Genomic DNA, 72,089 nt, shown 5'->3' on the forward strand with positions numbered 1-72,089 from the left:
CCGCTGTGTAATCAATTCAGTGATAAAGAAAGGACAGAAGGCATATAGAGAATTTGCTACAGGCTGCAGAAAATTATCAGACAGTGACGTGGTAGCAGAGTTGAGATGGGCTGCCACGGGATCGGCTTATGCAGCGAAGGCCGCACCGGCTTGCCGGTGGTTTCTTTCACTCCGCCGAGTCGCCACCGCAGCCAGTGCCGGCCTTGCACTGTCGCGGCCCGCCTGGGTCTCCGCGAGGTTTCGGCGGCGTAAACAGCCGCGGCTGCGGCTGTGGGTACCGCACCCTGTCACCGTCGTAACCAAAGCAGCCTCGGCGGCAACACGCCGTCCTTTACGCGTTACGCCAGCTTAGAGTCACTAGCCACGTGATCTGACAGGCGCTCATAATTAACATACTCTTACCAACACTACTGGAAAAAAAAGCTCTTTTAGTTTTCCATACATCAACGAAGGTTGCGATGTGGTTAAGACTCGCAGGCCTTAAGAGGGTCTCAGCCTATGGTTCAAATGGCTCTGAGCGCTATGGGACTCAACATCTAAGGTCATCAGTCCCCTAGAACTTAGAACTACTTAAACCTAACTAACCTAAGGACATCACACACATCCATGCCCGAGGCAGGATTCGAACCTGCGACCGTAGGGGTCACGCGGTTCGAAACTGAAGCGCCTAGAACCGCACAGCCACACCGTCCGGCCGGTCTCAGCCTATGCTTTTCCCATTCTTCCTCAACTGAAATAGTACTCCACCTCTTATGACCGCGGTATCAACTCTGAATTTTCTCAGTACAGTTTCTTTGTCTTTTCCATACTTCACTACAGTCCGTAATTTAACTAACAAACCAACCACTTTAAAAGCTTTTACTTCTAAAACACGACATAGTTCGCCGACAAGAGCTGCTAATACTGTTTTTTGTTACAATCGGTTTCAACGTCAGATTATCATCAGCTATCTAAAGCCATTTAAAACGAAATGAAATTTTCACTCTGCAGCGGAGTGTGCGCTGATATGAAACTTGCTCGCAAAGGTCCAGAGTTCGAGTCTCGGTCCGACACACAGCTTTAATCTGTGAGGAAGTTTCGAATGAGCTCGCACTCTGCTGCAGATAAAAATTTCATTCTGTAAACATGCCCCAGGCTGTGGCTAAGCCATACCTCCGCAATATCCGTTGTTACAGGAGTGCTAGCCTTGCAAGATTCGCGGGAGAACTTCTACGAAGTTTGGAAGGTAGGAGTGTAGGTACTGGCGGAAGTAGAGCTGTGGAGACGGGTCGTAAGTCGTGCTTAGTGGGTAGAGCCCTTGCCCGCGTAAGGCAAAGGTCCTGAATTCGAGCACTGAAACTCGTTGTAATAAAGAAGTATTTACACTGCCTGAAAAATAAGGTGAATCACCCAGAAGACATGTTCGGATGTCAATGTAACTTCATCAACGTACATACCATGTGTAAATGATTAGGTGTTTCAGTTCTCTGTGACAGATACTACGCTCACCAAAGTGATTAATTTTATTCTTATTTATTGTTATTACTAGGCCGGATGGTGTATATAAGGGGCATGAACGGCATCTGATGTTGAATGATCGCTGTGAAAATATGAAGATGTCGTGTCACTGCATGAGACAGAGTCATCAGCACGTGACTAAGTTTGAAAGGATCCTCATTGTGGGTCTCCATTTGGCCGGCTGATCGAATTGTGGGGTCTTCGGATATGACAGTGGTCCATGTTGGACTACACAGGAACGTGATAGCAGCCATAGTCACTTTCAAGGTTCCGTTCGACCACATGTCACCAACACAAGTGAGAGGCCGGCCGCGGTGGTCTAGCGGTTCTAGGCGCTTCAGTCCAGAACCGCACGGCTGCTACGGTCGCAGGTTCGAATCCTGCCTCGCGCATGGATGTGTGTGATGTCCTTAGGTTAGTTAGGTTTAAGTAGTTCTAAGTTCTAGGGGACTGATGACCACAGATGTTAAGTCCCATAGTGCTCAGAGCCATTTGAACCATTTGAACCACAAGTGAGAACCGCCGTACTGCACGCGTCATCCGAGAAAGAGTAATGGGCTTCCTGCAACACTCTGCGCCACCTCGCAGCGTTGGTCGGAGACTAGCAGCACCTGGGCTGGGGAATTACCGTCCCATGCATAGGCTGTCGCTAATGCCAAAACACAACTGCCGCACTTGAAGTGGTAACGTGGCCGGGAAGTATGGACTGCTGATAAATAACCTCGCATTGTGTTCAGCTATGAACTGTGGTTCTGCACTATCCTGGAAGACCATCATCGGCGATCATGCCAGCGACCTGGGGAAAGGTGCCACTCTTTCAATGTTTTGGAGAGGCACAGCGGTGTTAGTCTTGGCTTCATAGTTGTGGAGTTCTTAGGTACGACTTCAGGTACGGTTGGTAGCGATTTAGGGAACTGACGGCACAACGATACATCGCGGTCATCCAGCGTCCTCGTGTTCTCATGCGACCGTATTTGTTCTCATGCGTCCATATAGTGATGCCATTTCTCAATACATGGCACGTATCTCTACGAACTGTCCGTGATGTTGACGCACTCCCGTTGCCAGCTAGATTCCCTGATCTGACCCCACAAAACATGTGTGGGACCATTTCGGACGTCAATTACACTGATCAGCAAGAATATTATGACCACCGACCTACTATCGATATCAGCCCACCGAGGTGATAACAGCGTCACCTGGCGAGGAAAGAATGCTAGTCAGACACACGCACGGTGCATGTAATGCCAGGTAAGGTGCTGTCCGTGTGTAGAATGGGGAAGGCGCACGATCTGCCTGAGTTTGACCGAGGGTAGATTGTGGTGGCCCGGAGACTCAGCGCGAGCATTTCAGAAACTGCACGACATGTCGGATGTTTGAGGATTGCTATGGTGCGTGTCTTCACCACGTGGCGATATTAAGGCGAAACCACGTCCAGATGTCGTGGGATTGAGCGGCACCACTCATTACAGATTTCGGATATCGTAGGCTGGGCAGGCTGGTAAAACAGGACAAGCGGCGAATTGTGGCGAAACTAACATCAGACTTTAATATTGGGCAAAATATAAGTGTGTCTGAACGCACAGTGCACCGAACACTCCTAACGGTGGGCCTCTGCAACCGACGCCCTATGCATGTGCTAAAGTTAACACGACGACATTGGCAACCATGACTGATATGAGCATCTGACCATTGGCACTGGTCGTTGGCGCAGTGGCAGAGCGTTGCATGGCCCCATGACGGCCGATGATTATCGCACACTGATTGCGGACCACGTACGCCCTTTCATGACGATCAAGTTTCCCGACGGCAGTGGCATTTTTCAAGATAATGCGCCATGTCACAATGCCAGGAGTGTGATGGAGTATTTCGAGGAATACAGTGGTGATTGATATTCTGGCCCTCCAACTCGCCAGATCTGAATCAGATCGAGCACATCTATGATGTGATTGAACGTGGCGTCCGGGTTAATCGCCCTCGTCCCCGGAATTTACGGGAATTAGGTGCCTTGTGTGTACAGATGTGGCGCCAAGCCGGCCGGAGTGGCCGAGCGGTTCTAGGCGTTACAGTCTGGAACCGCGCGACTGCTACGGTCGCAGGTTCGAATCCTGCCTCGGGCATGGATGTATGTGATGACCTTAGGTTAGTTAGGTTTAAGTAGTTCTCAGTTCTAGGGGACTGATGACCATAGCAGTTAAATCCCATAGTGCTCAGAGCCATTTGAATTTTTTTTTATTATTTTTTTTTTTTATTTTTTTTTTTATTTTGCGCCAACTCCCTCCAGCGACCTACCAAGACCTCATTGCTTCCATCCACGACGCGTCGCCACCGTTTCCCGTGCCAAAGGTGGACATACTGACTATGACCCCGCGGATCAATGTATGTCACAGTGATAGTATCCAGAATATCAAGGACCAGCTACAACAACTGTGGGCCATCCTACCTCAGAAGAGGATGCAACTGCTTTATGACGTTCTTCCCAACAGAATCAGTGCAAGCATCAGGGGCAGAGGGGGACGCAAAATTATACTAATAAGTGGGCTCATACTACGAAATTCTTTATAAATTTGACCCGATATCGTAAGCACTGAAATAACATCACACACCTCTCGCCCGTGAATTTTCATTTCCTTCCCTCCTCCACTTTTGGGTGCTTCAATATTTTTGTCAGGCAGAGTATTAGCAGCTTTCGGCAGCACGATAAGACTCTTTTTGAATGCTTACGAGCCCTGGCGCTTGTTCTTCACAAAACATATTCGGCTTTTGCTTCTCTTAGTGATTCTCGTATCTGAGGTTTCCTTCAAATTACTTTCATAAAATTAACTGTCGCTACAATTAGAGAAAAAGAAAGAGCAGCACAGAAATGATTTTGTGCGCTGCATCCGTACAGCTGTCCGGTGAACAGCTTTCTCACATAACGTAACGCACAGAGAGCTAACTCGTTACATAAGCGGATAAGCCAAAACGGAATCGAATTCAAGCGACGTGTTAATGATCATTACAGAGTTTGCTGTACTGTTTAGCACGCACTGCTGTTTTCCTCATTAATGTTGAACACATCCCCTTGTTCTGCCTCTCATACAGAATACTCAAAGAGTTAGAATACGAAGACATACAGATACAACCTAGATGACACGGTCAAAATGGCATGTTTGGGTACGCAAATGATTAGCATTTCAGCACGACTGCACAAAGTATGTACGAGTTGCGCCTCTACATTCTGTATACAAGCAAAGATTAAGCAGCTGGTTTCGCATTCAAAAATGCATTTGAATTTTGGTTGTTCGTGAGAAAGCCTTTTTAATGCCACGTGAGAGAAGCAGAAACGTACCGGAATGGCACAGGTGTTAGGATCATGACGTTTCGAGACAAAAGTTTCCCGTTGACTGCTATCAAAACACTGACGTATTAAGCCGGAGCGGGACCCGTAGCCAATGCTAAGAAAAGGTCCTTAGTTTGTTTTTGGCTTCAGCGTTTAGTATATAAAAGAAAACGGCAGTTTACCAAAAAATAAAAAACAAACATTTCTCGATTTAATTTGAGCAGACTTTGAAGTAAAACTAGTCAAATCAATGTCCCTAACCAAACCACATCCTGTGTTCATTAAGGGGAGGTCGTCCAGATGCTCTTGTCCCATGGTGTTCCTTAACCCATTTTTAATGCTTTTTAATGTTGAAAGAGAATGTCCTCCACAGCAGCTGGCGATTAACAAAGCCAAGCAAATGCAAAGACTATTTCTACATTTGGGAAACGGGATTACAATGAATTTACCATTTACTTTTTACTGTCAATAACAACAGCTACATCAGTTTTGAGCAGCACAGCAAACTGCACTAGTTCGTCATCTAAACTTTCTTCCAAATTGTCTGGGTAGGTGCTATCGATAATTGGAGTTCCCTTCCGCTGTTTTTACTTAAATTGCTGAAGTATTCTAAGTACACTAGTCATTGATGGTACGCTTCCATGTGTTTAGCTAGTGCAGACAGACTCTGGAAACTGCTCAGCATTCCGGTCACCTCGCATCTTAGTAAAGCCTTTTGAGTTTCATCACCCTGAATAACTTCCAAAGCTGATACTATTTCTGCCCAGTTAATATTGCGAGTATAGTAGGATTCGTGACAACCTGACCAGTGTGTTTCTGAAGGCCGTTTTTCGGAGACAGAACTATTTAATTTTGACTGCAAAATATTCCATTGGCTCGCTCGCAGAGACGAAAGTGTAAATTTGTTGGAACAAACGTAAAAATGAAATCGCTTGAGAACAACATTCTGCTGCGCACAATTCTACTAAGTTAAGGAAATGAGCTGCACACGGAAGAAACAGAGCAAGAGAATTAATTTGTTTAATTCAAGTTTGAAGGCCAGAGTAAGTACCAGCCATATTTATTCCTTAGTCAGATGACTCACCCCCTCATTAATGAATGTCCAAATTATGTTTACTTAATAAATTTATTACTGAATCAGCTAATTCTTCTGATTTTTGCCCTGAATTTGGGACAAAACAGATAAATCTTTCAACAGAAAATCCATCTTTTGATAAATACCTTGTAACAAAAGACAGCTGTGTAACATCGGCGGTGGGGTCTAATATGCTTTACACCCTTTTAGCCATAATTGGTATCACACGGTTGAAAAGAACGATATGATGTGCTTTGTTTTCTTTTTTTCCATAAAGATCTATATGTTTAGCTAGAGAAAGATCGAACTCGGCAATTGGCTTTAGTGCCATCTCGAAATTTCCTCAGTGTGTTGACTTAGACCCATAGTTGTGATTCCTGAAAGACAGTCCTTGTAAGGAAAAGTTATTGACCACATCAACAACTCATTTCACTTCTGTCTCAAGCTGCTATGTTAGTTTCTTACCTATTATCCCTGTGATTTGTCCTCTAGGTTTTAAAGTTAGCACATATTTCGTATGTTCAGCTGAATTTTCATGGGTAATTAATCTGAACTGACCATTTTTGTAGTAATTAAATCCCTCATTAGGTTTGCATACAGTGATGATCTATCAAATAATGAGTACGGGACACAAAATACGTTACCCTTGCCTTGAGATTGTACTAAAAATATTCTTTGGTTGTTTCTCGCTACTCCTCGTGGTTCTGAAATACAGTCCTTTATTTAAGTAGCTTGAAAAATCAGTGTACTGTCTGCACGAATTACTGGAATCATAATTTATATTCTGTGGCAGATGACCTTGTTAACGATATGATCGCAAAGGAATACATTTATTATCCAATTTGCAGGATCGTCAGAAACTGTACCACTATTATCATTCGTTTTATATGCGTCGTATGGGTCCACTGAAATAATTATTTCGGCCCCTCTATTATTCTTTCTAAACTCGGAAACGCTTGACTCGGATAAACAACACCTTGTACAGTTTTCGATGCTGTCCACCACATTATCGTGGATTTTTCTAGACTCCAGCTCGAGTTGAAACTAGCTGGCTGTGTTTGATTTTTAACACATCGATTTTTGTTCTCTTTCTCACAATTTCCTCTTTCTTTATTTTCTTATCTTTCGCGAGTTTCCGATACTGAATACCACTTAATCTTCTTCGACTGTCACTCTTTTTAATTAATACTGAAATCACAATCGAATCACTAAACAATTGTACTCTTTACAGTTTCAAATTAAACTGAACTAGAATGACTGGTGGAATTTTCTTTGAATTTGAAGGGTCTCCCCAAAGTTTAATTGTGAGGGGCGAGATTTTCAAAAAAATGGTTCAAATGGCTCTGAGAACTATGGGACTCAACTGCTGAGGTCATTAGTCCCCTAGAACTTAGAACTAGTTAAACCTAACTAACCTAAGTACATCACAAACATCCATGCCCGAGGCAGGATTCGAACCTGCGACCGTAGCGGTCTTGCGGTTCCAGACTGCAGCGCCTTTAACCGCACGGCCACTTCGGCCGGTCGAGATTTTCCTTCCTAACATCCAACACATGTGCAGGCATGACGCTGAATAAAATGAATAATATCTTCATTGTCACTGTGTAACGTCGTTACTAAAACGAAACCTTGCATTTTTCGTTGCCTAACCATACTGTTCATGAAATTTGATCCGATTGTTAAGACTGTTATTCATATCCATTTCACTGAGAGTTAAGTTCGCATTCTGTTTTCAAGAGTTGCGAATAAAGTGTTTTTATTGAAGACAAAAAAACAGTAGCAGATGAAGCCGCGTCCACACTGGACGTGCCGCTCAGAGCGACTCAGAGCAGCGCAGAGAGGCGCAGAGGAGAGCAGAACTGCACAGAATGGCGCAGAGTGTTCGTAGGCGAGCGACAGTGTTCCAATGCGCGCGCGCGCCTGTCAGTAAAAATGGAAACGGCAAACGCCCTCCAATCAGAGCTGCACACCAACTATTTCCTTTGACGTACCGACTCTGCGCCGGTCTTGATCGTTGTTCTGTGGGGCGGCGCAGTTTGACGCGCTCACCGGCCAAGCTGTGCTGCGCCGAACCTCATTTCTTGGTTTTACGCGGCGCGGCCGATGTGGACGCGGCTTTATGTTCCGATCGTTAAAATCTGCCACCTAATCTGCCTAGCAGTAAACCCGCCCCTGCGCTGTGCTCATTGTACACAATTCTTAATATACTAAACCACATCTCCTTTTTTTCCTTTCCACCAGTAATTATCCACTACTCTTCCGTTCGTTGCTCTGCATCCTCCATGACTAGACAGCACATGATCTTGCACTTCCTTTAGAACTTCTGCTTTCAATTTAGCCGGTACCACCACTCGCAGCCATAATCTTGTTACCTTGCTCAAAAGATCGTCACACATGCTGTACTGCGGTTGCATCCTGCAGTTTTTGAAGTAACTGTCGGCATTCAGCGCCGCTTGCATTCAGCAAGGCCCTGACCCTGTAGCTGTACTATCACTACCTCCCTGCTTAACGCATTGCATTTCCATGTTCCGTTACTGGCTTGTGAACAATTTCATAAGCAGAGTCACTGAGTCTTAACGCCTATCTCGTCAGTTCGCTGGACGGGTCCTGCATTCCTAATAACCATTTTAGAACAGCATGATTGGTTACTTATTTAAACTTTATCCCATAAAGATAACATCGAAAATACGACACTCCATACCTGAAGCTAAGCATTTCTCTCCGCACCGTTGAATAGTTTCTCTTGGCACTAGTAAGTTGTCTCAATATAAAAGCAATAGGATGTTCCTCACCGTCTATGTCCTGGCACAGAAAACCTCCGAGAGAATGACTGAATGCATCAAAGGACAATATGAACTACCTTTGGAAATCCGGGAACACCAACACTTGAGTCGATGTGAAGACACTCTTCATCTCTTTGAGTAGTCCCTGACATTTCTCCTTCCTCACAAATTTCACACCCTTTTTAAATAATCACGTGAGTGGTCACACTATATCATCAAACCCCTTACTCTAATAGTTCGAGAGTCCCAAGAACAACTGTAGTTTCTTACTTATCTCCAACACTGGAAAGTCTCTCAGCCTGTACCCGTTTTTGATCTGTTGGCGGCCTTCTTTGCTAATCACATGTCCTAAGCAATTTACTTTCTCCAAAACAGAATGACACTTCTCTATGCGCAACATCAGATGTACAGCCAGAGACCTCTTAAATACTTATCTCAAATGCTGTCTATGTTCTTCAATGTCCCTTGATAACACCGATACACCAGCCCGGTAAACTAGATACTGGTGAAGCTTCAACCCCTTCAACACTCCGTCCAACAAAACTGAAAAATCACAGGAACATACTTCAGGCCGAACTCCATTCTCTGATACCAGTAATGGCTCCAGGATAACGAAAAAGCTTTCTTCATTTGGTCCTCCAGAACCACCTCCGACTGATGATTTGCACTTCTTAAATGCATTTCAGAGGAATAGTGGCACTGTCCCAACTTGTCAATGGTCTCTGTGGTATTAGGTGCGGGGTACCCACCTTACAGACTTACTACTAACAAATGGATCAAATGGCTCTGAGCACTATGGGACTTAACATCTATGGTCATCAGTCCCCTAGAACTTAGAACTACTTAAACCTAACTAACCTAAGGACATCACACAACACCCAGCCATCACGAGGCAGAGAAAATCCCTGACCCCGCCGGGAATCGAACCCAGGAACCCGGGCGTGGGAAGCGAGAACGCTACCGCACGACCACGAGATGCGGGCTTACTACTAACAGGGCGGTAATCACAGTAAAATCTATATTTTTTCCGAACCATCCATTCATATTTTGGAACAATCACAATTCCTGCTCCCCGTGGACTATTACTCTCTTTTGCTATCTCATCAGCCAACTGCTGATTAATCGGTTGCAATCACAGATGTATTCTACATGGTTTGCATTGCACCTGTCCTTCATTCCATGTCGGAATTCTGTGATTAATAGCGTCACAGACACAGGCAATACATCATTCCCTTATACTGATTCTATTTTCATAACACAACGAATGGTAAGTTTGGCTCAACAGTTACCCAAAGCGACTTCCCAGTGCCATTTGGCACACGGTTATGTGTATCGAGACTTAATGTATTTGTACACAGTTTAGTAGGATTGTGCACTGTGATGGATGCACTTTGTGACAGATATGCGTTGGCGACGCCTTCCCCTAGCTAGAATGTCTTCCCACTAACTTCCACCACACGTTGCCGAAAGTCAGTCAAGAAAAAAAAAAATGGCTCTGAGCACTATGGGACTCAAGGTCTGTGGTCATCAGTCCCCTAGAACTTAGAACTACTTAAACCTAACTAACCTAACCCGAAGCAGGATTCGAACCTGCGACCGTAGCAGTCGCGCGGTTCCGGACTGAGCGCCTAGAACCGCTCGGCCACAGCGGCCGGCGGTCAGTTAAGACATGATGTTGATGCAAAAAGTCTAACCCGAGGTTCTTGCTGATTCCTCTCTTACATCAGGAACTACTTCCACACACTGCTTAAACCTGACTTCCTCCAACCAAAAATCTATTTCAACTGGCCCTAGTGGTGTTTCATCGTTATCGCCCACCCCAGGCAATCTACAGCGCGGTGGGTTCCACCGCCCCTGGCCCACAAGCTCCCTAGTACTACCGATACATGTGCCCCAATGTCTAACAAAAACTTTTATTTCCTTCCCTTCACCACACGGACTATTGTGCATTCCGCCTCTACATACATACTTGCTGCATCTAATTTCGATGAAAATGCCTTTCGCCGGCCTTTGGGTGCACTCCTGTGTTTCACAGCCGCTTGCTTCCTCCCTGTCCACCTCCAACCACTACCATGATGCTGTTGATGACCTGTACCACCCCTATTCCACCGAAGCTGGTAGCAGTGCTATTGCATGTGCCCTGATTCACCCACACCTCTAGCACTTCACATCTGCAGAGAATACACCACGCCTATCCCTCACACACCATCATTGATCTCACAGCCGACGGGAGGTCCATATTCCTTTTCTGGGCGCACCCTCCTCGACATATCCAGTGGCAAACCCCTTAGGGAGCATCGAGCGCCCCCTGTTCGCCTCCTGCAGCAAAATTTTACTCACTTAATCACTCTGCGTCAGTTCACACGTCGAATATTTACTTTTCTTATTCTGTTGGCAAAATCCTCCACGCTCAACTGCTCCAGAAAGAATCTCGTACTTTGCAGAAGCCCCTGTTTCAACTACTCAAAAGTCTCCACCTTATCCAACGCTTCCTCTTTGCCTCTCCCATCAAACGTAACTTCGCTACTGTTACGGACGGTTATCAGGCCAAACCCCAATACTCACCGACGTTGTCAGGTCCTGCAGGTCTTCCAGAAAAGGGGCTGACTAGTTTAGCGGCAGATGGATCTGTTCCGAAGCTCGGTCCCCAGAGCAACGCTAACTCTTCGTCCCCAACTGCAAGCTTATGAAGCAAGACCGTATTTTCTACACTCCATCGCTCTACCTCATTAACTAATGCCTGAACTGCCTCCAGTCCAATGACACCCTGTGTCTCTGACTCTGCCATTGCAACACCTTTATCCTCCATTCATACACAACACAAACACGCAATAATTACCAACTGATAAAATAAAAAAATTAAACCTTGCGCCTCATCACCAACCATCTAGATTCGCTACACTGCTTCACAACATGATCTATACAAAGGCACACGAAACACGTTACAGATACAGCCCACGGTGCAGAACGCCCAAGTAACACTGTGAAGATATCACATATTCTAAATACTGCTCTTCACTGTTGCCACGAAATTCAGACACATCAGACGATTCTTACGATCTGAACAAAGTAGCCCTCAAGTTACGATTACGTTTCCACTTAGATCCCATACTTGTCACACACATGAAAAGTAACGAACAGTTTCTCCACGCACCCCAACATGTTGATACTGCAGATAAGGGTCCACAAGTCGGGTTACGTGGACGATGAACCACCTGCTGCGCACTGGAAGTGTAGTCAGCACTTCTGACACCACTTTACAGCCGACTCCTGGGGATTGTGCAGTTGCTAAGTAGTCAGCAGGCTGAGGGGCGAGATTGGATGGCAGTCTGATGAGGCCCAGGAAGAAGCGGCTGTCAAAGTTGACACTATTTCCAACTTATACATAGGTTCCGCAGCCTAATGGGGAGGCGATCATGCTTCTGCCCCACAGGAGAGAGCCAGTAGTCAGTGGGCAACTAACGTCCATCTGGCTGGCTGCAACGTGCGCTGACCCGCTGCAATTGCTAAAGTCTGGACTCGGTACTGGGCCTGCAGCTACGGTGCCTGAGACGCAACACCGACGTCAACTCAGACGTAGCGCCTCTTCGATGAATGACTGACCCCAAGCAGCCAAGGTAAGCGACAGGAGCCACGCCCACCTTGTTATCGGAAGGTGGCTGCTCCATCCGGAGTGCTGCCCGCTGCCACCTGGCAGAAGTCCTTCTCCTGCTGGAGTAGGTCGGCAGGCAGACTTAGTGTAGCAAGCAGACAACCTGGCCGGTGCTCGAACCCGCGGCTGCAGCTGGCAGCTCCCTGCCGTCTCCTCCTCTGGCGTAGCCCCTGCATCCTCGGTACTGCTGGACTGGAAATGAACTTTTTGCAAAATCTACGACTATTCGTACCAGATAGCAGCAGGCTTGTGCTAATGCGCAGTACCTGATCACGTAATCGCCAATACCACCGAAACTCCAATCAGGAAGACATTGCCTTGCCTGTCCCATGCATTATCACTGCAGTGACTACGCCGTGTGGAGGTATCCGTATCTCGCAATAATTTCACATGCTTGTGCTCTTAGTCCAAATGACTACTTGCTGCTCTCCCCGGCCACCGGCGGGTAATGCAATGTTCCACGGCACCTTCCCACGCCTCTATCTGTCTGTTGCAAGTGGGAAGGCTCCCACACTAGCAGATGAAGAGTATACAGCATAGTTTTCAAATATTTTGGGTCCAGCACTCCCTGAACTGAGCATAAATGACTATAGGTCCTTTCGCGCATGACATCCGATTCGAAAGGTGAGTTAAATAAATTTAAGTGTCGAAAAAAGGAATAAGAGTAGTTAGTTCTTTGTGAATTATCGACTTTCCTCATTATAATCAACATTTAATGTTAACAGATCTTATCTTGCAACGAAGTCAATGAAAAGATGAACTTGAGTCTTCATCACTTCTTCAAATCTCTGCACAAGACTCGTAACTGCCATTCGAATATTATTCTCCACATTCATTTGAGATCTATATTTATACTTGATGACTACTAATGCTGCAAGATCTACGTTCCACAATTAGGTAACTATGCTTTCAGCGTCTAGGACTTTTGAAACAAATGACACACTGTGGTCGTTCTTCACTTCCAACAGTAGTGCACGTAAGACCGAACTTCAGGAAATTGTCGCCATATTTCCTGCATTTTTATGTCTTTATAAACGCGAGACACGTTTGAAATATCACGTTTTGTACCTATATTTAAAAATTTCTACATGCAGACAGGGAAACACAAATCAGAGAAGACAATAGTTACAAAACTAACCTTCCAACTGATAGGCAACTAAAAAGAAAACACACGAGTCGCTTAATACGATTCGACTACCATCTAACACCTTGCCATGGTAACAGTACTTATTTGTCGTCCCGGTCGATATTCACTGCTAGCGCACACGTCCTTCCTTTACTTACAAGCGAAAAGAACCATATTTTTAAGAAACCACCGAGATGCTGCTGCTGCAAAGCCGTGTCACCCCTGTGGGCTGCGACGTGCAATTTGAAAATCGGTGGTGTAACGAGTTAAACGTAGAATTGAGTCCAGCGCCTGTCCAGAGGATGATGATTACCGGTACGTCAGTTTGTAATAAATTATTTGGCACACAATTTAAAGGGCAATATGTAAACCAAGTAACAAACCGTAGCGGGCTAGAAAAGCTTAGGATAAGGATATGAAGTGTTCAACTTTCCCACTGATGTGAGTGTATTTTCCACCATTCCAGTATATTTTTAAAAATAACTATAATTAGAAAATGGTGCTCGACACGCAATCACCAGACATCAGTACAGACTGATGCGTCATATTCATTATTAGCATCGCGATTGAACCGTTTTCTATATCCTATTATGGTTCTTTAGCGTAATTTTACATATATATATATAATAATCTTAACCTTAAAAGTACGGACAACCTAACATTTTAACAGGACTACTACCATGTTAACAAGAAAATTAAAGTAAATGAAGTGAGATGGATCCACTAGCACATAAAGTGGTGGGAGAAGGATTCAATTGCCCGAAGAGGAAGCAGAATCGCGAGACAGGTTCGTTATTTTGTTTGCAGAATGTTGTACTGGAAGAATCGGGTTGAGTTTATGAGGTATGGTTAATATTAAACAGTAATTAAAACTTCCGGGCTAAGAGGCCGTGGTCCAATAGTAGAAATACTTCTCCCTGACGTATCGTTGCCAGCTGCGGGCAACATCATCTGAGGTGAGTCTACTGAGGACCCGGCCGTGAAAGCCTACACGCTATGAATATTAAACAGTGTTTGTGTACAAACATTTATGAGCTCGTATGAGAAATTAGTCCGACATATAGCTAACTGCGGCGTTCTTGAGCGTTAGAGCACTTATCAGTCCACGCCAATGCATTTAATGCTGTTCGTTTTAATGTATACAAACTGGTGTCAATGAAAAGTGTTCTAAGTAAGTCACTAACGCCAAATCACCTTCTCCCATTTCAGTACGACTTGCCTACTGCAAGTAGGAGCGGTCATTTTCCTGGTCCCGTGAGCTACTCACTACTCCTGAAAGTGTTTGAACATTCTGCCCATTCAGGCTGTAAGCCAGAGAAGAAAAATGCGAGCATTCTCATCGGCCGCAGCACTCCTCTGAATGTGTTGCTTCCCGTCAGAACTTTTTTTAATGCTACACTGTCCAGTCACATGAATGTGACCACCCGTGAAAATGCTGAGTAACCAACTTTTGCAGTGCTGTCCGCTGCGAGACGGGCAGGAAGAGAGTCACTGACGTTCTGGAAGGTATCGACAGGGTGTGCAGCCGTGCTGACTCCAGTGCTGCGGCCAACTGCACCAGGTTTCTAGGTTCAAGATCTGTGGTGCGAACAGCCCGATCGACGTGGTCCCACAGATACTCGACTGGGTCTAAATCCGCGGAGTCTGGCGGCCAAAAGTGTACGGTAAACGCATTCTGATGCTCCCCGAACCACTGAAGTACACTGCGAACTGTGGGACATGTTTCATTGTGCTGCACATAAATCCCATCGTACCGAGGAAAAACAAACTAAATGGAGGGGTGGACACGCTCCCCAAGGACAGTGTGCCTGCCAGAATGACGAGATCATCCAGCGAATGCTACGAAAATATTTTCCAGACCGGGTGTTTGCATGGTGCAGGGTGTTTGCTTTAGGACGTTTCACGCCATACGCGCCAACGACCATCTGTCCGCTGGAGCATAAAACGTGATTCAGATGAGAAGGCCGTCTGTCGCCTCTCAGTGGACGTCCGGTTGCGGTATTGATGTGTGAATTCCAGCGTTTGTCGCCGATGAACAGCAATTAGCGTGGATGGATGAACCAGCACCTGCTGCGGAGGTTCATACGCAGCAATATTCACTGAACAGTCTTTGACGAGACACTGTTTGTAGTAATTTGGTTCAACGGGGCGGTCAGTTACTGAACAGTTGCACACCTATTCGGTCATACACATCTCTGCAGCCGTCGTTCGCCCCTGTCATCTATGGCCCTTGGTGCACCACAGTTGTAGGGATGGGTAGGGTTGTTTTGGGGGAAGAGACCAAACAGCGAGGTCATCGGTCTCATCGGATGAGGGAAGGATGGGGAAGGAAGTCGGTCGTGCCCTTTCAAAGGAACCATCCCAGCATTTGCCTGGAGTGATTTAAGAAAATCACGGAAAACCTAAATCAGGATGGCCGGACGCGGGATTGAACCGTCGTCCTCCCGAATGCGAGTCCAGTGTGCTACCACTGCGCTTCCTCGCTCGATACCACAGTTGTCTCGGCGCCTGTTTTGGATAGCGCCATTGTCTTAAGAACTTAACCGTTTCGAAAAAGCTTCCACCCTTTGGCCGAAAGCCCTGTTGGACGTCAGATAAATCGTTCCGTTTCCGCACTGCGACAACGACTGCATTGTTTTCCACGTTTTCCCGACAAGATTTATATACCCTCCACTGCTAGCCCTTCCACGAGCCACTTGTGAATGGTTATTGCACATTGACGTCGAACATAGGTCGTGATCACATTAATGTGGTTGGACTGCGTATTTCCTACAGGTGCTGAGGAAAACACCTTGGGTCACGAGCTCTTAAGCTAGGCTACTAAGCTCTGACTTCAGCTCAGTTTAGAGAAAGACATGCCCGCCATCCCCAGGCTGGGCAAAGCTCGAATCCTCCGCATCCTCATTGCCAGATCTTATGTCCTAACAGTTCAAGAGGAGGACCCTGCAACGTGGCTGGGAATGGTACAATACATTTGAAAACTGTGCAAAAAATATTCACAATGACTACCGTGAGTTTCAGGTGGTTCGTTTCTTACAAGACTGTTTTATTGTGTAAGGTGAAGGTGGAGGGAAGAGAAAGGAAAGGAAAGGAAACGGAAGGAACTAATGATATCAGTCGCATCGGAACGTTAAGCGGAGTCAGCGGCGACAGGCGAAAATCTGTTCCGGACTGTGACTCTAATGCTGCAGCTTCTGCTCTACAGGCAGGTGCGTTAACAACTGCGCCATCAGAACACTGGATTTATGGCAATTGCGCGGACGATCTCGGTACGCCCATCGGCCAGTCCACATTCCCAACTAGCACTACCTATCCACAGTCCCCGTCCTTCTCCTCCATCCTTGCTAATTTTAGATTCCCGCTGAAGGTCGGACGTATCTGTGCATCCGCACTGAAGATTGTGCACTCATTGCCCATGGAGGCGAATCAATTATACGAATGCGTGGTGTCCGTTCTCTCGGACATGTAAGCGTGAGATCCCGGATTCGAGTCCCGGTTCGACACATATTCTCGCTTGTGGCGCTGAATGCGTATAAAGTCCCTATGCAGCTGATACCATTAGTTCTTTTCCTTTCCCTTTGGTTCTTTCCCTTTCTTTCTCCCTCCTCCATACTGAATTTACATAAGAGGTACTACAGTTGCTGATTTTGCGTGCCGTCCTTTCTTTCGGACATGTTCGCATTAATAAGACTGTTTTAGCTTTTGAGAGAAAAAAAACGTTGTTGGGATGACACTAAAACAGTGATTCAATAAGGTTCAGTTAACAGTTTCAATTCATGTTTCATAGACGTGTGTTACACAACGGTATACTACTTTTTTAAAGCTATTTGTTGGTACATCGTAACCTCTTGAAAAGCTTTCTTTAACTAAGACAATCCGCGCATTAAATTGCATCCATCGACGATTCTTCCTAAAATGAGCAACGTAGTTACGAAAATGGCTTATAGATTAAAGATGGGTACGACACAGGGCTCAAATATGGACACTTGTCTTTTTCCAGAGGATCCGCTTTCCGACTGAGTTGGCCAAGCAAAACGATGGCAGGGAAGGAGGTGAGGATGGGAACTGCGAGGTGTTGCGTCTGTAAGAGCAGTTCCTTCGAAAAGAGAATTGCATGTTCCGGTCTCGGTCCAATAGACAATTTATTCTATCAGGTGATATCACAATAGCACCTACCGATGGTGAGGTTCTTCCGAAACACGTCGGAGCTACGCCTACGTGTACAGTCATACTCCGCAAGCAAAGTAAGAGGACTAGATGTCATAACAATAAAACAATTCATGCCAACTTCGAAAACCACAAAACATCGAAAGGAAACGGGTCTAGATGGAATTAATGCAGGGTCAATTAAATATGGAGGATTATCACTACACATTAAATTGTTATGTTTGTTTAATATGTGTCTGAAGTACAAAGATTCGCCATGAAATTGGAAGCAAGTGAAAGAAATATCGATATATCAGAAAGCAGAAAAAATTATGTGAAAACTACAGAGGGATAAGCTTACTTGACATAGCATATAAAATTTACCCGAAAATTTTAAACGCAACGCTGAAAACAATTACAGAATGTTTAGACCTTCTAGTGGAAGAACAGGTGAGATTTAGAAAGGGGCGATCAACGACAGATGCAGTTTTTGTCTTACGACAACTTATTGAGAAACAGAGAGAGTTTAACAAAGCAACACATATTGCTTTTATAGATTTTGCCCTTCACTTTGCGTTTTCTTTCTTCAGGGCCCCACAACTATGGAAATCGTATGGAAGAATCGGAGGGCCCACAGTTTGCCAAGCTTGTCTCGACTACGATGTAGAAGTTTCCATTGGGAAGCCCTTATGTATCCTCCATAAAGTCCCGATCGCTTCTACTTTCCCATAGAACAACATGTAAATTTTATACGAGAATACAAATAGTTTTTAAATTGTGATCGTTGTATACAAAAAGTTTTATCAAAAAATATAGACGGCTTCTGTTGTTCCTGTCGTTGCGTCATGTCCAGTACAACTGGTATTTCAGCACAGAAGGTCGTCAGCAACTAATAAGAATTTCTTAAAAATAGTTTGCTTCATGATGAAAGGAAATACGAGCACGTGTTGAAAAGTAATGCCTCCGATTTTTATTTGAAAATTATTAAAGCGTTTTAAATAAAACAAATGTTATTAAAATTCTACATGTTTATTTTTTATGTCTACATATTTATTTCTCAACATACTCACTTTGGCGGGAGACCAGTTTGTTGATAGCATCACTGTAGAACGTTTGAGTTTGGTTGGTGGAGGCACAACCTCACCTCTGTTGGCACCTCTCATCACTATCAACGTGAAGTCCTCGAACGTGTTCTCTAAGTTTTGAAAACAGATGAAAATCCGATGGCATCAAGTCAGGACTGCATGGGCAATGACTGACAACAGTGAACGCAAGCCGTCGAATTGTTGCAGGTGTCGCTACACTTGTGTGTGGTCTGGCATTGTCACGCTGAAGGAAGGAGTGCCCCATGTATGGACAAACTCTTCGAATTGGAAACTCGATTACGGCACTATGTTTCTCAGGCACCAACATAGTTACCTTACACACCGCCATGTTAGGCGCTACAATCGGAGCTCTCTAGGTATAGTGGTCTGAAAGACAGGAAGAATAAAGATGTAGAATGGTAATAGCGTTTGGTTTATTTAAAAAGTTTTAAAAGCTTTCACATAAAAATTCGAGAGCGTTGCTTCTCAGCACGCCCTTGTATACTGCATAAATGCTACATCTGTCGTGGTTGAACTTATTCTGTCTTAAGCACAAACATTTATTTTGAAGCACTTCTCCTCATGGGTTCCAGCCACTCGCTATTTTCAGTGAACACGAGCCCGAGTTGGTGCCAAGTACCTCGTCAGATTTTCTGATACAATTTTAAGAGCAATCTGTCTTAGATTTACCGACTAATTAGTCTGTTACCGATTTTGGTACTGTATTGTACTGTACATTAACTGGGGGGCCTAGAAACGACAGAGAGGCTCCTTCCCCGCCGCATCCTCAGTGGTCCACAACCCCAAGACGACTACCGCAGTCCACTTCACCCCTCCGCCGCCCCACGCCGAACCACTCTTTCAGGGTTATAGTGCGGTTCGGCCCACGGTGCAGACGTTGACTGAAAATCGTTCCCGAAAATAGCGGGCAGCCGTACCTCGAGAATTTTTACGAGACCATACACGGGAGTTTCAACTGTTGAACTACATCTCCGGTGAAAGTCGATTCATCAGTCCACAGAACAATGTTTGCGAAATCAGGAGTTAGCATTATTTGCTGCAAGAATGATACGGCAAAGTCGTTCAGAATTGTAAAATGAGTGGGCAGGAGTCCTGCACCTTACACAACTTGTAGGTGTGACGATGACCACCACGCAGGGTTCTCCAAACACTGTTAGAACAAGCATTTAGAGCGAGAACAACGGACCCTACGCTATCTGAAGAATTGATGACCAACATTTGTAGTATCCATTACTCGAAATCAAGATTGCTTACGCCCCGTAGTCGACCTCGAGCATGGAAATGTCTCTCCCTTTCATGGAGACGAAGAACCACAGCAACAAATGTTCTCTGATTTGGTATTCGTCTGTTCGGATAACGTTCTGCGTAAAAACGCCGCGCTCATTCCATAGCTCCTACAGCACCCAAGTCGAAAGGCATGTCTGTAAGTTCATTCCACGTGAAACGTTCCATGTGCTACGCCTGATAACACAGAGTAAACTATATTTTTACATTTGAAAATGCATACCAGTGTTCCATAACACACCACACATTGGTACAAAACTTGATTACAATTTAAGCTTAGGTAGAAGCGAAGTACACAAACGACAGCTCACTTCAGGTACACAACACCAAACGAGGACATAAGGAGATAGTACAGAGTTTCCTGGTTAGGGCGCGGGTACCAATGAAAACAAAAGGCACTATAAATCCATACTTCCGAATAAGGCAAATTGACGACTTCGTCATCTATTGAACACTCCTTATTTCAAAGCAGACACAGTCGGTAATGCTGTTAAGGGTTCAAAGAATGTGATATCGAGCAGTATGATCCTTTTGTATTTAATGATCGTGATTCTGTTGCGGCGAAAACCACAGATCGTGTTCTCGTCATGGACCAAGCCGAAGATGAAACTACTACTGCCCAGGCTGCAGCAACTGAATGTTACCCCACAGGAAGCGTTGAAGGTGGAAAAAGAAATTTTAAAACAACTGACAAATTTCCAAAGAAAGTATAGTGCAGTGTAGATTAGATTCAGTTTTCGTTCCATAAACCCAAAAATGAGATGATTCTCGGGGGTATGGAACATGTCAGAAAGTATAACATAAAAATCATAGAACATTTGAATACTCACTTCCCTCACCATTTGTAAGGAGATCGTCAAAATATGCAAATACACTACAGTAAACTTAAACTGCTAATATACTGCTGGCCATAAAAATTGCTACACCAAGAAGAAATGCAGATGATAGACGCGTGTTCATTGGACAAATATATTATACTAGAACTGACATGTGATTACATTTTCACGCAATTTGGGTGCATAGATCCTGAGAAATCAGTACCCAGAACAACTACCTCTGGCCGTAATAACAGCCTTGATACGCCTGGGCATTGAGTCACAGAGTTTGGATGGCGTGTACGGGTACAGCTGCCCATGCAACTTCAACACGATACCACAGTTCATCAAGAGTAGTGACTGGAGTATTGTGACGAGTCAGTTGCTCGGCCACCATTGACCAGACGTTTTCAATTGGTGAGAGATCTGGAGAATGTGCCGGCCATGGCAGCAGTCGAACATTTTCTGTATCCAGAAAGGCCCGTACAGGACCTGCAACATGCGGTCGTGCATTATCCTGCCGAAATGTAGGGTTTCGCAGGGTTGAAGGGCAGAACCACGGGTCGTAACACATATGAAATGTAACGTCCACTGTTCAAAGTGCCGTCAATGCGAACAAGAGGTGACCGAGACGTGTAACCAATGGCACCCGATACCATCACGCCGGGTGATACGCCAGTATGGCGATAACGAACACACCCTTCCAATGTGCGTTCACAGCGATGTCGCCAAACACTGATGCGACCATCATGATGCTGTAAACATAACATGAATTGATCCGAAGAAATGACGTTTTGCCATTCGTGCACCCAGGTTCGTCGTTGAGTACACTATCGCAGGCGCTCCTGTCTGTGACGCAGCGTCAAGGGTAACCGCAGCCATGGTCTCCGAGATGATAGTCCATGCTGCTGCAAACGTCGTCGAACTGTTCGTGCAGATGGTTGTTGTCTTGCAAACGTCCCCATCTGTTGACTCAGGGATCGAGAAGTGGCTTCACGATCCACGATCCGTTACAGCCATGTGGATAAGATGTCTGTCATCTCTACTGCTAGTGATACGAGGCCGGTGGGATCCAGCACGACGTTCCGTATTACCCTCCTGAATCAACCGATTCCATATTCTGCTAACAGTCATTGGATCTCGACCAACGCTAGCAGCAAGGTCGCGATACGATAAACTGCAATCGCGATAGTCTACAATCCGACCTTTATCAAAGTCGGAAACGGGATGGTACGCATTTCTTCTCCTTACACGAGACATCACAACAACTTTTCACCAGGCAACAACGGTCAATTGCTGTTTGTGTATGAGAAATCGGTTGGAAACTATCATCATGTCAGCACGTTGTAGGTGTCGCCACCGGCGGCAACCTTGTGTGAATGCTCTGTAAAGCTAATCATTTGCATATCACAGCATCTCCTTCCTGTCGGTTAAATTTCACGCCTGTAGCACGTCATCTTCGTGGTGTAGAAATTTTAATGGCCAGTAGTGTATTTACAAAATTAATACACTGTCAGAATGAAGCCTGGTTATGTAGTTATATTAAATGTATCGTACACAAAATACCCAATCTAGACTGTTGTGACCACCTGCTATCAAAACTGCAATCTAGCAGAAGTTTTACTCAAACTGATCTAACAGTCCCTGTTAAGAAATTTGTCTGTAGAGTAGAAGCATTTGCCTCCAAAAAAATATTTCAGACTCTGTTTAAACTTTGCTTTATGTGAAATCAAGTTTCTAATGGTTTCTGGCAATTTATTGAAAATATGTGTTGCTGAATATTAGCCGCTTTTTGGACCAAGGTAAGTGATTTTAGATCTTTATGTAGATTATTCTTATTCCTAGAATTGGTACTATATGCTAAGCTATTATTATTTGCAACAAATTTCATTCAGGAGTAAATACATTGGGAAGAAGGGCTAGAATACCCAGTTCCTAGGGCAGGTTTCTCCAATATGTTTACAATTAACACCACAAATTAGTCTTATTAAACACTTTTGTACTCTAAAATCTTTTGATCAATTGACGTGATTCCCCAGAATATGATCCCACATAACTTAATATTTATATCACCTACATCTGACATGACTCACATTGTAAATACAGACTTCTTTAGACGCTTCTGCAATTCTGTGGTACGCCATTCCCAACCGAATTTATTATCGAGTTGTAATCCCAGAAAGTTAACTCTGTCAACCTCTTTCTGAAGGTTTTAGTATGTTATACTCATACTGGCAAGAAATCTCTTGCAGGTTCTGAACTGCGTATGGTGGGTCTTTTCAAAGTTTAAAGACAGCGAATTAGCTTCAAACCATTTATTAATGTCACTGAAAATTTGATTAGCAGACATTTCCAAATCTGTACGTGACTTGCTATTTATTGCAATGTTTGTATCATCTGAAATGAACACAAATGCAGTATCTGGCAATGCAACAGACGAGAGGTCATTAATGTACCCAAGAAAAGCAACGTCTCCTAGGTGGAAGCTTGAGGAACACCACATATAATTAATTCCCAATCATGTGAAGACTGATTGCTTACTCCACAGGCATTTCACAGTGACAATCTTTGTTTCCTATTTGTTAGGCAAGACTCGAACCATTTCGCAGCGCTGCCGCTGACACCATAATATTCTAATTTACTTAAGAGAATTCTGTGATTCATATAGCCAAAGCCTTTTGACAGGTCACAGAAAATGCCAGTAGCTTCTAATTTGTTATCTAATGAATACGTTCTCAATGTATGTGTAAATAGCCTTCTCTATATTGGAACCCTTTAGGAACCCAAACTGTGGCTTGGACAATATATTATTTGCAGGCAGATGCTGCAGTCCAGCATGAGATGAGATCTACATTGACCTACTACCAGAAAACTGGATAGAATGTTGCAAATGCCATTCATGGTGGGAGGAGGGCTGCTCAGACTTTGAAGGAGAAAAATTTGAGACTGATTTTTGTTATTGAGAAACGCTGATCTATAGTTAAATTAATTTTCAACACAATTTCCTTCCATTAAATGTCATTCAGGAAGGAATACGTAACAATGTTTATGTGATTAATGTACTGTCTTATACTTTCTAAGAATGAAACGAATATTTCTCTCGATACGACAAGGATGGCGAGGAGTTTTTGAACCACGTTGTTACTGGTAATGAGGCCTGAGTTCGGCATTAAAGTACAGAGACAAGGCGGCAGTCAATGGAATGGCATCGTTCACGATCCCCAAAAATATCAAAAAACAGCCAAACAAATAAGATTATGGTCATAGTGATTTGGGATCTAAAGGGCCAACTACTCACCGAGCTAATGCCAAGAGGAGAGGTCATAAATGCGGTAGCTTACTGTCAAACTCTCGACCGACAACGCCGCGCCGTTCAGAACATACGGCGTACGCTGTTGTTCAGCGTCGTTGTGCTTGTTTACGATAACGCTCGCCGCATTCTGCTTTTTCGACGGAGGATTTGCTTCAGCAGTTTAAGTGGGAAGCTTTTCAGCATCTGACTTATAGCCTGTACTTGGCTCCAGTGGATTAAGCACTATGGAAAAACACGAGGAAGTGAAAGAGAACGTTAGTGATATTCAACAAATTGGCGACAAATGGATATGTAGAAGGTATAGAAAAGCTTGTAGAGAGCTACGAAAATGTTTAAATTTGAACGTCGACCTTCTAGAAAAACAATGTTATCGAAAATGTTTTCTTTCACTATCTTGAATAAAAACGTCTGGAGAAACAAACATTCTTCTCTTTTAAAATGACCCTCGTAGTTAACAGTTCTGTGTATCGTAGTGTTTAAATTATCAGTATAAAAATTCGACACACTTTCTTAGTGTAACTAGAGGTAGAGGTGTTGCGATTTGACGATGTAGCTGTGCCAGTGGTTGGATACTGGAGAGCCACTTCACCGTTGCCCTGCTTCTGTGTCTGAGTATGGCAGAAGTGCAGCCCGCTCGCGCTCACAAGGGCCGTAATTGGCCAACTTCCGGCGCCGTCTCCACTTCCGCTGTCATCCGCAGCGCGGCTTTGCGAAGAGAGCAGCCTGCAGGCGCTCGTTTAGCGGCTCAGCTCTGCCGCCTCCATCCTGTCGCCAAGCTCTCCGAGAACGTTCGTGACGCGGTTTGACCTTAGTGACTGCTCGTTATAGCTGCTGGACGATTAGTTGTCGCTTCATCGAGACAAAAACCAAAGTACGGGAAATAACTACGATCCGAGGTCAGAAGTATCGGCATGCCATCGTAGAAGAATGCTATTGTTCCAGCAAAGTTACTTATGACTTCTAACACCTGAGTATCCTCCGGTATCGCAACAAGATGTCGCGAGTGGTTGATGTGGGCTATTTGGTGAATCTCAGGTTCCCCCACCACGATCAAATAATTAAGACCGAGCGAAGTGGCTCAATCTTTAGCACAATGGACTCGCAATTGGGTGGTTGACGGTTGAAATACGCTTCCGGCCATCCAGATTTAGGTTTTTCCTAATTTTCCTAAATCACTCAGAGCAAATGCCGGAGTGGTTTCGTTGAAAGGACACGGTCGGTTTCCTTCCCCATCGTTGATACAGTGCGAGCTTGCGCTCCGTCTCTACTGACCTGGATGTCGACGGAACGCTGAACACTAACTTCCTTTCCTTTTTTTCCTTTCAAATGATTAGGCGTCGCTTATGTGAGGAATTGCCACAGGAAACTGGACACTCGAGCCGCACTGAACGCATCAACTGTGGTCAGTCTCATACTGGAGGTAACGCGGAAAGATCACAGGCCAAGGACCGTCTGACTGTCGTCACATTTAGGCCGTCATTATCGTCGAGTGCTGAAAAAACTCAGACAGAATCATTATTTGAAACCTAGAAGATGCTTCGTTGTTTAGCAAAGACAGACATTAGATGTGGAGCATCTTTAGAGCGTTGAAACTTTCTTTTCTGGACTTCCTTTTTATTTTTCCATTAGGACGAAATTGTAAAGTGGCATAACGTACATTAACTGAATGTTTCAAAACTTTAAGGTACATAACTGTTTGGGTTGCTCTTCAGGACAAACCTGTTAAAAGAAATAATAAGTAAGTTTTGTGTGACATTTCCAATGTGCAAATTTTCTACTGTCTCTTCTTCTCTTGTTTTACAGGTAATCCGCAACAAAGTCTCTGGGTAGAAGACAACAATCCGCACCGATTTTGTAGAACAGCTGGTTTTGGAGACGCAACATCTCTTCCTCCATTCAAGCGTTCCCATTTTGCTACTCCATCGTATGTATTTAGCAAGGAGTTGAAAGGTAAAGACACAGCTACTTAAAAATAATAGGAAAAGTATTTCGAGAAAGAAAGGAAATCGACAGCAAAGTATATGCAGGGAAGAATATGTTCGAAAGCCATTCCCAAGTTACTTGCCTGCCAGTAAATAATATGAAAAAATCCCATACAAAAGTGCACTATCTCAGTTAAGTACATTGTAGTTAATGGGAACATATAAAATTACAGCATACATTTGGTGATTAGCAAACATTATTATATAATTTTGATTTTGTAATAAATATTGATACGATTTCTACACCTACGCCCCCTATTCCGTTTCCAAGAAAGTAATCTGTCCGCAAGACGCAGCAGATCCAGGAGTACCTCTAAAGATGTCCAATGCAGCTCTGGACGAAACATCAGAAAATACAAATCAGTTGTGTTGTATCAGACCCTGACTCTTCATTCCTATCTTTCAAGGGGCTCAAAAGTTGCAAATTTATCATCACTGAGCCAGACGCGCGATATGTCTCTGGCGGATTCTGCAACGTTATGAATTTCCGTTAGACTGCACCGCGTGAACACCGCATTAGTCGCAGTTTCCCTCTGATTAACTACTGCTTAAAAACGTGGAATATGTCCGCATTTGTCGCGTGTTGAAGCTAAAATTTTAAATGAAAGTCCGCGAAGTTTCTGTTGTGATTCTGGTCTATAAACAGATTTCTGATTCCTCTGCGGATGACTCTGAGCACTATGGGACTTAACATCTGTGGTCTTCAGTCCCCTAGAACTTAGAACTACTTAAACCTAACTAACCTAAGGACATCACACACATCCATGTCCGAGGCAGGATTCGAACCTGCGACCGTAGCAGTCGCGCGGTTCCGGACTGAGCGCCTAGAACCGCTAGACCACCGCGGCCGACTCCTCTGCGGATTTTACGCTGTAAAAGTGTCGGTTTTCAGCGTAACGTAAAGTTAATGTACACGTATTACGGTAATGTGATTGTAGACCGTATATGAAGTGAGCTGTCAGTTATAAAACCAGATGTGCGATTTCCTGAACTCACCGTGCGATTTTCTTCAAAGCTGCAGCATCTCCAATCTTTGCAATGGAGACATAAAGGGTGTACCTCTGTCTCCTTCTAATGTAATTCCTTAAGAGACACGACTTATCCTTGGCAGAAAATTGCATCTGCTTACGCATTATCTGTTACAATTGACTGACGTTACATGCAAAGCGCCTTTGCAACATAAAAGATAAATAGAAACGTATGAAAAGACGTATGCGATATTTGCTGAAATGCCTCGTTATTCAACCGAAGCTGTTAAACTTATGAGTGCTTTGCGAAACCAGTACAGTGAAATATTTTGTTAATGGTGAACAACAGTGTTGTTTTTATAGTTTTCTGTCTTACTTAGTGAAACTGCACTTTGCTTGTTTTTGTAACTAATGTGAAAAGTAAGAATCGGCGTGACAAGTAAGAAATTGCAGACACGTGCCCACAGAAATGCTCGCACAGAATGAATTGATATGAAAGAGGCCGAGGTATACGTGTCATCGATACAGAAGAAACTCCACTGAAATCATATTTGAGAAAGTTGAGTTTTCCTTTATGCTCCGGAACGATTGGACTTTGCTACCACTGGGAGACGGAGGCTATTATAACGACTTTAATAAGATTTTTGGACCACATTGAGAACACATTATTCAACAACATTGTAAAACAAGGAGGATACAAAATAATCTACTGGTACCGATATGTGGGTGACGTAATCTGTCTTATAGATGAAACACGTAACAGGATAGAAGAGCTACACAGTAACATCAACACAGCAACAAAGTACACCCACAAATCCACTTCACAATGGGAACAGAAAAAAGCAAGTAACTAAGTTTCTTGGACCTCACAATCACAAGAAACAACCACAAACATGAATTCTCCATCCACAGAAAACCCACATCCACAAGCACTGTTATCCACAGCTCATCCAACCACACAACAGTGCATAAATATGCCAGTTTCACACACATGCTCTACAGGATAGACAGAACACTGCTTACACCAGAAAGCTACACACAGGAACTAAATATAATCAAATAAATTTCTGTTGAAAACGATTACAAAACAGACATCATACACAAACTCAACAATAAGGTAAAAATAAATGTTTTGTGACTGGGGCCTCCCGTCGGGTAGACCGTTCGCCGGATGCAATTCTTTCTATTTGACGCCACTTCGGCGACTTGCGCGTCGATGAGGATGAAACGATTATGATTAGGACAACACAACACCCAGTCCCTGAGCGGAGAAAATCTTCGACCCCGGGCCCTTAGGATTGACATTCTGTCGCGCTGACCAGTCAGCTACCGGGGGCGGACAACAAGAAGGTAAAAATGAAACATAAAAATAGCAGCCAGCCACTCAAGAGCGCAACTAAAGGATATGAAAATCCAGAGGCAGTACACATAGACAACACAGCAGACCACACTACATCAGGAAAAAGGGACAGACGGTACACTCTAACATACAATAGCAAAATATCACGTAGAATTGGAAACATCTTAAAAAAGCAAGGGATCCCAATAACATTAGAACAAACAACACAGTTCAGAGAAGGCTAAGACTAGTCAGAAAAACCTCATACAAATTCAGCAACCCTGGAATATATCAACTCACTTGCAACTCCTGTCAGGCCCAATACATAGGACAAATAAGCAGAAACTCCCCACTAATATCGAAAACGATCTACACATTCCGAAAAACAGCAACAGTTTATACCGACAACTAACAATAGAAGAAAATTACTACGTACAAAAGGCCATAGCGGAAGGGAAAAATTTAATAAACGAAAACTCAACACTCTGTAACAACACACGCTTTACCGCTCTGAGAGAACTGACCAAGGACACAGAACAGAAAGCACACACGCGCAAAAAGAACCACTTCTCCATCATACACAGGGACATAAATAGGGAACAGAAGTCGTCGCAATTCCCGCTACAATTTTCATAGCCTTCTCGCAACAAGCGATACTCCTCTCGCGAGCAAGATGGCATAATGTTTCTTGACCACAAACAAAGTGCGAAAGTTTTGTTTTCCTGTGCACAGAATCAGCTGCATGCCGTCCATCGAACGTGAGTACACGAATAACTAAGTAATAGCCCAGCACACACCAAGACTGGATTCCACAACACTACCACAACCCCAAGTCTACATTGCTGACATAATAAGTTCACCTTTTAGTATTTGTTTACTAACAGCCGCTCACACAGTTGCAGATGACTTGATGTATGCTGAGAAAAAAACGGCAACAGAAAACAGCACAGAAAATATGCCACAAGCAGCGAGAATAATTCGTAAAAACATGCCATAACTTACAATTAATAAGGTACTATGAAAGTATCTATAGAAAACTATATTTTAGAAAACAAACAGTAAAAATGTAATAATGTGCTACTGTGTTTATATAACTGTGCTATTTTCTGCATGATTAAAAAAAACCACTGATGATTGTGATATTTGTCGTCGAAACTAAGTGGGAAAATAAATAAGTAGACAAATAACAAGGTGTTTTGCATCAAAGCGGACTCAACTTCTGTTATTGTTGTTTTTAATAAGATTTACTGGGAAGTGATATAATAATTCTATATCTTTCTTAGCTTTTTTTAGAGGGACTTGTAGGACTTGTAGTTAGGCGGGAGTATATCAGTAATGACAGCATCAATGAATGAATAATAGCTGTTGGGACTTGAATGAGTTGGTGGAGTGATTATAAGAAACACAATCCTCAAAACTGGGAGACACCGCGAAGTATCAACTGGACTACACCACGGATAGACAAAGATTTAGAAAGAGACTGGACGATATGGCGATGGAGTTAGGACACTGGTCTAGCAGTTGGGAAGAATACTGTTCAGATCTCCATCTGGATATGCAGATTTAGCTTTTGCGTGAGTTCCTAACGCTCTTAAGCTGAACGGCAACATGGTTCATTTGAAAATAATATGAGCGGTTTCTTTTCCAAGTCTTGTCGCATCCAAGTTTATGTTGGGTCCTTCAATAGCTTCATCGCCGCTGTTAAATTACATCCGAATTTTCTTCCTTCCTCTTATAGAAACCGAATGCTTAAATACGAAGCATTCCACAAGTCTTGATTTTTATTCGTACATTAATAGCGCTGAACAACATGCTAAGCCGAATGACTAAAATAACGGGAAGTTTCATTTGATGAAGTGAGACAATGAGATCCCACAATTTCGACATATCTTAGACATTCTGTAGTAGAATGTTCTTGTGTTGGTAAATGCAAGAGGTATGCATAACGCACAAATGAGAAAAGGAAAGTACAGTTAAGTTGTAAGTTCGAATTTCTTGAATAGGATATTTGAAGGATTATAGCTAAACTACAAGGGAGTTTGCAGTCAACAGCGCATGTACAAGAGAACAAAAAAGGAATAATCTGTTTCCTAACAAACAGACAGTCAGCAAACGTTTAGCTACACCGAGCTACAACATCTACATCTACTTTATACTCCGCAAGCCACCATGAGGTTCGTGGCGGGGGGTACTTTATGTACAACTGTCACGTCACCTCTTTCGTGTTCCAGACGCGGATAGTTCACGAGAGGAACAATTGGCAGTAACCCTCCGTGTGGGCTCGAATCTCTCTGATTTTATCTTCATGGTCTTTTCGCGAGTTATATTTGTCGATTCTTCTAGGAACGTACGTTCTCGCAACTTGAACAATAAAGTACACCACGATGCAGAACGCCTCTCTTGCTGCATCTGCACTGGAACAGAGAAAACACGCTGCTTTTCTTTGGACCTTCTCTGTCTTCTCAATGAGAGTACTGGTGGAAGCAGAGTCTTGTAAGAAATGTCCGGCGCCTGCGTGGCGTGTTCTCTGTGAGACGCTTCAAGAGTTCTGTGGGCTGTCGACCCCAAGCCCTGGGTCGAAAGTCTGGTTGACTCGTCGATAGCTACTTGGGGAATTGATTCATTCCCCAGTGCGTTCCAGATATCCTGTATTCTGCAGGATTCGGACCTGAAAACCATTCTGGTTAGTCAGTGCTGTGGTTGTCTCTCATCAAGGTCTATGTAAGCAGAGACCAGAATTGACGAGAAGAAGTCTGGACTTGCTTATAAGCGGCCTGTCGGGATAAAACAAAAGGGATAACGCTGCTTAGTAACACTGATGAATGTATGTGTCCCCATACATTGTAATTGGTTGCTGTGAAAGACTATCTGCTGTCTATGTTCACATAGCTTCAGTTAATCCATTGGTCGCTCCGTCCTTCTTTCACTGCCTTTGATGACAGTTGCACTGGAATGCATTCGCAAATATAGCAGCAATCGATACAGAGCGGCCATTTGTGCTCGTACATAATGCTGGCACACTTTTGATGGATACTATCTATATTCTGATACCGACCAAATTTACACTGTTCAAGAGAATTAAAGGATTAGTTTTTCGAAACCACGTAATTATATCCCACTGCGACGCATGAGTTTGAAATTTGGCTACAATCTTCCTTTGCAGTCATGAAAAAGGTCAAAAGCTTGGCGCCCTGTGACATCATCCTGTGATGTCAACAGCAGTGCCGGCACAAAAAAGAAAACAGAATATCCTTAGTTCACGTGACGTGCAAAGTGGGCTAATAATGTCACACTGACACCAAATTTCAATAAAATTCTGCCCATCACCAGGGTGGATGTGTCACACGGTGGAAAGGTCGTAGCACCCTGTTTTACCCACACAGAGGACAGAACCACGACGCCCAGCTTTGAAATCAGCGGTTTTCATAGAGGAAAACGTTTCAGACATACCTGCACTCCGAAGTGACAGGAGAAAGTCCCGGGAGGTGGCACAAGTGCGTCAATGAAATCATCCCTTACCTTGAGACGTTGATTCCCACATATTTTGCGGTCGAAAACGTGGGTTCACAGTACGATGCGTAATAGCTGGCAGTTCTTGACAATTTTTGACAGTGCTGAGACACCTCACGGGGACTGAAACCCTTCTCTAAAGACATCGTGGCCCAGCAAGCCACACTGAACATAATCGTACCCCTTTGGAACGCATTGCGACCGCAATTTTTGCTCTGATGTACAGTTTGGAATCACAAGGGATCGTTAAAAATGATTCATTAAATCAAAACGCTACCCAGAGCAACAAAGGGTATTTAGCTTTTTCAATCCCCCAGTTTCGCCCCCTCCTGTGGCGTGATCTTGGAGGGATGCGTCATTGAGATACCTAAACCGGCAAAGGGTCCCTCTAAGACACCCCCTCCCCCCCCCCCCCCCCCATTTCGGCAACACTCACAGTGCCACCTGCCTCCGTTTGCTGAGCACTTTAAAAATGTGCCTCCAGAGAGAAAACCAGTGAAAAGAATCTTGGCTGGCTAGTAGGCAAGCCAGGAAGATGTCAAAGGGTTGCCTACTGCAGGCGCCTATGGCTTTCGTCACAGTTTTCCCCTGTACATGTACATTTCTAAATTGCGCAGCAAACGTGAGCGGGTAGCTTTGAGGGTGTTGCCGGACTGGATGGACTTTTAGAGACCATTTGCCGGTATCTTTTCATGTGTCAATGTCACACCCCTCTGAGATCATGCCACAGGAGGGCACAGAACTAGGGAATTGAAAAAAAAACCATAAGCACTCTATGTTGTTTCGGATAGCGTTCAGATTTCGTCGAATGATTTTGAACGGTCGCTTGTGGTTCCACACTGTACACCAGAGCAAAAACTGCAACCGCATTGGATACCAAATAGGTACGATCACGTTCAATGTGGTTGTTGGCCCACTGCATTTCAAAGGGGTACGATTATGTTCAGTGTGCTTGTTGGCCTATGATATCTTTAGAGAGGGGTTGAAGAGTCCGTGGGGAGTGAACAGTGTCAACGATTAACAATAGCGTCGTCCTGTTGCTCATAGAACTGCAACCTATCGTTTTCGACCGCAAAATGTATGGGAATCAGGGAAGGGGCGATTTCATGGACGCCCTTTATGCCACCCGTGAGGCTATTTCGCGTCGATTCTGAGCGCCGGTGTGTCTGAAATGTTTCCTCGGGCACACATGTGAAACCCGCGTGATTTCAAGACTGGGCGCGGAGGCGTCAAAAGGAAGGGTTAAATGTGGGTAAGTGGGCGTGCACGACCTTCCCGTCGTGTGGCACCTTCATGTTAGCACCGGGCAGAATCCCAGTGAAATTTGATGCCAATGTGGCGCCATTAACTCACCTTTCACCTCACATGAACTTCTGAGCTATGGCCTTTTTTTCGCATGTGTCGATAACTTAATGCTGAAGCGTCACCGAGCCTGAGGGTGACGTCGCAGGACGTCACGCCACTGCATAATTACGGAGGAAAGTTGAAAGCTCCTTTGAGCCAAACTTCAGACTTGTACGTCACAACTGGAAACAACTACGTGGTTTCGGAAAAGGGATTCTTTAATTCTTTTGCGCGATGTAAATTTAGTCTGTATTTTTCAGTGCGAAATATCCTTTAATTTGCAATTAAATAATTTTTTGTCGTCGGTTTGATGTAGCCCACCACGATTTCCTCCCGTATGGCGAACTCTCTATCTCAGAGTAACAGTTACACACACACACACACACACACACACACACACACACACACACACACACACAAAAACTGTGTTTTGTTCGATATACTCCAATCTCTGTCTTTCCCTACAATTTTTTCTCTCTACGGCCCCTCTGTTACCATGGAAGTTATTTACTGATATCTAAACACATCTCCTATCATGTACCTTCTTAAACGTACATTTTTCCGGTTGGTTCTCTTAAGTTTCAGTCTTCTCTTCATCACTACTAAATTTGATCGGAGTCTGTATCTGTTCCTAAGTACTCCTTACAATCCAACATGACATTCAGAAATCTCTGTCTCAACATAAAGTAATCCACCTGGTGTCTTCCAGTATCTCCAGGTCTCTTTCAACTATACCTCCTCTTATGATTCTTTGCTATTACTGGTTGAAATTCATTGTAGAACTCGGACTGTTTTGCTGTTCTTTCATTCCTACTTTCCAGCTCATGCTCTCCCCTGACTAAACAATTAGTTCGTTAGTTACATGTTCCATACGATTCTTTTATCGAAATGACGTCGGGTGAGTCAGTTTAAAGGATATGTACACACGATTAGTGTTAACATTAATGAAGACGTTATTATTTTAGTCCTACTCACGCAACTACACTTAAAAACAAGTTTTTTATTAGAAATTCTACAATGGAATGGAAGGAGTTGTCCTGGAGAAATGATTTTATGTTAGATTAGAAACTTGCTTTGCTACCTGTCAGATATTTTATGTTATTGCGCAAATGATCAAAGATTTTTGTTGCTGCGTATTGCTCTCCTTTCTGCGTCACTGACAAATTTAATAATAATAGGTAATAACGGTCCTTGTTTCCTCTAGTGTTGTATGTATGCATATCTCTGTTCTTCTCAAATGGTGATGGATTGTTTATGACGAATTTCATTAGCGAATATAAGTATTGTGACGGCGCAGTTACAGCAGCCAGCTCCCTGAAGAAGGACCTACATGACGTTCATGATCAACATCACATATTCTTCCTACTGCTCCCTTTTGTGCAACGGACACTTTCTTTCTAAGTGTCGCGTGACCCCTGAACCCTGAAAATTAGTCCGTAAGACATTATAGAGTAGAATCATACAAAACATCTCAGGGAGTTAACTCGTTTGTTTCCAAGATTAGCAATTACACGAAGACCAAAAGTAGTTCAACTTAATTGCTTGAGAAGCTCAGTAATTTGCTTCTTCCAGTTCTAGTAAACATTTGCTCTAAAATGCGTACCTTAAAAGTTATGAGCACCTGTTCGTTAGAAGAGTTGTGTTCCAAAGTACCGAAGATGAACAGGTGCTCATAGCTGTTAAGGTATGCATTTTAAAGCACATGTTTACTGCACCTTATTTCTTGTTTTGGTCCATACTATCACTTCCCAAAATATGGAAAGCAAAGAGCTTGTAGTAGAAGAGATTTCTTTCACAATACTGCAAATAAGAATATCTCATAGCTCTTAAGGTATGCGTTTTAGATCCCATGTTTTCTTGACATCTGTGCTTCTATTATCGTATACTTCCAGCCGTGTAAGTTCGCGCCATCCTTTTTGATATACCCTGTATATAAAATCTGTGGAGGAAAAACGGTGTTACCAAACATCTCGAAAAGCGCTTGACCGATTTACTTTAAATATGCCCTTCGATTTAAAGAGACTGCAGTGTCCCGTGCAGCTTGCATTCGCTATGAGTATCAACAAGGCTCAGGGCCTGTCACTTTGTGTGGCAGATATTAAACATCTTCAGCAATGCACAGTTTTAATCTTATTGTCTGTAGTACTTATTTTTGTCAGAACATGAGTACTTCTGACCATTTTAATTACTTTCCTTAAAATACTACACTATGTTTTGTAGTATGCAAGTGATATCGGATATCGACTTATTCTGACATTTATATAAATTACCCTCTTCCTCTTGCACGACATTTTAATTTTATTGGGTATCTACAGCTTACTTGCTTTTTTTTCTTTTGTAGTTGATCATCTGGATAATTTTTTAGGAACGCAACTTTTAACTTACTCTTGAAACAATGTATCCTGCACTCATTAATAAGCCTCACTTCTTTATATAAACCTACCTCGGCGTTGTAAGGTGCCATATTGTTTATTTCTATGAATTGTGCATCATGATTAGATAGTCCATTAGCAACTGCGTACACGTGAATTGTTTCAGCCTGAGCTCTGTCTATAAGAATGTTGTCAATAAGTGTCCTACTAATTTTCTGTACACAAGTTGGAAAACTGACTGCATAAATTAGATTTAAATACCCAAATAATAATTCTAGTTCATTTTCCCTGTCCGTATCTTTTAAGAAATCTGCACTGAAATCCTTACAAATTACTGATTCTTCTTGGCTGACAAGTAGCTCATTAACGCATTTACATTTCTCATAAATAGCTGGAAGTTTTCTAGAAAGGATCTGTAGACACAGTTATCAGAGAAGTATTCTGCAGTAACAGCAGCGTTCTAGTCGCCCATGATTATTAAATTTACATATTTCTTTACATATTGAATTACGCATTCGGTATCCTCGTATACTTTCTCTACCTCTTCATCTCTTGCTTTTGACGCCGGTATTTGTACCTAAATATTATTGTTGTTGTCATTGGAATGTTTCACTACAATGAGAATAATCCAATGAACTAAACTGTCTACAGCAAACCACTCTTTGTCATACCTACCTATTTATAACGCATTATACTACCGCAATGCCATTTTCTGCCGCTGTTTATATCACCCACCATTCATCTGACCAGAAATCTTCCTTTCATTTCATTTATTCCAACTGAATCTAGGCGGCCTTTGCATTTTCCTTTTCAGATTTTTTAGCTTCTCTACCACATTAAGAATGATAGTCCACACTCTTTTCCATCTCACTGGCAGAAAGGTGCTTCGAACCTCTGTCCCCTCGTTCGTGCCTCTTTGACAACGTCGTTGGTGGAGTAAGAGTGACTTCTTATACCGTAAGACTTCTGGTACCATTGCAGATTATTCATTTATTCAAACTCCAAACAGTGGCTGGTATAAATTCCAGGGTCCAGGATGACTGGTATTAGTATTCAAAGACGTCACCTCTATCCCATAAGACATAGTACTTGTACTGATATTTCTACCATAGACAGACGTTTCAGATCTAGCGAACTCCTGTTGTAGACCACCATCTGAGGTCCACGTGTACAAAGTTCTCTCAAATATGCTCGAATCTCGCAGCAAATATATCTGAGGGATGTTCACAAGCGAAGATATGATACACCGCTTTGGGTATAATTGAAGTCTTTATCCAAAGTGATCACCGGAGACTTGAGTACAACTATTCCACTGTTTCACGAGCCTAAGAATTCCCTGTTTCCAAAAGTTCAGTGGCTGCAATGCGACAAAAGCCAGTTACTCACTGTGTCTTCCACTTCGTCGTCCGAATTGAAGTGATTCCCTGTGAGATGCTCTTTTTTAACGGACCAAACATGCGGAATTCGCAGGCCAACATATCCGGGCTGTAGGGCGGATGCTCAAGCCTCCTATTTCTACTTGGCCGTTACATATCGTGAGACCTTGGAGACGTGTGGACGCACGTTGTAGTGGAGCAGAATCACTCTCTCTGTGAGCATCCCAAGCCGTTTACTCTGGATGGACTAGCGTAGTTTTTGGAGTGCCTGACATTACACGCCACTGTTAATTGTTTTTCCGTGCTCGAGAAACTCGATGAGCAACGAACGTTGGACGCTGAAAGAGAAGATGGGCATCACCTTTCCGGTTGAGAACTCAGCTTGAATTTTCTAGGGACACGCTGGACGCTACACTCGCGTCCGTATATGTCTCACTACATTATCACAAAGCGGCACGTGCAAATTTCAACTGGTTTGGTTGTTACGACCTTTCGTACGTTCTCATTTGAATAACCCTTTTATATTTACTTGTCAGAATTACTGTCTATTTGCGATAATTTTGATCCCAAAGTCGCCCGTCACTATTTACAACTTACGTAACGTTTACATAGCGTGGTTCGTTATTAGCTACACAGACGAATGTCCTGCTGTGTGACTCTCAAAATTCGACAGTAAACACGTCTCCAAAAGGCCACTGTGCCTTTTGAATGCATGTTCGTGTGTCATTTCCGCGCGCGGGATAATAATACTGTTCCCCCAACGTATTGTTTCACATGTTTGGTGGCTCACTACAACTTTTCTTTCTGTCGAGGTAGCTGCCCGACTGCCATATGTCCGCCTATAAACAATCGCTAGGTTCTAAATTGCGACAGTTGATACGTAAAGCAGCAATATACATACTGTTTACAAGCAGCACCCCTGGAAAGTCGGACGCGTGGTTACGATTCCTTATTCCCGTATCTCTGCCCATAGACAGCAGGATTCCTCCGACTATCGTCAAAGATGTGAAACTCCATACTCCCACCCGATGTGTCAGCTCTGCACGTCAGGTTTCAGCATCTCCCGTGGTTGTACCGTCCATCACCTTCACCCTACACGAACGTGTAATAAGAATAATTCTCCGAAACTCAAATAGTTTTTATCTACGAAGAACTGACACCTCCAGTTTCCATGTCGTTGACTTAAGGTTAAAGGGCTGAGTCTACAGAGTGTGGCGTTTATCTCACACGGCAAAAATTTTATAGAAAATACTACTTTCAAAAACCGGGTGCAGACGGAGGTATGATTCTGTGTTGCTTTTTATGGTGGTCATATAGTAATCAAGCCGTTCAAATTACGCTTTTCGCCGCATTAACAAAACTAATGATTACTATGTAACTTAGGATTCAAATGGCGTGCCTATGGCATTACGTTGTTTGCTTCAAAGTAGAGAACACGATGTGCTCACAACGAAATTTGAAACGCAACTGAGTTGTTGTCGATCTAAAACACAGCTTTTATTTGTGTTTCAGTTACCTACTTATTGAAGAATTGAGTATTACTTCCCCACGGAGATCCCACAAATCCGGTTGGTGGGGAAAAGACTATGGCTTAGCGTGATTGTTCATCTCTTCTTTTTCATTTATTTTTGTGCTTTGCTTTTTTGGATACAATTGTAATGCTAAATGTTAAAGGAAATGATTAAAATCGGGAAGGTTAGCGCAGAGGGGTATAAAGTACATAGGTAACTGATGAAATTCTCTAGTTATTAATGAAAGAGAAAATATAGGAACCTAAATGATGCAAAGGGAGTTTGCCTTGTAAGTCGATTGAAAAATAAATTAACAGGAGTTGCAAATAATCAAAATCGGTACAATTGAAGACATGAAGACAATGAGGCTGAAATGGTGGTAGGGAGGGAGATAAAATGGTGAAGGAATTTGAGGAGAGTATAAGATAAAGCTATGGGCCTCGGAAAGGATACGGGAAACTTCAGATATGTGAAGAGGAAGAGCATAAATAGGGCAGTAATAAAAGTAATGTTTTTACGGTATAGGGAAGTTGTCTTGCACCGAAAAAAAAAAAACAAGACTAATGGAGAACGAACAAGTGACAGTATTGTGGTGAGCATGTGACAGTGTTGGATGATGTCAGCTCGCACAAGTAAGAAAGGATATCTTTGGAGCGAATAAAATCGGAGATAGTTTTGAGAACTAGAAGGGTGATTAGTTTGGCTTTCAAAATATATAGGTCAGAGGTCTAGTTTTAAATCTCCATAAAAATATAGCCATCGCGACAATGAACAATACCCGAACAGATAGACGTGACGCGGTAAGTGTGATGATGTCAAGCTTGTAAACTGACGACTAAAATAATACACAGAGGAATGGAAGAAGTACCGGACACAGATCAGGTCGGTTGCAGATGACGTTGTCGACAGCACAGGAATCAAGCACTGGTAAACATTGAAAAACATTTCGAAAATGTAATTTTCGATATGATTTGTGAGATACAGGAGTCAATGTTGTTTAAATGCAAAGAATGGCCAGTAACTATACGTGTTTAGAAAACTAATATGGAAATGATAACAATAAAAATCAGACAAAAGTTATTTCCTATTAAGAAAGGTGCAATGAGAGATTGCAAATTAGCGGCACTGTTGCTTAGCATGTGTGCGTAAGAAGCAATAGATAACTGCACAACTGGAGGTTTAAAAGCAGGAGCGTTTTGAAACGTAATGCTGTAGCATAATGTTAAAAATGTGAACACAGATAAAGTTAGAAATAAAGGAAGTACGGATAGTTTGATAGAAAATATCCAAGGAAATACATGAGCAATTAATTTGGCAATTGAGGGAACAATAAAGGAAAAGACTTTCAAATCAAGCTGTTTTTCCTTTTCCTTTCACAATATGAATAAATTGCAAATGCGACAGTCAGAGTACCACAGAAGAAGAAACGACTTTACCAACTGTAAAATCCATTTCTGGTGTGAATATCAGCGTAGTCTGGAGTATTTTTCGTGGTTCGACAGTGTGTTATTGGCTGGATCAGATCCTAAACTGATACTGCCAACATTAAGCGCTATACGTTCGACAAAGCGTAGGAAAATGACAGTTCTTTGTTTTCTAACAACTTGATATGGGACAGTATCTCCTGATGCCAACTACAGTCGGGTAACACCAGTCGTAATAAAACTCATTCATGTTTGGAACTGTTTCAGTTATATTATTTATTAATTGGTGTGAAAGTTATCAACGAGGAATATGAAAAGTGAAGATGTACGGACAGTTTGGTGGTACACTTCTTTAGCGTCTCACTTCTTACGGATCACAATCCTGCCGAAAATATTAGATTTTTCCTTGCCTTTCTTTGTGAAGACGGGCAGTCGGCTTGGAAAAATGAGGCTATACTGATTACAGCATCTAGTAGCTGTCTTCAACAGACGTGGGTGTTTTATCGTCCGGGTCAGAGCTGCCACTGTCTCAGTAGGAATACTGGTGAATTACGTTGTCTTTCAGTCTCATGCGAGCGCGGTATTGAACGAAATGCAACGCTTCGCGTGCAGAGAGCTCGTCCTGCGCTACAAACATTTTCCTCTTTTTAACATCGATGTCACGTCGTTATGTGAGCCACGCCCAAACATTTACGATCATTTCTTTTATTTCTATTTGAAGAGACATAATCAGACCTTATTTTCGAAACACCTATGTGAATATTTTCTTAAAAAGTGAATGATATGATTGACGGTCTTAACAAAAATATGTGACAGACAGATCAGGTCCTAATGAAGAGTTTATCGAGATGTACCTAAGAAACACCCTAAATGTTATGCATGAACTAGGAACTATGTTCGTACTTGACTTTGTTTAAGGAGAGTCTAAAACATCACAATTTGATGCACGTCGCCACCCTTGTGATTTGAGTGAATTCTTGAGACTGAACCAACGACTACGCTTCGTCAGAAAACTTTTATTCTGTAGAAATTGGCGATTTAAATTTGTAGCGCCCGTTCAAACACTATTGCGACATACTAAAAGCCCTCGTAACTTCTGTACGTTAATTCTGTATGAACTAGAACGGACTAAATGTATAATAGAGGTGATGAGTTTTGATAAACTGATACTTGGCTTTTGGCGATTTGTTAGATAACGTGCTTCCTGGTCGAAAAGCACAGTCAGCGCGCGAAACACGCAAGTTGTATAGGATGCCTACACAGTAGGCGGAAACATATCCTACTCGGATGAACCTCTCCGACAGATTAAATGCATACCTCCAACAGGAATTCTTGCTCGTTACATGACTCAAACGTATTTACAAATTTCAACATCTTTTGTCTGAAGTTCGCAGTATAATAGTAAGCACACATACGCACGCACGCATGCACACATCCAGAAGGCGATGAATAGAAATACTCAAAGAAACAGCAAACGCTTCCAAAAGATGGTCGCTTCTGCCACAGTAACAAAAGACGATCGCTTTCCGCAGCATCAGAACAAGGTGCACACGGTGATAGTGGATCTACACAACATGAAAACGAAAACGTATTCTGTTCCAGTGAAGTGCAGTGTACTAAAATCGAACAACTTTTTGTAGAAGAACTTTAGGCATGAAGTAGGGGGCAACAAACGTGAGCAGATTGTGAAACTAAGACAAGAAAACTGTTTAACAAAAATATTTTAAAACATGAGGACTATTTGCGGTTTCACCACGCAGGTATGTAAGAAAACCACAACGATACAGTAAGCATCGAAGATGCTTTAAAACAAAGCGGAAAGCATCTGGCCTAAATTAGACTTTTATTACAATCGCAGAAGATGGTATGCATCTGATACTACTTACAGTAATTTGTAGAGAACAATTAACGTTTCCGTAATCACGATGGCTTTACATACGACGACATGTTCGGCATATCAGTTGCTTACTTTAGTAAACAGCCTGTGTATCATTAATGACAGTTGTCATAGGAAGATAACATCAATAGTCTCTTTCACAAACGCTCCGTTTCCATTACTGTGTGATTTAGACTACTTTGTGCCATGGCAGTGCTCCCTTACTATCTTTCACTGCCTTAGCTTAAGGCAAGCAGGACGGGTGAGCAAAAACATAAACCGATTGGTCATATATCGATCCTACAATGTAAGAACATACATTCATGAGAATGTTATCAAACAGCGCAAGGGTGTGTAATGATAAATACAGATTACACCTAGCTTGTCTGAAAGGTAGAAATTTAATTGGCATGCTGGTAATGAGCTGCATATGCAGGATGAAAATTCTTGTCACTATGCGTGCAAAAGATATCAGTGTACAGGAATGATGTTAATACAGAGGCAGGTTTAAACTATATTAAAGGTTTACTTTCTTTTCTGGAAAAGTCCTTGGTTTCCATCTTATCGTTCTAATGTTGTCAACTGAGCTTTTTTAAAAAATTAATCTAACCGAAAAACGGTGTGCCTGAAAAAGTACAGTAATGGCACTGAAATTATATTTTATCATCAATCTAGCGTTTTTAATATTTGCAACAGAAATAATACTCCCGTTTAATACAAACTCAACAGATGTGCAGGATGTAACTAAATTCTCTTTACATACTATAAGGACAGGTTTCTTACGTTAATAGCTATGAGCACTTGTTCATCTTTGATACTGTGAAACACATCTCTTCTACCGCAAGCTCTTTGCATTCCATTTTTTGAGAGGATGTAGTACGGACGAAAACAAGAAGAAATTGTATAGTAAAGATATGTGCACTTTTTCATCTTCGCTATGTGAAACACATCTCTTCCACTGAACAAGAGCTCTAACTCTTAATGTATACAATTTAGAGCCAACGATTACTATACAATTTCTTCTTGTTTTGGTCCATACTACCTCCTTCTAAAATATGGAAAGCAAAGAGCTTTCAGAATCATAGCTCTTAATGTATGAATTTTAGAGCCCATGCTTGTTAGACATTTTTTTGTTTTAATGTAAGGAACCTGTTAGCAAAGTTTGTAAAGGGAATTTAGTTATACCCCGTACAGAACTGCGTACAGGAAATAAGTGATGAAGAATGAAGATGGATGGTCTACCGTAGGTCCAGCAGTACCCTCAGTTGCAGTACTGGAGAGGTTGTGTTACTGCAGGCTGACGCAGCCGTCATACGGAAATTGTGAAATCAAGCGATGCTACGACAGTGATCAGATCAAGATCATAATGTGGGTAAATTCGAACTGAGCAGAATAACCGGTCCTCGGGAAATGAGTTTGCCAAACCGATGCAGTTCAGTTGGCGAAACGCATGCTGGTACGACAATGACACACGCGTGGAAAGCAGCGTTTTTGAGTTTTCGACCACACAAATGTGTCTACAGCACAGGACGATGGCTGCCTTGTTCTCTTGGGTCAAATGAACCATTCAGATTGCGCTGGATCTAAGCAGCAGCACTGCTGGAGGTATGGAACTGTCTGCATAGACGTTTCGACGCAATCTGTTATGGGATGGCTCTATGAAGCATGAAACTGTATTGATTTCCATAGTCCAGACGTTGCAAATGGTCCAAATTCTTATGGGCAAGTAAATGTCGTTAACGTACGGAGCGGCGAATTGTAGCGTTTTCGGACGAGAGCTGCTTCAACTTGGCCTACAAATTAAAATAAAAAAACGCACTATTTTGCCACTTGTTTCATTAATTATTTGTAATTAGTGAAACAAGTGGAAAAAAGTATGTTTTCGTATGTAGTACCTTTTAACCAAGGACACACACTCAAATAACAGAAGTTGTTCAGTAAAAGTGTTGGACGACAGCGTGGTAACCACAATGAAGCAGTATAGATTGCCCAGAAATTATCAAATGTGATAGTTGAGTCGCCATTAGCTATATCATGCGACCTTTATTGCTACATAGTATGAGGAATCTAAAAGACTACATCAGGCATGACTTCGAGCCAGACCTATTGTTTGTCCTTCAAGAAATCACTCTTCAGTATCACGACGTCAGGCCTCATTAGTCGAGAAATATGCAAGAATGCTTCATAGTCGCACAGGTACAACAGTTTCCGCAATCAACGCATTTGGCTGACACCTTTCATCGAAAATGTGAATGTCGGCAAACACGTACAACCAGCGACCATTGTTGACGCTTACTGGTCTCTCCTCTAAACCGCGAAGATAGAGATTCTCCAGGAACATACTTTGGAGCTATTTGAATCCATGATATGAAGTTTGGGTGCTAGCTAGTTAGTTAGTTACGTGTACCATTGATCAAACGGAAAACCGTTATGATGTGGAACATGTCAAACGCACAAGAAATGCGCACAGGAAACAAGATTTTTTTTTTTTTTTGTTTACATTATAGCGTTGTACCTAAATATTTCTATTATCTATCCCATTCCCTTAAATGGCACAAAATGCATATATTATATCTCTAGATTTATTTACTCATATTCAAGAATTCATCTATGGTATAGAAGGAGTTGTTAAGCAGGTACGATTTCAATTTGTTTTCTGAAACTATTACTGCTGTTTGTCAAACATTTTATTTCATCTGGCAATTTATCAAAAAGTTTTATAGCAGCATATTTTACCCCTTTTTGTGCCAAAGATAGGTTAAGTAACGGATAGTGTAGGTCTTTCTTTTTTCTTGTTTTGTAATCATGAATGTCGCTGTTGATTTTGAACTGGTCCATGTTGTTGAGAAAGTATTTCATTACTGAGTAAATGTACTGTGAAGCAGTTGTAAGAATTCCTAACCTTTTAAACAGATGCCTACAAGATGTGCGACTATGAACCCCAGAAATTATTCTAACTACTTTCTTTTGAGCAGTGAATACCTTTTGCCTAAGTGTTAAGTTGCCCCAGAATATTATTCCGTATGACATCAGAGAGTGTTAGTATGCAAAGTATGTTAGCTTCCTAATTTCTACATCCTTAAAATTGGCAATTATTCTGATTGCAAAAGTTGCTGAACCTAGTCGATTTAGGAGATGCAAAGTATGAATTTTCCAATTAAGATTCTTATCTATATGTACACGAAAAAACTTAGTATGCTCTACCCTAGCTACTGACTTCTTTTGTTGTGTTATGTTTATTGAAGGAATGGTACTTTTTGCAGCAGAAAATTGGATGTACTGTGTTTTTTCAAAGTTCAGAGCAAGCCCATTCGCAGAAAACCAATTAATAACTTTTCCAAAGACCTTATTTGTATCATTTTCTATCGGACTTTCTTTTACTGGATCAATAATTATGCTTGTATCATCAGCAAACAGTGTCAGTTCAGCATCTTGTTTCACATAAGAAGGGCGGTCATTCACATTTATCAAGAACAGGAGGGGACCCATGCTCGAACCTTGTGGAACACGTAATGTAATTTCACCCCAGTTAGATGAAGTGGCAAACTCCTTTGAGTCACTTGAAGCATATAAAGAGCTTTTTGCCTCCTGTTCTAGAGATATGACTTAAACCACCCATATGCTGTTCCATTTATACCATAGAATTGTAATTTCTCTTACATAGTGTCATGGCTCACACAATCAAATGCTTTGGATAAGTCACAGAATATTCCTACTGGTGACATTTTACTATTTAAAGGCTCTATTATGTGGACAGTGAAATTGTATATTGCTGTCTCAGTGGAACAACATTTCTGAAATCTGAACTGTGATTTACTAAGTATCCCATTACTGTTGAGATGGCTAACCAAACTTGAGTACATCACTTTCTCAAAGATTTTTGAGAATGCTGTAAGCAAGGATACTGGCCGGTAATTATTGACATCTGTGGTTTCCCCCATTTTGTAGAGAGGCATATTTTAACCTGTCTGGAAAAACACTCTGAGTCAGTGATGAATTACATATGTGACTCAAAGCATCAGCTGTAATTGCTCCACATTGTTTTAATAACTTGTTAGAGATGTCATCTACTCCAACAGAACATTTATTTTTCAAAGATTTAATAATTTTCCTTATTTCACAAGAGGGTGTTAGATGAAACTTAATCTGACTAAAACTTTTCAAAACTGACCCTTCCATGTACTGCCTGGCTTTTTCTTTTGAACTATTCTCACCAATTTCTTCTCCTACACTTAAGAAATGATTGTTAAATACATTAGCTACCTGTGTACTGTTGGTTAAGATGGTCTCATTCTCTTTAACAATAATACTACCTACCCCAGTGGTTACTTTTCCTGTCTCCCTTCTAACAACATTCCATATTGATTTGATTTTATTGCTGGAGTTGTTAATTTCTTCTCTAACATACATATTTCTTGATTTCCTTACAACTTTTCTCAGTATGTTACAATAATTTTTATAGTGTACAACTACTTCTGGATCTTTACTAGTTCTTGCTGTTTCATACAGTTTTCTTTTTCTTTCTGAAGACACTTTGATACCTGTAGTAATCCAAGGTTTCTTTGAAAAGTTTGTGGTATTACATTTAGTAATTTTCTTTGGAAAACAATAATCAAAAAGGGATATAAATTTATCAGGAAATATTTCCTATCACAATAGCTTAGGACACTGAAATTACCACAGATTAATAACTTCTTCTTTTTGTGTGACAGACAGCATGATAGGGAGTCAAACTGTTTCACGAATAGCTCCCAATCTCCTAGTGGAGACCTGTACATTGTTGCTAATATCAACACAACATTATCTAGCTGAAGTTCACATGCACAAACCTCAAAGTGCTGATCAACACAAAATTTGCTTACCTCAACAGTTCTGTATTTATACCCTTGTTTTATGAAAGTGGCAACTCCTCCTTTATCCATACTAGATCTACAAGTGCAAGATGCTAAATTATACCCATTTACGCTGTCATTTTCCATCCCCACAGTGACATGGTGCTCAGACACACAAAGTATATCAATCTCATTCTTATTTTTGAGATCATCTAAACACATTATCAGCTCATCTACTTTATTTTTTATTCCTCTGATATTTTGGTGAGGTAAGTTGATACTACCCTTAGTTTTATCCCTATTTGCTGTGCATGAAGTTTCTTTTCTTCTATTTTCCTTGGTTGTTGTCTGTCTGGAATTTGGCTAGGTACAGCACGCTAGAGCTTCATACTACACAGATTACCAGCATAGCACATCGTGTGTAGTTCTGTAATCCGGTAATTTGCGTTATAATGTACCTAACTTGCGTTTGGAATATCATTTCAGCAATTTCTCGTCTTATCGGTGTTGCAGTTTTCACAAACATTAACGTTCTACAGCATTTGTACATCATACATTTCAGTAAGTCGCACCACATCATATCCTATTACTACACTGCTCTGCAAAACTCAAGAACGAGATAGATAAAGTAACATGACATATTAACCACTCGATAGAAATTAATTAATGTCCGGGAGCATGTGGACTGAAGTCTCCCAGTCGTGCACAAAAAGCTGTACCTCACATGGCGTGAGATCATTGAGACAATAGGAAGAAATATGTTCATCACATCATTGCCCGGAGACATCTGGTTTACTTCAAACAGGGAAGAAGAATCGGGAAACTGGAAGAATGACGAAGTGTGACTAGTGTATCCCAGGAGTTTTATGCTACGTACAGCATTGTTATATGTGCATGGGGAACATTTCGAACAACAGGCGTTGCTGCCAAAAGGAGAGGAGATAGAAGATTCCCACCGTGTAGCGGTTCTATACGTACCCTCATAGGACGAGACGTGGGAACACGTAATACACTCAGGAACATTGTAGAACATGTTTGTTTTGGTGGTCCAGATCTAATGGTATGGGGAGGCATAATTATGAGTGAAAATACACACAACGCTGGTGTAATATTCTACAATATTTATTATTTATTTCACAAACCCGTTTTTGACTGTCATACCATCATGAGGTACAAAGATAAACAGGTGATGCAATGATGTTTTGTTGAATCAAAGATTTTAAACTAGTGCATCTACAGATTATAGCTATTTCCACAGATGTAAAATGTTAATGTTAAATTTACCAAAAAAACAAGAGGGGTTATTTCAATGTAAATGAAAATTAAGATTATTTAACTAAGATAAAATAATGAATAATGTACGAATTACAACAGTTGTTCATAGAACAAAATATACTGAACAATAAACGTTGGTGAAATGTTCCAAAGATGTGACTGAACGAAATTATCTTGCCTTTAATAGGTCCCAAATTACGAACAGATACGATATACTATTGATATTAAGCAGGTAAGTGAAGCTGCCGTGATTATACTAAGTAAAATTTCTTAACACGACAAGAGAAATTGTGCTAACTGAAATAAAGGACGAAGTGGGAATCTGAGTAAGAAGAGTAATTTACAACATGGCCTAGATGGGATTATGTTCAGTATCTGCAGTTAGAAGTGGCGAGTAATGGAACTGTGTCTGGTCATACAGCACTAAGACTGAGCTGACAGACATATGTTTATTAATTTCCATTTTTTCAAGACAGTTCATTTTGTTTCCTTTATGGATGTGATGTAATACTTCATCTTTCATCTTGTAACTATGGCCTTCTTTAAACAGGTGGTCTGCAAAAGTAGAGTCTCCTTTTCTATGTTTCCAACTGCTGTGGTGTTCCCTCAAGTGAGTACATATTGCTCTGCCAGAATGACCTATATAGAATTACCAACAATTACAAGTAGTATTATATATTCCACTCTTTCCAAAGCTGGAATGCTGTCTTGGCCTTTGGTCAAAAAGGTGTCCAACACTGTTGTACACATAAAATGATGTTTCTACATAACTGGATTTAAGATTTCTGGCTACATCTAATGATACTTTTCCTGAATATGGAATTGTGCACCATTTATTGCGTTCTTGAGGTGATGAGTTAAGGACAGGTTAAAGAAGAGAGTACACCTGTTGTTTCTGCTTTTTGTGCATTATGGAGTCTACCAAGGTAGGAAGGTAGCCACTGTTTGATGCTATTTGTTTGATTGGATTTAATTCCATTTCGAAGGCATGATGTTACATGAGCATGCTAACCGCCGAATCTTTGAACACAATAGACTCACCGGTCAGTGTTAATGTAACACTGTACACTTTCTCCCTGTACCTCTTTTCAGGAGTGCATTCGGCCACGACTTCGTTTATACGGATGACAATGAGCGATCGAATCGAACAGCGCAGGCAGAGGAACTCGTGGAGAGAGAGGATACTCGGCTAATGGTCTGGCCTACTCGTTCCCCCGACTTAAATCGCATCGAGCTCATGTGGGGTGGGCTAGAGAGACGACCACATGCGCCCAATGACCATTAAGCAGTTGTCAACCGCTGTTGCTGGAGAAGTGGAATGCCCTGCTGAAAGAATTCCTTATGAACTTTGTGGCTAGCGTATGAGCATGTTGTAGAGTATGCTCTGACATCTGTGGTGATCAAACACCCTGTTATGAACCACATCCCGTCTTTTGTAATGTCCAGGGGACCATAAAAAATCGCGGTGACTTCAGTGCAGTTAATGATTTTTAATAAAAGTGTTATTTCTGTTCTCTCATTGCGTATTTCTTCCACTTACCTACTGTAATATACTGTAGCAGTTCTTTCTATGTATGGTCCAAGTTTCTACGAGCTACGATGTTAGTTGGCAGTGAAACATCATGCGAAAGTTATTTAGTCCTTACGTTTTGCACACCGTTATGTGCTAGATTCTACGAAGACGTCCTTTAGCAACACAGAATAGATTAATCAAACTGGGGCACATTTTTGAGAATTACTGAAAGTAGAGAATATATAAATAGTTATGAAGTATAAAAACGATTCTAAACAACTGAAATATTGTGTTCACAATAGCAGTTATGTTGTTGCGGTGACTTAAACTGTAGCTAACAATACCGATTGCGACAGACGGCCCTGAAGATCAGCGCAGCACTGGAGAACGATTCACTGCCGACAGTATTGCTTCACTGCTCGGCGTCTTACGTCAGTGGGAGCAACAGGCGCTCCCACCTGTTAACAGACAGAAATTAAGTTAACCGCTACCGGTAGCAACCTGTTGTTCCTCGAGTTAGGAGACGGAAGTCCAATTTTCTGCGAGAGTTTCCCACAGCTGTCAAATTCGACCGGTAGCAATACAATCAGACGGCGAAGCTGTATTGAAGTGTAATCATCAGCTTTTTCTACCTCTACTGCTGGCAACGATCTTTTCCATGAATTATACTCTTCTGCAATAATTATCCATCCCCTGTCTCATGTATTAATTTTACTGTTTTTTCTTCTAGTAATTACCATGATCAGTCTGTCCACTGACGATGTTAACGTTTCTGTTTTGTAGTGAGACCACGGGAAAATGATGGTAAACAAAACATGAATACTATGCTTTATCGCCCCGTTGACGGCCGTGTCATTAGGGACACAGATCATAGTCGGGATAGGGAAAGATGAGGAACGAATTTAGCAGTGTTGTCTTCAAAGGAACTATCCCAGGGTTTGCCTCACGCAATGTAGGGAAACCGTACAAATTCTGATCCCGTGTGTTCGAACAGGGATGCAAACCCACTCAGCGCTTGAATGCACGTCTAGTGCTGTAACTACTGCTCCACTAGGCTCGGATAGTAGTAGTACTGGTGCCTAGTTAGTGTGACTATACCTAGCGGTCACACCAACAAATAACCTGGCATGCCTCTTGTCTCTGAGATGTCCAATATCTGTGTGTGTGTGTCCTGCAATGGCGAGTTACCGTATCATATATGTGTCGGGCCTGCATAACAGTGGTAAAATGCATGCCGTGAAGCCGAAATATAGCAGGATCGAATTCTTATCGGACCACAGAATATTTCAGTCTGCTCGTTTGTCAAACAATACAGGTGCGGTTGCCGTACAAAAAGTAAAGCTATATCTTCCTTACGCCGGTCATATAGCGGCAGATCATCCCAAGTCAGGAAACAAAAGTTCAAAGCCGTCATTCACTGAATAACAAATCTTTATTCAGAAAGTAACATTTGATTTCTCTTTACATTTTAGTTGTTACCATAAATGATAAATATTTGACTTCTGAGGTTGTAGCATCATTTTTTTATGTTCTAATTCTGATACTAGTACACCACAATAAAATGGATTACATTCTTGAAATACTGTATTTCCAGCTCCATGTAATTTCCCTAAATCTACCTACCTACTTACTTAAGTAGGATCTGCAAACTTCTTAGGCTTAGGATATACACTACTGGCCATTAAAATTTCTACACCAAGAAGAAATGCAGATGATAAATGGGTATTCATTGGACAAATATATTATACTAGAACTGACATGTGATTACATTTTCACGCAATTTGGGTGCATACATCCTGAGAAATCAGTACCCAGAACAACCACCTAGGCCGTAATAACGGCCTTGATACGCCTAGGCATTGAGTCAAACAGAGCTTGGATGGCGTGTACAGGTACAGTTGCCCATGCAGCTTCAACACGATACCACAGTACATCAAGAGTAGTGACTGGCGTGTTGTGACGAGCCAGTTGCTCGGCCACCATTGACCAGACGTTTTGAATTGGTGAGAGTTCTGGAGAATGTGCTGGCCAGGGCAGCAGTCGAACATTTTCTGCATACAGGAAGGCACGTACAGGAGCTGCAACATGCGGTCGTGCATTATCCTGCCGAAATGTAGGGTTTCGCAGGGTTGAAGGGCAGAACCACGGGTCGTAACACACCAGTAATGTAACGTCCACTGTTCAAAGTGCCGTCAATGCGAACAAGAGGTGACCGAGACGTATAACCAATGGCACCCGATACCATCACGCCGGGTGATACGCCAGTATGGCGATAACGAATACACCCTTCCAATGTGCGTTCACAGCGACGTCGCCAAACACTGATGCGACCATCATGATGCTGTAAACATAACATGAATTGATCCGAAGGAATGACGTTTTGCCATTCGTGCACCCAGGTTCGTCGTTGAGTACACCATCGCAGGCGCTCCTGTCTGTGACGCAGCGTCAAGGGTAACCGCAGCCATAGTCTCCGAGCTAATAGTCCATGCTGCTGCAAACGTCGTCGAACTGTTTGTGCAGATGGTTGTTGTCTTGCAAAAGTACCCATCTGTTGACTCAGGGATCGAGACGTGGCTGCACTATCCGTTATAGCCATGCGGATAAGATGCCTGTCATCTCGACTGCTAGTGATACGAGGCCGTTGGGATCCAGCACGGCGTTCCGTATTACCCTCCTGGACCCACCGATTCCATATTCTGCTAACAGTCATTGGATCTCGACCAACGCGAGCAGCAATGTCGCGATACGATAAACCGCAATCGCGATAGGCTACAATCCGATCTTTATCAAAGTCGGAAACGTGATGGTACGCATTTCTCCTCCTTACACGAGGCATCACAACAACGTTTCACCAGGCAACAACTGTCAATTGCTGTTTGCATGTGAGAAATTGGTTGGAAACTTTCCTCACGTCAGCACGTAGTAGGTGTCGCCACCGGCGCCAACCTTGTGTGAATGCTCTGAAAAGCTAATCATTTACATATCACAGCACCTTCTTTCGCGTCTGTAGCACGTCATCTTCGTGGTATAGCAATTTTAATGGCCAGTAGTGTACAATTAATGCGTATCCTCTTTTACCCTTATAAATACACCAAGGAACATCGGCAGAAGAGCGAATTTCCCTAACATATTTGAAAATGCGATTCTGGGTTTCTCTATAGGTCCTTAATCTCTAAAGAAGTGTTTACTAGCCTGACTAATGGTAGTAACTGTTTCAAAACGTATATTAGTACGATATATACGCATGGGGATGGATGATAATATACGTAGAACACCACAAGCACATTACCATGCCTAATAAGACGTAGAAAACTCGTTGGCATTGAAAATCAAAACTGTTTCTGGTCGCTTCGTAATGGATAATCACTGCTCCTGTATGGTTTTCAATGGAATCATATACCTACCATTGTTCCTGCAAAACAGTGGCAAGTTCGAAATTAGCTGCGACAACGCCTGAGACTTCCAACGTACTAAGGCCGTTGTAAAGGTGCATTTCGTGGTCAAGTACAACGGTGAAACGTTCAGGCTTGACTAGAATCTGCATTTATATCCAAGAATACATTTCTCGTAATGCTCCATATTTTTGTCCAACGCCCGTGTATACCTTAACCTTATAAATAATGACATTTGCATACCTATCCCTAAAGAACAACATTTCGTCCTCCAAATTATAATGTGATACCTTTGGAATGTTCATAGTGGAAGTATCGAACTTCTCTTTACGACCACATTCAAATAAAACGCTAAACTTAATAGTAAAACAGATAATCCATCTCGTCATGAGACGAAATCTTGGAACGTGTGATACAATGATTTATGTTTCCGCCGACTACCCGTCATACATGTCATACGCCAACGACCCATTCTCAGTATGCGACAACGCCGATATATTGTATACTTCCGTTTGCTCTAATGGCGTATCACATTCCACCTTTATAAACCGGACAGTTCTTACGTGACTAAAAGCCCTAACTACACGTAGCAGTGATGTTATTGCTTCATATCCCACATTAAAGCCATTGGACGCAAATACTACAAGACCACAATGAACAGCTGTCATACGTGACTTGTTTTTTACTTTATCGGTAACTGGTCGCTCCTCAATAACACTTTAAATTTTGCGTTTCCAACGCAACAATAGGCTAGGGACATGCAAGTCACCGACGTGGTGTCCATTGAAAGACTTGCAAGAGACCATTGAACCGCAAGGAATTATTATTATTATTATGCCGTACTTGTCATTGACGGTATCGGTTGTTGCGTTCAGTCAGGACATTTACCTGAAGTACGAAGGTGCTCTTACTACATGGACACTTGGACTGTATGAATGGAAACTGAAAGCGTTACACCACAAACATCTTGAACGATCGCAACAGAAATAATGCCTCAGTAGTTCCATGGCTGTTGCTTAAAATATTATTAGGCAGACATAGTATTTTCAGTAAACAAAAAACCGTTGCTACAGATGAAGACTGGTGTGAGTACGTGACGGCTATTGGGTGGGTCTAATGTTGCTGGAATTTTTCATATGAATATCGCAAACAGAAGATGGACTAGGACATATACGTAAATTTCCAAGTCTATCTTCTGTTTGCTGTGAATCTGTTATGTAATATTTTCGGCCTCAAATTCTCAGGCCAAAAATGTAACTCCTTCTTGCTACACAATCACATATATTGTGTGACTGATGTACAGTGAGAAGCACACAAAACTTTTCACAAGAGGATACAGCAGACATACTATTCCTCTTCTATTGTAGACATCCAATATATATTTAAGCTAATTGCTACATCACAGCTATAGATTTGTCGGATAATTCAGTATTGTCTTAACAGTGAAAGTGCCAGTCTAAGCTCTTGGCCGCTTCACATGCTGCTACATGAAATCGCGGATTCTTGCCAGTAAGAATAACGGTATAAAAGATGCTTTCCATAGGATGATGGAGATACAGTCGAATAGCGTAGTGGATAAAGTAAAGATTTTGTGAATTGTATTTCTTTCTTTTATATTTCGTTCCTTTGCATTTTGTTCGTTTATATTTTTTCCTTCATTGCAACTGAGAGAAACACTTTGAACATTTTTACAAAGAGCGTTCAAAATTTCCTCCACACACTTTCAGAGGTTCTGGCGGTGATCGACGGGGCATCATTTTCATTCTCTCTCTCTCTCTCTCTCTCTCTCTCTCTCTCACACACACACACACACACACACACACACACACACACACATATATACACATCAGGTTTTCAGGGATATTTTCTGAGTATTTGTGTACAAGAGACCAGTTGTATCCGGCTGGCTCGTTACAGACCAGTAATATAATTATTATTTAATCAATTTGTCCCCCCATGAACCATGGACCTTGCCGTTGGTGGGGAGGCTTGCGTGCCTCAGCGATGCAGATGGCCGTACCGTAGGTGCAACCACAACGGAGGGGTATCTGTTGAGAGGCCAGACAAACATGTGGTTCCTGAAGAGGGGCAGCAGCCTTTTCAGTAGTTGCAGGGGCAACAGTCTGGATGATTGACTGATCTGGCCTTGTAACATTAACCAAAACGGCCTTGCTGTGCTGGTACTGCGAACGGCTGAAAGCAAGGGGAAACTACAGCCGTAAATTTTCCCGAGGACATGCAGCTTTACTGTATGATTAAATGATGATGGCGTCCTCTTGGGTAAAATATTCCGGAGGAAAAATAGTCCCCCATTCGGATCTCCGGGCGGGGACTACTCAAGAGGACTTCGTTATCAGGAGAAAGAAAACTGGCATTCTACGGATCGGAGCGTGGAATGTCAGATCCCTTAATCGGGCAGATAGGTTAGAAAATTTAAAAAGGTAAATGGATAGGTTAAAGTTAGATTTAGTGGGAATTAGTGAAGTTCGGTGGCAGGAGGAACAAGACTTTTGGTCAGGTGATTACAGGGTTATAAATACAAAATCAAATAGGGATAATGCAGGAGTAGGTTTAATAATGAATAAAAAATAGGAGTGCGGGATAGCTACTACAAACAGCATAGTGAACGCATTATTGTGGCCAAGATAGACACAAAGCCCACGCCTACCACACTAGTACAAGTTTATAAGCCAACTATCTCTGCAGATGACGAAGAGATTGATGAAATGTATGACGAGATAAAAGAAATTATTCAGGTAGTGAAGGGAGACGAAAATTTAATAGTCATGGGTGACTGGAATTCGTCAGCAGGAAAAGGGAGACAAGGAAACATAGTAGGTGAATATGGATTGGGGGGAAGAAATGAAAGAGGAAGCCGCCTTGTAGAATTTTGCACAGAGCATAACTTAATCATAGCTAACACTTGGTTCAAGAGTCATAAAAGAAGATTGTATACCTGGAAGAATCCTGGAGATACTAAAAGGTATCAGATAGATTATATAATGGTAAGACAGAGATTTAGGAACCAGGTTTTAAATTGTAAGACATTTCCAGGGGCAGATGTGGATTCTGACCACAATCTATTGGTTATGAACTGCAGATTGAAACTGAAGAAACTACAAAAAGGTGGGAATTTAAGGAGATGGGACCTGGATAAACTGAAAGAACCAGAGGTTGTACAGAGTTGCAGGGAGAGCATAAGGGAACAATTGACAGGAATGGGGGAAAGAAATACAGTAGAAGAAGAATGGGTAGCTCTGAGGGATGAAGTAGTGAAGGCAGCAGAGGATCAAGTAGGTAAAAAGACGAGGGCTAATAGAAATCCTTGGGTGACAGAAGAAATATTGAATTTAATTGATGAAAGGAGAAAATATAAAAATGCAGTAAATGAAGCAGGCAAAAAGGAATACAAACGTCTCAAAAATGAGATCGACAGAAAGTGCAAAATGGCTAAGCAGGGATGGCTAGAGGACAAATGTAAGGATGTAGAGGCTTGTCTCACTAGGGGTAAGATAGATACTGCCTACAGGAAAATTAAAGAGACCTTTGGAGAAAAGAGAACCACTTGTATGAATATCAAGAGCTCAGATGGCAACCCAGTTCTAAGCAGAGAAGGGAAAGCAGAAAGGTGGAAGGAGTATATAGAGGGTTTATACAAGGGCGATGTACTTGACAATATTATGGAAATGGAAGAGGATGTAGATGAAGATGAAATGGGAGATAAGATACTGCGTGAAGAGTTTGACAGAGCACTGAAAGACCTGAGTCGAAACAAGGCCCCGGGAATAGACAACATTCCATTAGAACTACTGATGGCCTTGGGAGAGCCAGTCATGACAAAACTCTACCATCTGGTGAGCAAGATGTATGAGACAGGCGAAATACCCACAGACTTCAAGAAGAATATAATAATTCCAATCCCAAAGAAAGCAGGTGCTGACAGATGTGAAAATTACCGAACTATCAATTTAATAACTCACAGCTGCAAAATACTAACGCGAATTCTTTACAGACGAATGGAAAAACTGGTATAAGCGGACCTCGGGGAAGATCAGTCTGGGTTCCGTAGAAATGTTGGAACACGTGAGGCAATACTAACCTTACGACTTATCTTAGAAGAAAGATTAAGAAAAGGCAAACCTACGTTTCTAGCTTTTGTAGACTTAGAGAAAGCTTTTGACAACGTTAACTGGAATATTCTCTTTCAAATTCTAAAGGTGGCAGGGGTAAAATACAGGGAGCGAAAGGCTATTTACAATTTGTACAGAAACCAGATGGCAGTTATAAGAGTCGAGGGGCATGAAAGGGAAGCAGTGGTTGGGAAGGGAGTGAGACAGGGTTGTAGCCTCTCCCCGATGTTATTCAATCTGTATATTGAGCAAGCAGTAAAGGAAACAAAAGAAAAATTCGGAGTAGGTATTAAAATTCATGGAGAAGTAAAAACTTTGAGGTTCGCCGATGACATTGTAATTCTGTCAGAGACAGCAAAGGACTTGGAAGAGCAGTTGAACGGAATGGACAGTGTCTTGAGAGGAGGATATAAGATGAACATCAACAAAAGCAAAACGAGTATAATGGAATGTAGTCAAATTAAATCGGGTGATGCTGAGGGGATTAGATTAGGAAATGAGACACTTAAAGTACTAAAGGAGTTTTGCTATTTAGGGAGCAAAATAACTGATGATGGTCGAAGTAGAGAGGATATAAAATGTAGACTGGCAATGACAAGGAAATTGTTTCTGAAGAAGAGAAATTTGTTAACATCGAGTATAGATTTAAGTGTCAGGAAGTCGTTTCTGAAAGTATTTGTATGGAGTGTAGCCATGTATGGAAGTGAAACATGGACTATAACCAGTTTGGACAAGAAGAGAATAGAAGCTTTCGAAATGTGGTGCTACAGAAGAATTCTGAAGATAAGGTGGGTAGATCACGTAACTAATGAGGAGGTATTGAATAGGATTGGGGAGAAGAGAAGTTTGTGGCACAACTTGACTAGAAGAAGGGAACGGTTGGTAGGACATGTTTTGAGGCATCAAGGGATCACAAATTTAGCATTGGAGGGCAGCGTGGAGGGTAAAAATCGTAGAGGGAGACCAAGAGATCAATACTCTAAGCAGATTCAGAAGGATGTAGGTTGCAGTAGGTACTGGGAGATGAAGAAGCTTGCACAGGATAGCATAGCATGGAGAGCTGCATCAAACCAGTCTCAGGATTGAAGACCACAACAACAATAATCAATTTGTTACCCGAGTTTCCAGTTTCTATTGTTTCTATGAAAATACCTCCATAACAGTGAAGTCCTGTAGTATGGAATCACCAAAACGTAAAATGCGAAACATAGAGCACTGCAACACCCCTCAGGTGCAAAAATACTGTTACGTGGTTGCCGTCGCTCTGGAAACAGCTCTGCTTGCGTCTTTGTACCGCTCTTCCGTTGCAGTGATTCCATACACGGGGTGGACATCGGCCGTCTGTTCGTCAGTAAGCCTGTACATACTGCTGTATACAACTGCTAACGTACAGCTAACACTGTCGGTGAAACAAAAGTGAACAATACTGAATGCAAGCTTGAGAGTGAAGAATACAGTGGGCTTGTGTTGTCGACAACAAGCACCATGGGTGAACGAGCCACCGAAGATCACACACACACACACACACAGATATATATATATATATATATATATATATATATATATATATATATATATACGGGATTATTACAAATGATTGAAGCGATTTCACAGCTCTAGAATAACTTTATTATTTGAGATATTTTCACAATGCTTTGCACACACATACAAAAACTCAAAAAGTTTTTGTAGGCATTCACAAATGTTCGATATGTGCCCGTTTAGTGATTCGGCAGACATCAAGCCGATAATCAAGTTCCTCCCACACTCAGCGCAGCATGTCCCCATCAATGAGTTCGAAAGCATCGTTGATGCGAGCTCGCAGTTCTGGCACATTTCTTGGTAGAGGAGGTTTAAACACTGAATCTTTCACATAACCCCACAGAAAGAAATCTCATGGGGTTAAGTCGGGAGAGCGTGGAGGCCATGACATGAATTGCTGATCATGATCTCCACCACGACCGATCCATCGGTTTTCCAATCTCCTGTTTAATAAATGCCGAACATCATGATGGAAGTGCGGTGGAGCACCATCCTGTTGAAAGATGAAGTCGGCGCTGTCGGTCTCCAGTTGTGGCATGAGCCAATTTTCCAGCATGTCCAGATACACGTGTCCTGTAACGTTTTTTTCGCAGAAGAAAAAGGGGCCGTAAACTTTAAACTGTGAGATTGCACAAAACACGTTAACTTTTGGTGAATTGCGAATTTGCTGCACGAATGCGTGAGGATTCTCTACCGCCCAGATTCGCACATTGTGTCTGTTCACTTCACCATTAAGAAAAAATTTTGCTTCATCACTGAAAACGAGTTTCGCACTGAACGCATCCTCTTCCATGAGCTGTTGCAACCGCGCCGAAAATTCAAGGCGTTTGACTTTGTCATCGGGTGTCAGGGCTTGTAGCAATTGTAAACGGTAAGGTTCTGCTTTAACCTTTTCCGTAAGATTTTCCAAACCGTCGCCTGTGGTACGTTTAGCTCCCTGCTTGCTTTATTCGTCGACTTCCGCGGGCTACGCGTGAAACTTGCCCGCACGCGTTCAACCGTTTCTTCGCTCACTGCAGGCCGACCCGTTGATTTCCCCTTACAGAGGCATCCAGAAGCTTTAAACTGCTCATACCATCGCCGAATGGAGTTAGCAGTTGGTGGATCTTTGTTGAACTTCGTCCTGAAGTGTCGTTGCATTATTATGACTGACTGATGTGAGTGCATTTCAAGCACGACATACGCTTTATCGGCTCCTGTCGCCATTTTGTCTTACTGCGCTCTCGAGCGCTCTGGCGGCAGAAACCTGAAGTGCGGCTTCAGCCGAACAAAACTTTATGAGTTTTTCTACGTATCTGTAGTGTGTCGTGACCATATGTCAATGAATGGAGCTACAGTGAATTTATGAACTCGCTTCAATCATTTGTAATAGCCCTATATATATATATATATATATATGAAGCGAGTTCATATATATATATATATATAATTATACAAATTTGGCCGTTAAAGACCGTGAAATATATATATATATATATATATAAGAAAAGCGAGAGCAGCAATCTGAGACTATTTGCTGATGTCGCTACAGTGTACGGGAACGTATCCTCTTTGAATAATGCGGGAGAATACATTATAACTTGGATAGAATTTTTATTGGGTGAGATGAATGGTAGCTTGATCTAAACGAGGGTGAAATGTAAGTTAGTTCAGATGAGAAGGAAAAACAAAAATTCAAATACACTATTAGTGGCGTGAAACTTGATACAGTCGCATCGGTTAAATATCTAGGCGTAGCGTTGTAAAGCCATATGATATGGAACGAGCACGTAAAGTTGACCGTAAGGAAGGTCAACGGTCGTCTTATATTTACTCTGAGAATTCTAGGAAACTGTGGCTCGTTTATGAAGAGGATCACGTACAGAACACTTGCGCGTTCGTGAGTACTGCTCCAGTGTTTCGAATCCCTGCCAAGTCGTATTAAAGGAAGAAATGGAAGCAATCCAGAGGCGCGCAGGTAGTTTTCCTACCAGTAGCTTCGGTCAACGTCTGAGTATTACGGAAATTCTCTGGGTACCCAAATGGGAATTCCTGGAAGGAAGAAGACATTCTTTATGCGACAAATTGTTGAGATAACTTAGAGAATCGTGATTTCCGTTAAACTGCAGAACAAGCTTACTGTCACGAACATACATCTCGCGTAAATACTATGAAGACATGATAAATCAGGACTGCTAGGGAACCTTATAGACAGTCATTTTTCCCTCGGTCCATTTGCGCATGGATAAGAAAAGGAAGTAACTAGCTGTCGTACAAGGTATCGTATGGTGTGCTGCAGGTTTTACATCTAACTGTATGAACTGCAGTACAGCTACTCCCAAAAAACATGAGCTGCCACGCTCAATAAGCCAGGTTCTCGACGACGAAGCTACAAACCAAGGAGCGAGAAGATCACTGACACGGCTGACTGGGACTACACTGAGGTGGCGAGCGTCACGGGAAACCTGCTCATATCGTGCCTGACCTTACTTTACCCGGCGCAGTGCTGCAACGCGATGTGTCGCGGACTCGACAAGTCATTGGAAGTCCATGCAGTCTCTACAGCCATCCATAACTGCGAAAGAGTTGCCGACGCAGGAGTTTGTGAACGAACTGACCTCTCGATTTTGTCCCATAAATGTTCGCTGGGAGTCACGTCGGGCGTTCTGGGTGACCAAACCATACGCACGAATTGTCTAGAATGTTCTTCATACCACTCGAAAACAGTTGTCACCCAGCGACACGGCGCATTGTCATCGACGAAAATTTCACTATCGTTTGGGAATATGAAGTCCATGAACGCCTCCAAATGGTCTCTAATTAGCCGAACATAACCATTTACAGTCAATGATCAGTACAGTTGGAGCAGAGGATTCATTCCATTCCATGTAAACACAGCCCACATCATTATGGAGCCACCATCGGCTTGCACAGTGCCTTGTTTACAACTTGAGTCCATGACTTCGTGGAATCTACGCCACACAGGAACCATACAATCAGCTAGTACCAACTGAAATCGGGACTGATCAGACCAAGTCACTGGTTTACAGCCGTCTAGGGTCAGACCGATATTGTCACGAGCCCAGGAGAGGTGTTGCTGGCGAAGTCGCGCTGTTAGCAAAGGCTCTCGCGTCGGTCGTCTGCTTCATAGCACATTAACATCACATTTCGCTGCACTGTCCTGACAGATACGCTCGTCGTGCGTCACATATTGATTTCTGCTGTTACTTCAAGCAGTGGTGATTGTCTGTTAGCACTGACAACTCTACGCTAACGCCGCTGCTCTTGGTCGTTAGGTGAAGGCTGTCGGCAACTGTGTTGTCTTTGGTGAGAGATAATGCTTGAAATTTGGTATTCTCAGCACACTCTTGGTACTGTGGATCTCAGGATATTGAATTCCTTAACGATTTCCGAAATGGAATGTATCACGCGTTCAGCTACAATTACGAATTCGGATTCAAAGTCTGTTAATTCCCGTTGTACGGGAAAACTTTTCACATGAATCAGGTCAGTACAAATGACAGGTCCGCCAATGCACTGGCCTTTTATATCTTGTGTACGCGATACTAGCGCCATTTGTATATGGGTATATCGCTATACAACAACTATCGTCGCCTCAGTTAGTTGGTGAACGTGACATTACGCACAGCGACGCGGCCACAGGGAAATGGCGCCCAGGTGCACCTGCGGTCGCCTGCGCTGCGATGGGAATCACCGGCTGCCGGCTAGCCACGTCACTGCCGGAAGGGAAGTACAGCAGCGGTAACCCAGCTGTGTGGGCCGAGCCCACTCAGCGCCATCCCTTCCCTAAATGGTCACCGCTCTGCCGCCGTCTCCCGTGTGGACACGAAACGACGACTTCAGGTGCCCATGAAAGATCGGCACTAATACTTACTTGAATCAGGAAAGAGCGCCAAAACTAAAGTGACATACCTGTTTAGAAACACGGCTAACATTTAGAGAAAATCTTTGGGGGATTCCGCTACTATGGAATACAGTTTGTATTCGTGAGCATAAGTTAGTACCAGAACGAATAGAGACTGTGACTTATTGTGATGAGCTACACACGTGAAAAAGTATAGCGTAATTTTTTCTTTTTAAAGTGAAATGAAATACAAAAGTTTCAAATGGAGGGTAAAGCTGTCAAAAAAGTGAGTTTCCCATAAGAGGAAGAAGATACGAAATGAAAATTCATGGGTGAAGAGGATATGTGACACCTCTTGAATACTTACAAAATCAAGTCAAATCTGCAAAGAATATGAAAATGTTTGCCCATTAGTATAACATTGCAACACTTCTGCCCTGAATGCACGCACCGATTCGGTTGAGAAGGATGGCATAAAACCGTAGTATCCTCTCCTGAGGCAAGCTGGCCCACAACTGATGTAACTGGTTATCCTGGAGACTGCCACTGAGTGGGGCTGACGTCCGACCTGATCCCGCGTATGTTCTATCGGGAACATCTTGCGATCTTGGTAACTACGGCTGCAGTTCAAACCGTGCTGGCAGCTCATAGAGATGCGTCTTATATGTGGATGAGCATTGTCGTGTTGGAAAATGGCGCCCTGATACTGTTACTTGAGAGGTAACTCATAAGGACGAAGGATGTCCCTGACGTGCCGTTTTGAGATTGAGTCCCTTCAGCAACTACCAGCCGTGACCTAAGGTCATATTGGATGCCCCCCTGCCCCCCCCCCCCACACCACGAAACCAAGAATAATACCAATGTATCTCTCGAAAGCATTGGGGAATGGGACCTCTCCCTAGATCATCACCATACTGCTGACGATAAATCACCTGGGGAAGTGTGGAACCGCGATCCATCGCCGAACTCAATGCGGCACCATTCATCAGCAACCCTTGCCTTTCAGTCACATCAACACTCAAAACCCAGCTATTTTGCTGTGATGTTAGCGACTGCCTATGCAGTGTACAATTATTCCACAGTTTAGCTGCTGGCAGTCTCTAGCCAATGGTGTCAGATGACGCAGAATGTTACAAGGAGTCATTACTTATGCTCGGGTGGTAGGCACAGATGTGGACGGGGTTACTAATTGCTGGATGCACAACACAGTTATCCTCCCTTGTGGTCGTCAGACGTGGTTTCCCAGTACCTTGACAACGAGTATTCTACCTGTTCCATGAAGCCCAAAACCGGATTACTGTAACATCCAAATGCCCCACAAATCTGGACACTGTACGATTCGCCCAGCGACCAAGTGGAGACTCACAATGAAGCTGTATCACACCAGTACACTGTGCCACCATGTATTTCACACGACATATGACGCCGTCATGCCTCATATATACCCTACCAAGTGTCATAATAGTTCTAAACACGAACAACCTTAAAGTACTCTGGTGGTATTTCTGTCTGTCACAAAGAACTGGAACTCAAATCATTTGCGTACTCGCCAGTGATGTGTACGTGTATGGAGTTACAATGGCATCTGACCACGTCTTCTGGGTGTTTTACTTTTCTGTTAGGCAGTATACGAAACAGTCAGGTAATATGTTATAGACTGTTGAAAATATAGAAGACGAATTACAATTAGCAAAAAACAAGAAGTAATGAGATTTATACAATATGTGATGTGTAATACAATATCTAACACACTTTTGCGGTTCAGTAACGAAACTTGGCTTACTTTATATGTAGAAAGCAGAGATGTACTCTTCCTCCTCTGTGCCAGAGTGATGGAAGTAGGCCAATGGAGAGCACTGTACGCAGATCTCTCCTTATTTTTCTTCGGAAAATTTTTTGTCGAAAAACAGGATGATAGGAAGTCCATTTCAAACTATATATCAGAATGGAAAGATTCATTATCGCTACTTGTCATCTTAAAGTAAATTGCAATTTCTTGAGGAGTTTCTATTTCTTCATTTTTTGGGACATCTGTTGTTTTCTCGTTTCAGATATTCGCCCTCAGAACCTTTGTTGTCTTTGGGCTGCTGCTAAGCTTCTAGTTCGATCTCGACTTTTGTATGGAGAGTGGTTTAGTATAGGTAACTTTTCTTGGATGTCTTCTTCTTCGGTGGTGGTGATATCTCCAAGGGTGTAAACAAAGTTTTCAGTGAAAAACGCAAGGCTGTATCTGAACAGTTACAAGGGAATGATCCAATCTGGCACGTCGAAACAGACGTAGCTCTGCTTGTTGTACCAAGCATACTTAAAAAGCGTCTACAGCTACATCTACACGGCAACTCTACAAATCACACTTAAGCCCCTGGCAGACGGTTCATCGAACCAACTTTACACTAATGTAAAGTGTACCAAAACAAATTGATAGTGCACAACGACTGAAATTTCAGAATATTGTTCTCCTGTTAAACTTGAAAGAACACGCAGCTATCGGAAATCATTTCACCCAACTATTTCTTTAGAATTGCTTTCCACAATAGAAAACATTCTTCATCGAGAGTCATACTGGTTGTTACAGGTGGAATATGAGTTATGACAATAGTCCTTTCTACGTCCTCCTGAAAGACTATCGTTCTGTCCACGCCAAGAGTCCAACAAAAGCAATCAATTTATGAAAGTAGTTAGAAGCCATTTCGGATGAAATTTTAAACATTATTCTTTCCTATTTTTCCGGATTTTAGTAAGTCGATTATAATTTTTTGTTACTTAAGTGTCTTTTTTTGGTCCTAATATGACTTCAAGTCCCTGAAGACAGACACAAAGCTGTGGAAACAGCTCAGAATTATCACTGTCATTGTTATATGAATGTGTCATAGCATTAATTGCACAACAGATTCTGTCACTTTTCGCCTCTAAATCATTAATTTCGATTTGCTTGTAGTTCTTTCGCGAAATCTGACTGATCGGCGTTAGATAAAGCAGATGCGGGGATAAGAGTCAGCTACGAATTGGTGACATCTCCTCCACACCTTTACTTGAAGTAAACTTCGTTGTTTTGAGACTTCATGTACTGTAAAATTTCTTGAATCTCCTAAACCAGATCTAAGAAGACTTGAAATCAACAATGTCCATCTCAGTTCAGTTGCTATTCGGAGGGTCGACTATCGTAGATCTCCACCATTGACAGTGCATTGCCTCTCACGAGCAGCTCTACATGGTTCATACGTATATCAAGAAAAATCCTCTAAAAGGACTCTAGTTCACGTTATTTATTAATGTTTAAGAGTTCATAAAGGCTATTAATGGGGCTTAACAGGACTTTGTGGCCACCCTGCCCAGCAAACCAATTTGGTCGTCATCTGTGGCACCCTTAGATCACCATCCTGGGCTTACATTTCAGCCCGCAGACGGCTAGAGTTTCTTCTGCTTGTCTTTATAATTGCCAGACCCCACCTTGGCCAGCGGGATTGCCGGATCTCTCCCCAGTTGAGAAAGTTTGGAGCATTATGTCACGGTTCTCCAACCAGCTCGGGATTTTGACGATCTAACGCTTCAACTGAACAAAATTTGGCACTATATGCCTCAGGAGGACATGTAACAATTCTGTTAATCAGTGTCAAATCGAATAGTTGCTTGCGTAATGGCCAGAGGCGGACCAATGCGTTAATGACTTTCTCGGTTTGTGAGTCTCTTTCTCTTGAATAAATCATCGAATTTTTCTGTAATCGTCATTATGTTTTTAGCTGTACATACGTGTCACATCTATCGATTTCCATCCCAGTCGGATAATTCCTCCGTCATGCGTCTTTTTTTTTTTTTTTTTTAAATCTTGGAGTGTACAGCTTAGCTAATATTTTGACAGGGTCGTTCTTTCGGTGCATTCTTCCAGTACAAAAACTTTTAGGACATGTTTCGACATGTCGGATTGGATCATTCCCTTGTTAGAGCAAGTTTCATTTGCACCACAACTCTTAGATGTTCCATATAAGCCGGTATGCCACCTTGAAAAAATATCTTATCGCAAAAGCAAAAGTCATCTACTATTAAACGGTCAGTGGGTAATATAACTATGTATTACCCTTTGAATGGGGCCGGCCGCGGTGGCCGAGCGGTTCTAGGCGCTTCAGTCCGGAACCACACGGCTGCTGCGGTCGCAGGTTCGAATCCTGCCTCGGGCATGGATGTGTGTGATGTCCATAGGTTAGTCAGGTTTAAGTAGTTCTAAGTCTAGGGGACTGATGACCTCAGATGTTAAGTCCAGTAGTGCTCAGAGCCATTTAAGCCTTTGAATGGACATTACACTTAAGTGTCTAAGAAACAAATTTAATGATTAATAATATGTTCGTTATTTTGTCTGCAGTAATTTAACAAAAATGAAACACAAACATTATTGAACAGCGAACAAAGCGCTCGCTCCAAAGCATCTTGGGAGACGTCGGAAGTAGTGCACAATATTCCTACGAGACAGCAGCACCTACCAGAGAAAAAGCGCCGTAATTTCATATTACCCGACTATTCCGTAACACTCCTAATTTTCTGTATGTATTTTGCACAGCTTTTCTGTGCAGAATATACGAATGTCCTTCAGAAATTGATCACGTTAAGACTGTGCAGTTAAAATACACACACCAAAAAAAGTTTTGCATCACCTCGGTTCCGAGAATTCCGGAACCTGTACAGAAAACTGAAATAGAGATCAATATAAACATCATTTCCGCCCTTTTTATTGCTCAAGAAAACCACTCATTGCATGTTGTACCACCATACAGCGAGACCTACAGAGGTGGTGGTCCAGATTACTTTACTCACCGGTACCTCTAATACCCAGTAGCACGTCCACTTGCATTGATGCGTGCCTGTATTCGTCGTGTCATACTATCCACAAGTTCATCAAGGCACTGTTGGTCCAGATTGTCCCACTACTCAACGGTGATTCGGCGTAGTTCATCACAGTTGTTGGTGGGTCACGTCGTCTATAAACAACCCTTTTCAATCTATCCCAGGCAAGTTCGATAAGGTTCATGTATGGAGGACATGCTGGCCACTCCAGTCGAGTGATGTCGTTATCCTGAAGGAAGTCATTCACAAGATGAGCACAATGGAGGCGCGAACTGTCGTCCATGAAGACGAATGCCTCGTCAGTATGCTGCCGATATGGTTGCACTATCGGTAGGAGGATGACATTCACGTATCGTACAGTCGTTATGGCGCCTTCCATGACCACCAGCGGCGTACGTCGGCCCCACATAATATCACCCCAAAACAGCAGGGAACCTCCACCTTGCTGCACTCGCTGGACAGTGTGTCTAAGGCGTTCAGCTTCAACGGGTTGCCTCCAAACACGTTTCCAACGATTGTTTGGTTAAAGACATATGCGACACTCATCAGTGAAGAGAACGTGATGCCAAACCTAAGCGGCCCATTCAGCGTGTTGTTGGGCCCATCTGTACCGCGCTGCATGCTGTCGTGGTTGCATAGATGGACCTCGCCATGGACGTCGAGAGTGAAGTTGCTCATCATGCAGCCTATTGCGCACAGTTTTAATCGTAACACGACGTCGTGTGGCTGCACGAAATGCATTATTCCACATGGTGGCGTTGCTGTCAGGGTTCCTCCGAGCCATAATCCTTAGGTAGCGGTCATCCACTGCAGTAATAGCCCTTGGGCGGCCTGAGCGAGGCATGTCATCGACAGTTCCTGTCTCTCGGTATCTCCTCCATGTCCGAACAACATCGCTGTGGTTCGCTCCGAGACGCCTGGACACTTCCCTTCTTAAGAGCCCTTCCCGGCACAAAGTGACAATGCGGACGCGATCGAACCGCGGTACCGATCGTTTAGGCATGGTTGAACTACAGACAACACGAGCCGTGTACCTCCTTCCTGGTGGAATGACTGGAACTGATCGATTGTCAGACCCCCACCGTCTAATAGGCGCTGCTCATGGATGGTCGTTTATCTTTGGGCGGATTTAGTGACATCTCTGAACAGTTAAAGGGACTGTGTCTGCGATACGATATCCACAGTCAATGTCTATCTTCAGAAGTTCTGGGAACCGGGCTGATGCAAAAAAATTTTTGATGTGTGTAGTATAACAATTTGCACCTAGCTCCTAGATCAGTAGTCATTACTCTCGTCCTCCGTCTAGGAATAGAATACATTGAAACTTTATTGTATGGTATAATAAGAATTGCCTTTCCTGCGCACTTTTCCGTGTTATTTACGGCACAGAAGTGTATGTAGATGCCAATTTTAACAGTGATTAAAACGTTCCTAGCACTTTTAAGCACTGTAGAAACTTAATCTGCCAAAAGAAAATTTTTGACATTCAGTTTTTGATTTGTTAATTTACTAATGATGAAACTACCTTTGTCGCCTTTTTTAAACTAAAAATGATTCCATGTGTTATCTGACATGTTATCAGCACCAAGCGTCTGCAAAGACCAGTGTACTAAAGCCATACAACAAAATTTTTTAGACCCAGTAATGATGCTGAGAAATAACTGTTACATTTAGCCCGATTGCCTGTGATATTTATACGTACGATAATAATTGTATGTGCTTGTTATTTATGTGCTGTACAAAATACGTTTTTAACATGTTGCTGATAAACATTTGTTCCTCATGCTTTCCAGAAGATACTCGTGTTATTAGTGTGGTCCCATTTGGAATTTTTTCTAGTTTCAAATAAACTTTCCAAAAGACAATTTTAGAAGACAGCTTCGAGAAAACGGTGCAACTAATCAGCAACAAACGGTTAAAGGACTAACTCTATCTTCAGAGATCGGCATACGTTTTCTATTCGACGATACTGTGGCTAGTTTCAAAGTTTACTCATTGTTATATTCCTGTACTGTGGTGAGTTCTACAGATATTGTGGGCTAAATAATTTAAAGGGAAACGTCGTTCTGCGATTCAGAATACTTAAATACCTCAGAAATAAGTGTAGGATCATTGAAATAAAAATTTTCGCTATTTACAGCGTCGTTATAAATGTTATGTAATTATATGTTACGTTTCTAATGGACATTCTTACTCCACATTCATGTACCTTCATCAAAGTAATACCGTTATTTATTTATTTTCACTTCTCTCAGAACTGGAGATGTAATATTGCATACTGAAAACAGTACCACAATTCAGTAAAATAGAGTGTGTAAAGTGTTATATGAGGAATTCTAGGTTTTAACAAAGTTAGACGGGAATCAATGCTTTTCAGTTTAATAAATGAAATCTGTGAATGGATTCAGACCTCTGAATACAATTATACCGTTGTAAACTCGTGATCATTGCAAATCGACTGCTTGATACATGATAAAAGAAGTTAAAAAAGTCAGTTTCCGTAATGATACATGCTGTGATACATCCACGTAATCCTGATAATATCTAATAAAAAAGTAACTTAAGTATTACAGCTACTTCTACATTATATAATCGCTCTTGAAGTTCCTTGATTATGTCACTCTTAAGAAAGAAATTATTTAGTCATTAGTGTAGAATTACTTCTATCTTGCTTTTGTGAGAGGCGCAAAATCTGAATCTCAGTTGCTTCATGATTGTGGTTTCATTGTTCCTCTTGAGGAAGTCGAAATAATCATTTCAATTAATTGTTAAATTACATAATAGAAGACCTCATTTATAGAGCTCTGTTGACCCAGTTTTCCTTATTAGTTCACAACATATTATTCATACTAACATATAAGAATGATAGTAATAATAAAGATAATAATAATCATTATTATCATATGTAGCCCACGTTCTACTCAAGTTGCGATGTTATTGTAAAGAAAATGTTTCATGATGCCGGGTGAGGAATAAATGATGACCTGATATCCTAATCTTGCCATACACACCTATAGCTACTTTCGATGATTTGAGTTCCTAACTTTCGTACCTTCTGAACTATATAACTCGTAACATACAATATTATAATCCAATAATTATTGGAGCAGAGTGCACCTCAGACCAAAATTTCCTTTTTTCTTAACTTTGCCGCATTTTCTGTTCAGATGGTTCAAATGGCTCTGAGCACTATGCGACTTAACCCCTGAGGTCATCAGTCGCCTAGAACTTAGAACTAATTAAACCTAACTAACCTAAGGACACCACACACATCCATGCCCGAGGCAGGATTCGAACCTGCGACTGTAGCGGTCGATCGGCTCCAGACTGTAGCGCCTAGAACCGCACGGCCGCTACGGCCGGCACATTTTCTGTACTTCTTAAAATGATACATTGCAAAACGAAGGATTATAATTTTTGGAGAGACGAGCTTCACATGGGCATTAAGAATGTTAAAGACTGGAAATTATTCTGAAAAATACCCGCAGTAATTTAAGGAGCTATTTAGAAATTTTATCAGAATGGGTGCAAATGATCTGATTTAATTTGGTCTGACTTAGAAACCCCACGTTGGATCTCAGCTCCTATGAAACCTCTTTTATTGGGTGCTTAAGAAAAGCTACACTTTAATTCACGCAATCTTCACGAATATGTGGCAATTTCAGCGATTGTAATGTGGCGAACATGACTTCTATTCGCAGATATAATGAGGCGGAGAGCGGCCCCTTCGTTGCATAGGCCGACGTTGAAATAATAATCGACATGTTGGTGATCACACTTGAAGCGTCATAAAATTAAACAGGCATAAAGAGAGACAGTAATAACAACGTTGTTCCAAATACAATTCTCTGTTTCGTCCCCCTACCCGAGACAGCTTCAGTGATGCAATTAGCAAGGCTGGCTATCTTCCCAAGCGTTACCCAACACTTGTACCCATTCTCAGCCACGAGTGAAGGTCTGAAGTGTTTTCTCGTTGCTTCTCGTCGACCTACAGCAGTGGTTAACACCTTCCCAGCTGCTACAAGGGACACCTGGGATCATAGTGGTAACATGATATTACCCGTTCCCTTCCGTTTATATGCATGCACAACAATTTCATCTAAAGGCTTTATCGTTGCCATACTAATGTTATCGATTACTATTAACCTGTTACTAGTTATTTACTTCGTAATTATTTCCAGCTCTAGGAGAATATAGGCTACATCCGCATAACCATTTGTTCATATTTATCCCCCCAGTCACTCCACAGTGAATGGAGAAGGGTACATCATACCAGTAATATCAATTTTCTTTCATACTCTATTCGTGTATTGGTCGAGGCAGAAATGGTTGTCTATATGCCTCTGTACATACCGTAATCTCTTCTATTTTATTCTCAAGTCCTGAGGCAATATACAAGATGTCCCAGGAATGTTGCGACTGACTTCCAGGAGTTGTAAGGGGTGTGTTGAGGAACAATTCGAGGATAGTAACCCTTGTCCAGAAACGTCATCCAGCGTCATCCAACGAAATTATAAGTTCTGTCGCCCCCCCCCCCCCTTGGCAGAAAATGTGACTTTGTACGTTAACAGGTCATAAGCGGAACGTCTCGAAATATTGTTTCTTATTCAGTGATCACGATTTATTGTCACAGTCGCCAGTGGAGAAGATGGAGCAAGCTGCTGCGTAGAAAGGGCTGGTCTCCTATGAATGTGATGCTCTGTTACCACAGTGACTGACGATTCTGGATACGTATTTCCACCTGTAGTTTATTTTTATCCTGGAATTCTTTAAAATCTCTAATGATTTTCTGTGCACAGGAGAAAAATAAACTCCAGATGGAAACCCTTCCACCGTCATCCACCGAGGCAACAGCTCATCGCATTCACAGGAGACACAGACTTTCTATGCAGCAGCTAGTG

The sequence above is a fragment of the Schistocerca americana genome, chromosome 4 (assembly GCF_021461395.2).
Source record: "Schistocerca americana isolate TAMUIC-IGC-003095 chromosome 4, iqSchAmer2.1, whole genome shotgun sequence".
Taxonomy (NCBI): Eukaryota; Metazoa; Arthropoda; class Insecta; order Orthoptera; family Acrididae; genus Schistocerca; species Schistocerca americana.